We start from the raw sequence: 72,089 nt of genomic DNA, 5'->3' as shown, positions 1-72,089 counted from the left end.
CCCATCATTCATTCCAGAAAGTTCAATTATATTCACAGATGGATCCTTTTCGATCTGCCAAACACATAAAGTTGGGAGAGGGAAACAAAGCCGCTTTTTTCTCCACGTGAGGAAAGAGCAGCAGTAATTACTTGGGCTAGTACTGTAAATAATTATAGATGGCCAAACTAGGTCAGATCAATCTTTTCCCCCCCTGTGTTTTGGAAGCGGAAGGGCCAGGCTGGAAGGGCCTGGCTCACGTCCCCTGTCTCTCGAAGGAACCTAACCAATGTAGGTGGCACAGAATTGTTCCCCATTCCAGCATAATAGCACCACACCCTTCAGCGAGAAGGATTTGTAAGAGGATCAGAGACACTGCAGGTGCAGCACTGCAAGGAAGACTTTTATAGTCAAACAAAAAAGCAGGAAGACAATAGAGGCAATTTACACTGAGGAAAAACCAATGATGTTATTACCAGGGGAGCATGCGTGCTCACCCACACTGCTTTGCATCAAACTAGTTGGACATCTCAATTGGAGAGCCCAGAAGCCAAGGAGGACAGGGTTCCTGTGCCTTTAAGAGCCGTGCCACAGAAAGAACTCTGGCAGGTGCAGTTGCCATGCAGGTGTGAGAACAGCAGCACTTGCTGAAACTCCCCAGGGCACAGATTCAAAGTGCAGGAGGCCTGTCCTTTGCACCTGATCCACATGATTCAAAGCCCTTTGCCAGGATGCCTGGTGACTGAGACTGGGAGGCTATTCCGGGACCACTGTAGTGACACGGCAGGGGGGTAGGGTACTGCGATTCCCATCGGCAGGGACCCCAATGCCAGGCTGCCCAGCAGGAAGCCCAGACAGAGGTCTCATTCTCCTGCTGAAAGGAGGCCAGCCCAGGCATTTCCTCTTGCAGCAAGCGCAATGTTCCCGCAGCAATCCAGTCCCTGCCCCACGTTCAAGGCGACCTCTTTTCTTTGGAAGTGCATATCCTGGAGGAGGGGCAGGCAAGGGAAGCACGTGCTCCCTGAACTAGTTCCCAGCAGATTGCACTGTGTTATGACAGGGAGCAGCTTCCCTCTAAACCCCTCGCACGTGTCTAATTGCCACTATTGTTTGACTGGGGAGGGGCACGCCCACCCCGTGTACACAGGCTTAAGTGGGGCAGCTGTGGGCGGGGAAGACTGAGTGGAGGGAAGTGGAGTGGGGATTTCTTGGGCAGTGGACAAGGAACTTGCAAGGGTCCAAGTAGACAAGAAGTAGGTCAAGCCCTTTCAATCTAGAGAGGATTAATAGTCCTGAGGAATGTGAGCAGAGACAATGGGTGGGGGTGGGGGGGGCAAATACACCTGGGAGTTCCAAGTCACTGCCTCTGCACCTCACCTCCATGCCCCATATGCAAACTGGGAATGAGAAAGGCCTCCTTCTCAGGCGCCTTTGCGCGGATGGGCTCGAGAACCAATCACACGCATTGAAAGGGGTCGCATAAAATATTGAAAGGGGTCGCATAAAATGGCAGCGTGTCTGCCCGTGGGGACTGGCAAAAGGCACACAGCTGGAGCCTCAGAGATGTTTGTTTGTTGAATTCAATTCTCTTTGAAACCCGCTCATCTGCAAATACAACCAACAGCAGAACAATAAAACGGATGCATCACAATAACACACAACGAAAAAGAATATCGATCGAAAAACACAACCGTCCAACAAATGGTTGGCAACCTTCAGTCTGGAAAGACTATGGTATAAGCCAGGGGTGTCCAAAGTTTTTGGCAGGAGGGCCACATCATCTCTCTGACACTGTGTCGGGGGCCGGAGAAAGAAAGAATTAATTTACATTTAAAATTTGAATAAATTTACATAAGTTTACATAAATGAATATATTAAAGATGAACTTATATGCATGAAAGAAGGTCTTGCAATAGCTCAAGGCCTATAAAAGGCCTTGCACAAAGCAAGCCTGGCCTTTCCTTTGCTGCCACTACTGCATCGCAGACGTGAAACAGCAAGCAGTGGAGGAAGCCCTCATCCCACAGCTCACACAAAGAGGTCAAACAGTTGCCTTCACGCTAAGAGCAGTTGTGTCGGGCCAGTGTGGGCTGCAACAAATCTCTGGAGGGCCAGAGGCTCATTGGAGACTGGAGGCTCCCTGAGGGCCGCATTGAGAGGCCTCGAGGGCCGCATGTGGCCCCAGGGTCAGAGTTTGGGCACCCCTGGTATAAGCCTACAGCACCTGGTATTCCCAGGCGGTCTCCCATCCAAGTACTAACCAGGCCTGACCCTGCTTAGCTTCCGAGATCAGACGAGATCAGGCATGGAAAGACTATGGTATAAGCCTACGGCACCTGGTATTCCCAGGCGGTCTCCCATCCAAATACTAACCAGGCCTGACCCTGCTTAGCTTCCAAGATCAGACAAGATCAGGCACGTGCAGGGTAACAAAGCACAGCATAAAACAAATGTAGCTTCTGGGCACAGGAGACACTTGGTAAGAGATAAGAGACTGCCTGGGAGTTCCATGCAGGGCTGTAGGTAGAGGGGGGCCAGGGTGGGTATCGCCCACCCTGAGACAGCAGTTTGCCCACCTTACTGGTCTTTGATGTTTCTCCATACTTATCCTTTAATTTTGCACACCAGTATATAGTATAGTATTGGCAACCTTCAGTCTCGAAAGACTATGGTATCGCGCTCTGAAAGGTGGTTCTGGCACAGCGTCTAGTGTGGCTGAAAAGGCCAATCCGGGAGTGACAATCCCTTCCACACCGGGAGCAAGTGCAGTCTGTCCCTGGTCTGTCTCCCTGGCTATGGGCCTTCCTTCTTTGCCTCTTAGCCTCAGACTGTTGGCAAAGTGTCTCTTCAAACTGGGAAAGGCCATGCTGCACAGCCTGCCTCCAAGCGGGCCGCTCAGAGGCCAGGGTTTCCCACTTGTTGAGGTCCATCCCTAAGGCCTTCAGATCCCTCTTGCAGATGTCCTTGTATCGCAGCTGTGGTCTACCTGTAGGGCGCTTTCCTTGCACGAGTTCTCCATAGAGGAGATCCTTTGGGATCCGGCCATCATCCATTCTCACGACATGACCAAGCCAACGCAGGCGTCTCTGTTTCAGCAGTGAATACATGCTAGGGATTCCAGCACGTTCCAGGACTGTACCTGACGTAATTGCCCACCCTAAACATATAGTTGCCCACCCACCTCTGGAATCCTGACTAGGGGCCTGGCTCCACGAAAATGGTTTTCAGCTTCCTGAAGGAAGAGCAGGCTGTAAAGTGAAAGCAACAGGATGGATTTTACATTTAATTGCTACTCCTAGGAAGAGTCGCAAGGCACATGCCATTGGAGCTGTGCCATTCCAGGCAGCAGCAGGGAGATGGCAATGCGTGCATGAAACAGCAACACCTCCCCGTGCCTGCAAACCTAGGGTGGCGGGAAGCAGAGTTTGAGCCTTGGCTGCTCCCTGCCTGCAGAAATGGCGCGGCCCAAGCTACATCACGAGACTGCTCAGAACAGGCACTTTCCATTCTGCTCACCTGATGACTAACTTCTGCTGCATCATGCCCAGGACAGCTGAAGGGTGGCAAGTTTCCCTTGCTGCTCATGGAAAAGTATTTTCAACCTGCGTTGCATCCAGTAGGAAATGGGAAAACCAGAAGGCACACGCCACTTACCAAATTTCTCTTCTCCGACATCTCCCTCAAGGAAACAGTCAACAACACAGGGATTTTTAGAAAAGCAAAGGGCCAGACGGAGGCTATCCACTCAATTAGACCTGCCTAAGGGCTCAGGCCTATCCAACTTTCCAGTGCCGGTGCAGCTGCAATGAAACCCCAAGGCAAAGGAACAAATGCTCCCTTACCTTGTGGAGGCCTCTGTAACTACCCCCCCATCCCATTGGCACTACTACGCAAGGGCTGGAAAGCTGGACAGCAAAGTGTTACGGTCTGTTTGCCAAAGCGCTGTACTTCCAAAGCCATTGCAGCGCTGATTACATAGGCCAACAGACATTTTGCTTCCTTAAACGTTACACCAATTCCTGGGTATATTTGGGGTGCTGATTCCAAAAATGGCATCAGTTTTGCCCTCTCACGTCTAGTTTTGGAGACACGGCATAGCCTCTTTAGTGAATGGATCAAGCAGCTTCCTCATGAGGAAGCCTACACCATGGCTTCCTCATGAGGAAGATGCTTGAATCATTCACTAATGAGGCTATACTATATCTCCAAAACTGAATGTGATAGGGCAAAACGGATGCCATTTTTTGAATCGGCACCCCTTGTTGGTATCCTTCAGACTGGGAAGACTATGCTATTGCGCTCTGAATAGTGTTTCTGGAACAGAGTGTCCTCTCCAGTGCGCAAAGCCTGGGTAAAGTAGGTATGGAGGATAGGCTGTTACCCATGCAGTAAATCCCCCCTCTCCACGTCGCTGAAATGGTCCAATGGAAAGGCAGAGGCCAATACGGTTGGTTCCAGCGGTGTCGCAGGAGTTGCCAGAACGTGACTGTGTTCAGCCATGAACCGCCTCAGGGACTCCGGCTCCGGATTTTGCCTCGAGGTTGACTCCTGAAGCCTTTTCCATAACGGGATGTAGCCACAAGGCAGTGGAGGTTTGGGATCAGAGTTTTCCTTCTCTCAGATGAGCTGCCTTCCCAGGCTGACGAGTCCCATCTACCCGGTGGCTGTTTAGTCGCCTCTTACGGACAAGTACAGCCAAACCGAGGGCCTATTCTTATCCCCAGCCTTCAAATTCCTATCAAACCACCATAAAGTTTGGGAAAAACTTTTCTGACCCTCAATTTTGTAGGCCTGTGTTATTGAGGGGTAAATGAATACAGCGAAAAGTGGAGGAAAAGCTTTAGCAACGCGTGATGAAAGGGGAGGTGGTGATGCAAGCAAAAGGAAGCTGCAACAGGGACAAAACACCTCAATTTTCATCTCTGAAATGCCGGAAGTGATGCCCTGCAGTGGTGCCCTACTTGGGGACTGATTGCCACCTGCCACTGCTCTGTGCATGCTCAGATAATCTAGATCCACTTTTTCAACTGTGCATGTACAGAGTTGTGCAGACTTGCAAGCACCATTTACAAACAGCACCAGAGGAATCTTAAATACAGTCACTGATCATTTTGCTGAGATGAGATAAAGCAACACACATCCCCCTCCCACTTCCTCAACTGCTTGGGGGCACTAAGAGCTCAATCCTATCCAACTTTCCAGGGCCAGTGCAGCTAGGTCAATGGGGCGTGCACTGCATCCTGCAGAGGGGGGGCAGTCACATAGGCCTCCTCAAGGTACAGGAGCATTTGCTCCCTTACCTCGAGGCTGCGTTGCCGCTGCACTGGAGTTGGAAAGTTGGATAGGATTGGGCCCTAAGACAATAATGGTGATGAAAAAGCTCTGTAACAACCTTCCTCTTGAACAGTCTACACAGGGATGGTTACACCACCAACATTGTTCATGGATCTGTGTAGCTCCCAGCTGCTTCCTGACTGACCTACATAAGAAACCCAAACAAATTAAGAACTGACTAATAGACTCTCCGAACGCAGGAGGTAACGTGGATATTTTGAGCTTAAGAAATCATTGGTGTCTGCTTCCTCATTGTCACTTGGGGGGGGGCAAGAGAAGAGTGTTATATGTTGCCTTGCTTGTTCTGACTTTGCCAGTTTATGCCTAAGGGCTGACAGCACTCACTGCGTTTGAGCTGGGGCTTTCCCATCCAACAAATGGCAAAAAACTGTAGTGAAGCAGACAAACCGGTTTGCTGAAGCTGAACCCATGTGTGCCTGTATGCTGGGTCTCTGAGTGATGATCTTGGAAGAGCATGAAGATGAGAAAACCTCTGCAATCTCACCCAAGAGGAAAAAAACAGGTGGTTATACCTTCGGCCATCACTCAACATTCACACTGGAAAAAAAGTCTTCTGGCTGAAGATTAATTAAACTAATTTAAAGGGGAGGGTAAAAAAATGATCAAGCCACACCTCTGTGAAGGATCCAGAGCTATCTGAACACTGCATATGTAAAATACTATGTTTTAATGTAGTATCTGGAAAATGAATTCACTGTTGATGTGCAGCATATTGAGATGCATGAATAAGGAAGTTGTGTAGAGCAGCCTAGGAGGAGATCCAATTTACCTGTAACACAGTGATGGAACATGTTGTCACGCAAAGTAGAACTATTGTTGCATTTTTATATTTTAATGTCTAAAAAGGCTATGGGGGGGATTCTCTATTCACATGGTACAAAATAGCACACTTCCCAGGTGGGATATCCCTGATTCACAAACCAGATAGTGCGCAACAGAAAAAACACCATATATGTGGGTGTACAAAACAATATATACAGAACCAACAACACATATACAATCACATAAAAGGACTGTACAGATATAAACCAATAAAACATACAACAACAGAGCAGGTGGAGAATCTTTGCAAAACTAAGCCCTATGCTGTAACAATTAGGTAAAACACACAACGAGATTACAGCCCTGTAACCATCACAGGCTGCAATCCTAACCACACTTTCCTGAAAGTAAGCCCCATTGAACAAACTAGAACTTACTTCTGAGTAGACCTGGCTAGGATTGTGCCCACAGTGATCCACAATTCATGCTGGTGTGCAAAACCCAGCCACAAATAAAAATGCCTTGCAGCAACTTTGGAGAGAGTTCAGTGAAAAGAATGACCATAATGGGCAGAGAGGCAGAGAACACCATCCATAAAGTCCTCTCGACCTCAGGGCCCCAAATTTTCACATTATCTCTGAATTCCACACAATCCAAAGATGATAGACTCTGGTCTTTGTCACGTGGATGTAGCTTTGGTTACCCAACTGCTGCTGCCCTTAAAGGCTTCTGAGTGGAGATGGCAAATGAAAGATAGACTTGTTCTTATATTGTCACTGTCCTTGGGGAATTCGCCTGTGTGAAAGCCCTGAATCGCCTCTCTGTGCTTGAACGCCTTTCTGCAGTTTGCAGGAACTACTCAGCTCCTTGCTAGATTTGTCCTTTTTCTGGCTCTGAGTCATCACTCCATGCAAGTGAGCTCAAGAGTCTTAATTCTGGAACTACTAATTTTGCATCTGAATTAGAAATGCTGCAACGGTGTAATCATAATTAACAACCTCATCATATATAGGTCTCCACGTCAGGGAGAAACCAAATACCAACGTCTGATTAGTTTGATCCTGTCTCTGCTGTGCTAAATAGAGTAAATTGCTCTATTTAAATGTGCTAAATGTCAGGCCAAGTCAGGTGTCTCTTGATTTCCAAGGCAGTCCCATATTTTTGGCCATGTGTGCTTCACCACTCTCTTATGAATGGTCTACATTCAACAGTTCTATAAATTGATCACAAAACTCAGGATGCAAAATGTGCATTGGCTGTTACAGCCGCTGGGAGCATCTCATGCTCAGACAAGCCAGATGAAGCAAGCAGAACGACTTCCAGGGAAGCCAGCCACGTGACCTGGCAGACACGCTGCAACTATCTAAGCAAGTACAAAATTCCAGGCACTTGACTCACCTAGCACAGCTTTCAGTTGACTTACTCCTGGTTTACACTCAGTCAGCATAGGCCATCAGCTCTGTGACTCTGCAACTAGTGACTTGCTAAGTTCAGCAGGATAAACCATTTGGAGAGATTGAGAATAGTGAGTGGGGGAGATGTTGAGGCTGCTCATGACCGGATTACCATGTGGTGGCATTAATGTTAACCCTTGGCAAACAGCTGCGTCTACACACAGTGTTTACCCACAATCATCCACAAGAACTACTGATCGGTCAATTCTCCCCAGCCATGCTCAGAACGGTGCTTGTAAAAAACTAGCAATTTTATTCAAATTACCGTGTTTGTACCCTGCCATTGCCACCCTGCAGGGAGTTGTTCAAGGTGGCTTACAGCAATTTTAAAACAAGAAAACCAATGAATGACGTGACACAGAAGACACGGCGCAACAAACACATTGAGGCATGGCAGCAGAGAACCCATCCAGGCCAACACAGCAGAACTAAGAGATGTCTCCAAATGCTGGAGAACACAGGCAGAGCGGGAGCCAATCTGATCTCCACCGGCAGGGATTTCTACATTCGGGGAGCTACCACAGAGAAGGCCCTCCCTGTGTTGCTGCCACCTGGGCTTCCAATGACAGTGGCCCCTGCAGGAAGTCCTCCCTGTTAACCTTGCTTCTAAGTTGTTTAGGGCAGTGTTTCTCAAACAGTGGGTCGTAAACCAATTTCAGGTGGGTCCCCATACACTTCAACCAACAAAGAACTGCATATACAATGGTCCGCATATACAACAGTCCATTGTTGGTTTACCGTACAGTAGCTGAAACTCCTTACCTTTCTTTTGGTGGTGTTCAAAATGGTCCGCAGAAACCTCCAGGGCAGCAATTTTCAACCTTTTTCATCTCACAGCACACTGGCAAGGTGCCAAAATTACTGAGGCATGGAGTGGTTGGCAACCTTCAGTCTCAAAAGACTATGGTATAAGCCTACAGCACCCAGTACGCCCAGGTGGTCTCCCATCCAAGTACTAACCAGGCCTGACCCTGCTTAGCTTCTGAGATCAGATGAGATCAGATGAGAACAGACCACCAGTGTTTTGATCATTGGCAAGGCACACCCATTGACCACAGGGGCTCGCATCCCCCAGTGGCCCTACTGACAAATGTCCTTCCCCCAAACTCTTGTGCATCTGCAGCAGATCCATGTGCCATGGCACAGTGGTTGAAAATGGCTGCTCCAGAAGGCTACTTCTGGTTTGTTTCTGAAAACCAGAAGTCGCTTCCGGATGCTTCTGCAGGCCATTCCGAGGCCCATGGAGGCCTGGCATGATGCAAAAGAGGCCTCTGGGGTCTCCTAATGGCAACACCATCAACAGAAAGGTAAGTTTTTTGTATAATGATGAAATCACTGAACAGCAGTGTTCATCATTAAGCATTGCATACCTGTCCAGCTTTTCAACAGAAAGTCATTTTCTTTGTGGTTTACACAGCCTGCAATCCTAACCACACTTTCCTGAGAGTAAGCCCCATTGAACAAAATAGGACTTACTTCTGAGTAGACCTGGTTAGGACTGTGCCCACAGCCAGATAAATAAATGGTTACTATTGCATTTACGAACCACTATTGCAAACTCCTACTATTTGCACTGCTGTTTTAGTCACGCACTCCTCATATTCTTGGGACCATCCTTTATCGTCTGCATGCGTTTCTTTTGCAAGAGTGTTCAACGGAGCTTATTTCTCAGTGGATATGCATAGGATTGCGCTGCAAAGCTATTATATAACTCAGTGGCAGCTTATGCAATGCGGCCATTTCACCTCCTTGGAAAACCTGGCATTACCCTGGCACGTATGCGCACCTTTCTGTGGCAAAGGAATGATTTAACCCACACATCTTGAACTGGTGGAACCAACAGTGGAGTGTGGCTATTTGCATTTTGCAGGTTGGGCAACCGAGGCACAGCAAGGTAAAGGACTATATGTTAGTTTCTTCCTGCTGATGAAATGCCAGCTTAACAACCATGTGTTGGTGGAAGAAGGAAAGGGCGGAGAGCAAGAAGGGCATGGTGTTTAGCAGGTAACTATGTCTCTTCCTTACTCTCCACGTCCCACTTCCTCTTACTGATTAGGTTGGGGGTCAGTGGGGAATTGGTAGGATTCAACCAGGACACCATCCAAAACTAGGATGCTCAGATGAAAAAGAGGCCATCTTAGGAAACTCCCAGGATACCCCCAATCTGGGAGGTGGGGGTCAAACTCAAACCCAAACAGTAGCGAAACTAGGGCGGTCGGGTCAACAAGACACTCCACTCTCTCCCTCAACAACAGAGCCCAGGCAGGGAATCAAGAAAACACAGATGGAATTTATTTACAAGGCTAAATGGGAAGAAAGGTCTCTGTGTATACAAAGAATAAAGCAAGAGAAGAGACCCCTAAAGAATAAAAAGTCGATTTACCTTTAAGAATTCAGGAACGCCCCATATCTGCGGGGGAATCTATGAGCTAGTCCTGTTCTTATTTCCATGTTTGACTCTCATTTAACCACCTGGCCTTGCCTAAATTCAAGTGTCTGTTCTTATTCAGCTGACTTTTTGGCTTTGGCTTAATTAAAACTTTTCTGCTATTGTCACAAATTACTTGCCCATTTTGCTTGCCTCCAGAGCTAAGAGCTATTGCCGCTCACTCCCTGATGGATCACCTTTCAGGGTTAAAGATACCAGGGTAGGTGCAGGGGGCGGGTCTACAAGATCAGAAAGTTTCCAGGACAGCTCTTCTAAGCAGCCAGTTTCTGTGCTGAAGGGACCCCAGTAATCAGTCCATTCCCCCCATCAGCCAAGAGGTGGGGTGAGGACAGGCACCATCTTTTTGGTCTTTTCATTTCTGGATGCCCTTTTGTTTTGTTTTGTTGGAAGGTATCCAAAAGGTGAGAGGGAAGTCAGGTGTAGGGGCTGTGTGCTATGCTTCTTTCCCACACTGCTGCACGGTGGACTGCTGGGCCCTCCTCCACATCACCAGCCCTGCACTCTTGACATAAACACAAAATTCATCTTTTATGCCTAATGACACCTTGTTATCGTCACCCAAAAATGAGTAAACCATCCTGCCAAGATACATTTGATCTGAACTTTGCCCTACTTGGGACTAAAAGAACCATTCCAATTGGCTGCCTTTCCAATGAGGACTCTACATATTACCAACCTGCAACCCCAACGTAAAGAATGGCACAGATAACCAATTAGATAACAGTTCATAACCTACTAGGTTACCAAGGTCATCCTCCTCATGTACCTCTCTGTTCCTGGTGACTAGAAAGTGTGGGACAGGTCTCTAGTCCAAAGGTAAGAAGGCAACTCACAGATCAACATATCCAGCTTTAACCCCCATGGAAAGTTTTGCAAGTCTAACCCAGTGTTTCCCAAACTGTGGGTTTGGACTCACCAGTGGGTCACGACCTCATTGTGGTGAGTCCTGAAACTGAAACTGGCAAGCTAAGAGCTGATCAAGAAGAAGTATTGAACCCTATGGAAAGCAAAACTGAGCCACATGTGTGTGTTTACTCAACAGTAGGTGAACGTGCCTTGGCTCTTATGGAAGGCCAGGTGAAGGGGAATGCAAGGCCACTAGAATGGTCCCAATCCAATGAACATGCCCAAGCAATGCTCCAGTGCGTGCCCTAACACCATAGTAAAAAGGATAAAATCAGAGGCTTGAGCAGATGAGAGGGTGAAACTTTTTCTTTTGAAAAGTCTTGTAAGGCTAGGTGGATCCCGATATAGTGTCATTTTAAAAAGTGGGTACTGGTGCTAAAATGTTCAGAACTTCTGGTCTAATTCATTTCTGTGAACTCCCAACCACTTCTTCTTAAAAAAAAAGAGTCACAATTTCCACATTTATATGAAAAGGATTAAAGTTAGTCCAACATCTGACATCAATGCCCATCCAAAGAAGGGACAGCCTCTAAATTAAGGACTACCTGATAGTGTTAGGTGACAGTACAATTCTTCTCCCATCTAGGTAACAAAACCACAAGGTGTCCAGATTACGTTAACTGGACTTCTGCACACACGACAGATAACAAGCACCAAATCCTTCTAGTTATGTCCGGTTATTATCCTCCAGTTCAGGTCGCCACATTCTTATAGTTATGTCAGGTTACTACACTCCAGTTAGGACTGCCACATGCTTTCTGTTAGGTCACTATGCTCCAGTTGCCACATACTTTGTATGCTAAAGGCCCCAGGTTTGTGACATCTCCAGGTAGGACATAAAAAAAAAAAATTCTGTCTGAAACTCTGGAGAGCCTCTGATAGTCTCTGCTGACAATGCTGGCTGAGATGGATCAATGTTCCAGTTCAGCATAAGGCAATGGTGTGCTATCTATTCCTGGGGATATCTTTTTTCTTTCAATCTGACGCAAGGAGGCCCTTTTGAAATCTCCAGGATGGCTTTCAACAGTCACCCAGAGACAGATGCAGATTTCTGGAGACTCCAGGCCCATCTTGGAGGGCTGGCAACCCCCTAGCTCCAGTTCTCTTTACAAGGAAAATGTTCATTGTGCTATCTGTACAGAAATCCAATGAAAATAATAATGGTGCTAGAAGCTTGAGATTACCTCTGCTTTCTCACACAGCTAAAACTACTTTCACTACGTTCAGCATATCAAATGTGGGTCGAAAGACATCAGATTTCCTCTGAGTTGAGAGGCAGGATAATCAAGAGCAAGCTCTTTTCTTTCCCCACCCAGATCTTAGTCCAAATCACTATTGACAAGAACTTCCCCTCCAGCTGCCAAATAACGTCTAATCAAGTACAGCAGTATCTTGACTTTCATCCATTTAACTTTCACTGCTTTGCTCTTTCAACCATTTTCAATTATAACCGCATTTCACGTTTCATCCATTTGCTTTCGTCCAATTTCATCCAAACTTCTACGACATTTGTCAACATTCTTATGTTTATTTTTCTTTTATTTCTGTTGATTTAGGTCTTGCATGCACCCACGTGTGTTAAATGGTTAGTTATTTACATTCCTCCCACCACCACCAAAATAAATTTGCAAGCTAAATAAGGGCCCAATCCTATCCAGTGTTCCAGTGCCAGTGCAGTCATGCCAACGGGGCATGCACCGCATCCTGTGGTGGGGAGGCAATCACAGAGGCCTCCTCAAGGTATGGGAACATTTGTTCCCTTACCTCCAGGCTGCATTGCAGCTGCACCGGTGCTAGAAAGTTGGAGAAGACTGGGCCATAAGACTCTGCTTTGACATTCATTCATTTTTGACTTTCACCCTGCTCTGATCCCTAACCAGATGAAAGTGCAAGGGATTGCTGTAGCTGCTATCCTGAGCTGACAATATCAAAAGCAGAAGTCCAAAATATTCCTGATCCACCTAAAGGCCTCTAAGGGCCAAATCCAGGTTAACAGAAATGTGCATTATAGGGCCCTCTTTTTCAATTTTTTTCCCCTAAATAGTGTGGCAGAGGAGACCCAAAATGGCATGAAACCATAGCCGAGGAGGTAGGGGGGCTTCAGCTCTTTCCTCCATCATGGTCCCCACCCTCAGGGCAGCAGAGCCCTGCACAAGCTATTTTTTTATTGGATAAAAAAGATATTACGTGAAAGCCAACAGAAAGGTTTTTTAATCCAAAAAAATTGCACGTGGCAGGGGGCACAAACGGGGTATAAATCATTGCAGAGCCAAAGATGTGAAGCCCCCCCTCCCCCACAGCAATTTTGTGCTATTTTGGGTCTCCTCTGCCAAATAGTTTATTTAGTAAAAAAATAAAATAGGGCTTCATTACACATTCCCAGTGTGTTTAGGGCCTAAGGCTGCAGTCATCAAGCACTTATCCCATGTTAGCAGTTTCAGGGATCAGGACATTATGGCAACTCCAGTGAGTTAGCCTTGGGGGCCGAGGCGATTCTTGTCCCACAGCTAGAGCGCTTCATTCATCCGTCCGTCCGCCCATCTACCCAATCTATACTTGGGGCTGCCTGGAAACCGGCTTGCCTACTTACTCTAGAGTAATCCCCCTGACTTCAACAAAACTGCAGCTAGATACAGTCTTGTTCCAATGAGGAGAGAGCAACGGACACGTTTGTTTGGCTCGTGGGAAGCTTTTTCGGTTCTCGCGTCCTAGCGGTTCTTTCCCCGGGTTTGAGCTCAGAAACTCCCCAGACTGGTTCAGAGCAGCAATTCACGACAATTAGAATAAATCAGGTTTGGAGAATTTGCCACCAGGAGGGAAGTAGGCAAAAGGTTGTCCACAGCTAACTATTCATCCCATTATTTAACAGGGCCGCCTCACAAGGAGGTAGTAGGAGGCCAGTGAAACAACACCCACGGTGCAATCGGAGCTTGCTGCAAACTGGGCAGCACTGCACGGAAATAACCGAGTTCCGAATTTGCATATTCTCTTTGTAAAGAATTCCAACTACATCCCACCAGCAAGTTCATGCAAGTCATTCATTTCAGCAAACTGTTCAAGGAACCTGTTCCCTACCATAGCCCTGGCTGGTGACTGTGATCTCCCCATTGCTCGCCACACTAGAACTGGCTGTCTTGTTAGCGCATAAAGAGGCTCCTGGGGTTTTGACTGACATGGTTGCAAAAGCATGAGGCAGCATTCTGGAATTCCCAGCTTGCAGGCTCCGGGCACAATCCCTGGGCCACTTCTGTACTGACACCGCCACAGAGGTCAGGTTATGGCAACAACAGCCTGTGACGAAAAATTAATAGTCGCTGTAAAGTATCTTTAAACCTCAACTGGACTCCTCCTTTGCCGCCCACTAATAGAGGCCAAGAGGACAGTCAGTAACTGTACTGAATCAGTGTACAGGCGCGTATAGCACAATAGCACAGCAAGGTTCATAGAATCATAGAGTTGGAAGGGGCCGAATAGGTCATTAGTTTATGTCACTAACCATGTCACAAAAGTGGCTTTTCGGAAGTGGCAGGAGATGGGAGCAATAGGGTAGTATAAGTGGTTGGCAACCTTCAGTCTTGAAAGACTATGGTATAAGCTTACAGCACCCAGTATTCCCAGGTGGTCTCCCATCCAAATACTAACCAGGCCTGACCCTGCTTAGCTTCCGAGATCAGACGAGATCAGGAGATAGTGTTCAGTAAAGGGAGATGGTTGGCAACCTTCAGTCTCAAAAGACTATGGTATAAGCCTACAGCACCCGGTATTCCCAGGCGGTCTCCCATTCAAGTACTAACCAGGCCTGACCCTCCTTAGCTTCCGAGATCAGACGAGATTGGGCATGTGCAGGGTAACAGTTGTAGTTACCAGTCACCGCAGAAAGAAGCAATTGTCCACTTGGTCAGGAGCTGGACCAGAATCTCCCATCTTGAAGAAAGTGGAAACACAGTCAGCATTTCAATGTTACATAAGAACATAAGAACAGCCCCACTGGATCAGGCCATAGGCCCATCTGGTCCAGCTTCCTGTATCTCACAGCGGCCCACCAAATGCCCCAGGGAGCACACCAGATAACAAGAGACCTCATCCTGCTGCCCTCCCTTGCATCTGGCATTCTGACATAGCCCATTTCTAAAATCAGGAGGTTGCGCATACACATCATGGCTTGTACCCCGTAATGGATTTTTCCTCCAGAAACTTGTCCAATCCCCTTTTAAAGGCATCCAGGCCAGACGCCATCACCACATCCTGTGGCAAGGATTTCCACAGACCAACCACACGCTGGTTAGAGGGGCACATCGCTGCAGTGGTGCAGAGTGGATTGCACTGAAGTTCTTGTGATGGTGTCCTGCATGGGTGAGTGTATTTTGCTAAGCCGCCTGCCAACTGCTATCATATTATTATTACTTACTACAGTATATCAAACAGAAGGGAGCTGTAGGAAGCTGCATTCATTTTCAGGAAATAAACTGAAGGGGACCCCATTAGGTCCAGTTTCTGTTTGTTCCTAAACGAACATGACATGCAACAAGGGGGTGTGAATTGCATTATTTTTTCCCAGATTTCCATGTTACCCATTCAGCATTTGGGGATGCAGGATAGTTATTTTGATGGAGGACAGCAGAGGTCCAGCCTTTAGGTGGCCATTTATTTTCCCACAATGCCCCAAGCCAACATCAATCGGAAACATGATGGAAAAATGAAATGGCAGCTGGCCAGAGGTGTCAAGAGGCAGCGGGAAAAGGAAAGAAGAGCTGGTGGGAACATGAAAACAGGTACACAAATGAACGTGAGAAGCAAAACACACACAGAAATGAGTTCTAAATCGATTCAAATTTTCAAAAACGCAAACAAACTGAGCAGTGAAATGAAAATGGCGTCAAAACAAATGTGCGGCGCAAGCAGCTTTGTCCGAGTGCAACAGTCTCTGAGCCCAGGGGCTTTCCATCTGTTGCAAGCTCAAACACTCATGGCACCTGACTGCAAGTGTTTTGTTTTTCTTTTTTTGGCCTTTCCTTTCCCATATTTCCTTTTATAAACTAGGAATTGTGATAATATCAGGCGTTTTGTACGGCTGATTCAAATTCAGCCGTCTTCTCGCGCAATAACAAATTACACAGGCCTACAAAATTGAGGGTCAGAAAAGTTTTTCCCAAACTTTATGGTGGTTTAATAGGAATTTGGGGTGCCGATTCCAAAAATGGCATCCGTTTTGCCCTATCACGTCAAGTTTTGGAGATATAGTATAGCCTCATTAGTGAATGGTTCAAGCAGCTCCCTCATGAGGAAGCCATGGTGTAGGCTTCCTCATGAGGAAGCTGCTTGAACCATTCACCAAAGAGGCTATGCTGTGTCTCCAAAACTTGACGTGATAGGGCAAAACGGATGCCATTTTTGGAATCGGCACCCCAAATATACCCAAATATAATGAGTATAACGATTAAGGAAACAAAATGTGTGTTGGCATGTGTTATCAAAGGCCCACACAAGATTCTGGTGTATTTCTCTTTATGCCAGTGTGTTCCAGCACATGACCCACAAGGCCCTTTCAGGCAACCTCCGAAAGCCCCGCCACAGTCCCCACCTCCTCCCACTTTAGTGGCTTTCTGGTCTTCCTGCCACACTATTCCAGCTTCTCAGGAAAAGCCAGAACAGCGCATAGGGGAGATTGAAAAGCCCTGCTGCACCTACCGCCTCCTCCATCTCCTTTCAACTGAGCCTGCCGAGTGACTTCAGTGGCTCAGAACCCAGAAGCAATTGGCGATGACGTCATCACATCACCGCCAATTACTTTCACGCCTGCACAAGTCGTGCCAGAGTCATACAGCTCCCCCCCCCCAGCTGCCAGAAGTTGAACCACTCTGCTTTGAAACCATAACTAGGTGTGAAAGGCAGACTTTAAGGAACTAACTAAGGACACAACCCTAACCAATTTTCCAGCACCGAGGTAAGGGCAATGCAAATCCGAGGTAAGGGAATAAACCCTTACCTTGAGGAGGCCTCTCTGATTGCCCCCCAACTGCAGGATGCAGCGCATGCCCCACTTGCACAGCTATGCCAGTGCTAGAAATTTGGTTAGGATTGCACCCTAAGCAAATTCTCTAACCCAATTTGCTTAGATCACAGCCTTTGACCAGTTGCCATCTTTGGGGCTGGTAAGGAATTTGCCCTCAAATCAGAATGGCCCAGTTAGAGGAGGGTATCTGTTACTTCCCAAAATGTGCGTGGTATGAGTCGCTCTTTTGATCTGTGTTGGCATATTTTACTGAACTGACTGAGAAAAGAAATTTTCGGGGCGGGGGCGAACTAAGGAAGCAAATAAACAGGCGTGCAAGGAAATACTTGTATATAGACCAATGTCATTGCCAATGTATGATTGATGGCCTGGAGAGTTTATTTTTCTCCTTGGCAGTTACAGGAATAGGCTCTTGGGGCTGTTACCTGTTAATACTTGTATAAATAATCTACAGTTTAATAATAATAATCTAGGGTTTATTCCTACAGGTGCTGCATTGCCCCCACGCCCCATAAACACACAAAGCAACACACCTAATTGAACTGAACCTCAACATGTTATAGCAACAGCAAGGTTTCTACACTACTGAACTGAGTGCTCCTTCAAAGCACGGCAAGCCTGTGTTTATTCAGACTCCAGGATGTTACCATCTCTTTGCCCTGTCCCCAGCCAAACTGCCTTTTGGTGACAGCAGCAAGCCACCAACCTCATGGACCCGCTCCTCTACCTGCAACGCTCATCTTCTCTTCTGCAAGCTGAGCACCCTTTGAGGATGTGAACACAGATGCAGCTCAGAGGGACACGACCACCCTCCCCTGCACCATTTGGCCCCAAGAAATTCTAGTTCAGCCCTCTAGGCTACCAGTACGGAGAACACCATCCTTTCTTACTCCTCCCTGCCCCATCATGACCAGATGAGAAACCTCTCTATGCACCTGCTGGCATCAAAGTATAAAGAAGGCAGCAACTGTTGTTGGCAACCTTCAATCTCGAAAGACTCTGGTATCGCGCTCTGAATGGTGGTTCTGGAACAGCGTCTAGTGTGGCTGAAAAGGCCAATTCGGGAGTGACAATCCCTTCCACACTGGGAGCAAGTGCAGTCTGTCCCTGGTCTGTCTCCCTGGCTGTGGGCCTTCCTTCTTTGCCTCTTTGCCTCAGCCTGTTGGCCAAGTGTCTCTTCAAACTGGGAAAGGCCATGCTGCACAGCCTGCCTCCAAGCGGGCTGCTCAGAGGCCAGGGTTTCCCACCTGTTGAGGTCCACTCCTAAGGCCTTCAGATCCCTCTTGCAAATGTCCTTGTATCAGGCAGCAACATAATCCCAACAAGACCAATCCAGGGGAAGGACAAAAAACTACTTGGCCCCTTGCAGTGACCGGTCAATCCTATACCATGAACACCAAAAGGGTGGATGGGAACTGCATTTTCCCCAGAGAGAACTGCAATGGCAAAACAACCTTCCAGGTAAGCTCTGTGCTTGTGTCCAGTGTGACTGCTCTGAGTCATTCTGCACCCTGCCAGAGCTAGTTGCCATGTTGGCTTTTGGTGAATGCTCAGGCTGTTTCTCCAGACTGTTTCCTCTCCATTCCCAATAAGATTTTGTACCTGCACAGCTCCACTGACAGAACGGTAATGATGATGCGGTACAAAGTTTTAAGTTGCTGGGTCAGAGTAGTGCCAGTTTTCACCCTCTTCACCATTGCAATCCAATGACTCACACTATTAACTATGGGTCTGATTATATCTACCTTTACGGTCTTGCATAGAGGACCAGAAGATGGCACTGAAAGAGTATAATTTCCACCTTTAGGATAAATGGCTTGACCCACATGTGGTGGGCCTGGTGGATGGCAGCCAAAGTTCCTTTAAAAAATACACTGCACATTCCAAACAGTTAAAATCCAAGGATTTGCATTCCATGCTTTGACAAAAATGTGTGACTTGTTCAAAATGGAGGCGGGGGGTGAGTAGCTCCATCACAGGGCAGAAAGCTGAGATAAAAAATATTTTAACTAATTCCACAAAATACCTCCCCCATTTTGAGAAGACATCATTTTTCCTTCAGAAAATTATGACAGTTCCCAGGTATCACCTTGCACCTTCTTTATAAAACATTTTCTAACCATCTTCAAGTAATTATTTATGAATCAGTTGTGAATTATGTCTTGGAGCCTAGTTTGCACTTTTGATGCACAGCTTGTCTTTATTTCATTGCGGCTGGCCCTATCCAGTCATTGGGTTATGGTACCATTTTAAATAAATACGCTATCGGCTTTTCCTCAGTGGGCTGGTTAATATATCAGTTAGTTAGTGGGGATGAATCTCAACCCAATATGAATCTCAGGGTCTAGTTTGCAACCCCCCCACCACCATACACACACACACTCACTTTTGGGAGGAATCGTGTCCTATACAGGCTATTGTGTTTGTCTGATCATAGTGTTTTCGTGGCTCATCCTCAGAAACAATAAGGGGAAAGGAGACGCTTGCACAGTGTGCAAGATTAACTTGCATTCAGAGCCAGTCCCTTCACAAAGCTGGCTGGCATGAGCAGCATATGGGGGGGGGTGCCCACCTCTGCCTACTCACCTCCGCTACTCTTTCTCCCACTCTCTGGGTTGGAAACAGAAGAAACGGACAGAGCGGATGAGGTAGTGTGGCCAAGCTGAGTGGTGGGCTACGGTATTTCTCGGTCTAGCCCACTACTCACCTCTCCTCCACACATCCTCTTCCCCCCCCCTTTCTTCCTTTTCTAACCCGGGGAGTAAGAGGGGCAAAGGTTGGCACAGAACCAGGTCAGGAGGCATGCTCCCTCATCCTTACTCTGCTTTTCTACAGATAAATAAATACAAGCCCAACCACTCACACCGGCTTCTGCTGCAAGACTGAAACTGTTTCGCCTGCTTTCTCGCTAGGCTTTCCTCATCCTGAGGTCTCCTGGGCGTGGCTGTTACAGCAGGCAGATCGTGACAAAAACCACACTTTGAGACCTGCACACGTCCTGGAGCAGATGTGCCTTTTCTTGATGCAGTGTAGGAAGGGCACGTGAGTGCCAGATACTCCAGTGAGGCTGAGATTTGTTCCTGGTACATAATGTTTGAATAAGCCCTGAGAGGCGGTGCATGGCCAGCCTAAATCTCTTGCTGCACGCCAAGAGGGAAAGCTGAAACTGCTACAAATTCAGATAAATGCCATTATTCCTGACCTGCAGAGCAATAATAGAGGATGTCCTAGGTTGAAATCCTGTGCACACTTACCTGGAAGTAAGCCCCACTGAACATAGTGCAGGGGTGGGCAAACTTTTAACTTTAGGGATCTTGGACCTTTAACAATGGTATAGAATAGGGCAGTGGTTCTCAAACTGTGGGTCGGGACCCACTCGGTGGGTCGCGATCCGATTTCTGGTGGGTTGCGAAAAGCTGGCGGCAGCCATCTTGGAAGATGGCAAATGACCTAGGTGGCACCATTTTGGAAGTGGGCAAAGCCTGGGCATTGTCATTTTAAGCTTCCCGGCATTGAGACGTAACTAAGAGCGGCTTGCTCATGTGCGAAGAAAGCAGCGTGCCGCTTTCCCCAGAAAGCGTGCTGCTGCTTTTCAGCTGGACCTCCGTCTGCACTTGGAGGCTTCCCTCAGGGGGGCAAATCGCGGAGTGCAGGCTTGGACTGCAGGCAAAGAAGTACCAGGAGAGACGTGGAAGAGCCATCCAGGCTTCTCCCCACCAACCTTGGTCAGCTTGGCTGCCTTGACGGGATTGGCTGCCTCGGGGTTGCAAGACAGAGCAGCTCCCCCCCTGCAGCTGGACTGGGCTGGAGAGTGTAGGCGGAGACCTGAACACAGGGCTTGGGTGAGTAGAGGCAGACCCGCGTGACCTCCCCTCTTGTGAGCCTGCTTTGAAAGCAGCATCGCCGCCACCCCACTGCTGTTCTTGTCCTCTGCATCACAACCTCTCTCCCTCTCTGAAATCGCCTGGAAGCCACGATCCTTTCCTGCTCTGGCTAGCACATCCTCTCTTTATGTCTTTGCTGGGGTGAGGGGGGATCCCTGGTTGCCTGGCTGCCAAGACAGCAGCCAGGAGGTGGGGGAGGAGGGAGGGCAAGCCTGGCATGTGGGGGGGGGGAACACCCAGGGAGAGTGCTGCTCCCCCAGCCGCTTCTCTGACGTGCAGCCTTCCCCTCTTCTTACTTCTCTCTTAGGCTGCACTTCTGTCTACTCTTCCCTGTTTTATTCTCAACCCCCTTCTAAATGATCCCTAGCATGAAACTGGCCTTCTTCACTGCCACCCACACATTGGGTTGACACTTTCATCAAGCTGTCCACCAGTACCCCAAGACCTCTCTCCTCAGCTTTCACGACAGCTCAGAACCCATTAGCCTATATGTGAATTTTTTTTGCCCCAATATGCATTACATTATCCCCTGCTCCTTTCTCCCACATCGTCTATGATACAGACAAAAGGCTCTACCTACCAACCAACCAGCATGCAATCATTGGAGGTTCCGGCAGAGCCCTTGGTCAGAGCAGACCAAGGGTCTACAGACACTGCAGCTGCTCAAGGCCTAACTGGCTGAGAGGAGAAGAGAGTAACTCTGATGGAGCCCTTGTTGCATTCAGTGTTGTGGGAAAGAGCCCTTTCTCCAGGGCGTGCTCAGCAGTGCCGGATTAACCTAGTAGCAAAAGCAGTTTAGGGCACAATCCTATCTTGCGCTGGAACAGGCAAGCCAAGAGGCTTGCACTGTATCCAGCACAGGATAGATGCCCAAAGTGGGTCAGGCAGAGGTAAGGGGAAATTTACCTCTTACTAAGGGGAAACCCTTACTAAACTTACTAAGGGGAAACCTCCAGGTAAGCCAATGCAGCCCCTACGGGTCTCCTCAGACACTTGCAGGTGGCGCAAGTTTGAGGAGAGTGGCGCAGCCTGAAGTCGCTCCACGCTGCTCAGGAACAGGGATTGGGATCTGGCATAACAGCCAGATCTCAGCCCCAACTCCTGCCCCCGGGACCACCGTCCGCCTACCCTCCCCCTGCCCTGGAATGCCTACCTCCTGCCCCCCCCCCCAGCGCTGGCTGTCACAAATGTGCTGAAAAACACTTTGCAACACTTTTTTTTTCTTTGCTGCATCTGTACTTTGACTGCTTTTCAGTCATATATTTTTCAGGTTTCACAGTAAGCTGCCTTAGGTGGAACGGTGGGATAAAGGAATAAGGAGCTTGCTCTCGGAGAAAGGGCTGCTGGTGTGTAATCAGGGCTGAGCAAGACAGCCTCCAAGTTTGGATTCAGAGCAAAAGGTGTCAAATCAGGAAGGGAAAATTATCTCCAAAGAAGCTGCTGCCTCGTGCCACCAAACCACAATGCTGCATGCACTTACTTTGGCACAAGCCCCACTGAAATAAATGCTATGCACTTCTGAGTCAGCATGCATAAGATTGCGCTTTGTATCATGCTCAACTCTGACCATTCAACCACCCACCCACATCATTTCTGAGCACCTAATGCAGAGATAGAGCTGGCTGATTCATACTGGGGGAATTAGGAAGTATGAATCAGAATTTTAGAAGTAAGACAAAGGACTTGGGTTCACTCTCATATCATCATAATTTGCATTTAATTTGGTTTTGGCCAATTATAATTATATAAGGATCTAAATCTGACTTCAACACTACCAAAATCAATAAGAGTTTCACAAGCATCCAAAACTCTTTTCTTTGTTTTGTTGTTGTTGTTGTTGTTTTTTAAAGGGGCTCATCAGGGCATCTCCAGATGCCTTTCCACAAGATTTTATTTTTCCCACATGGACATTAGTTTTCTTATACAAAAGTTAATGAGGTGCATCTTTTGTACACATCATATGCAAACAGAGCATGTGTTATTTGGCCATCTATACAAGCAGAAAATGTCTAATGATGTGCGTTCCACACAAATGGAATTTGAGCTCAGAATTGCGATTAACTTAAAAGTTTAATGTTCACTTTACACTCTTTACACTCTCATATAATACCAGAACCAGGGGACATCCACTAAAATTGAGTGTTGGGCGGGTTAGGACAGACAAAAGGAAATATTTCTTTACTCAGCGTGTGGTCGGTCTGTGGAACTCCTTGCCACAGGATGTGGCGATGGCGTCTGGCCTGGACACCTTTAAAAGGGGATTGGACAAGTTTCTGGAGGAAAAATCCATTATGGGTTACAAGCCATGATGTGTATGCGCAACCTCCTGATTTTAGAAATGGGTTATGTCAGAATGCCAGATGCAAGGTAGGGCACCAGGATGAGGTCTCTTGTTATCAGGTGTGCTCCCTGGGGCATTTGGTGGGCCGCTGTGAGATACAGGAAGCTGGACTAGATGGGCCTATGGCCTGATCCAGTGGTGCTGTTCTTATGTTCTTAACTACAATTCCCAGGAAGCCTTGCAGGTCTCTTGTTATCTGGTGTGCTCCCTGGGGCATTTGGTGGGCCGCTGTGAGATACAGGAAGCTGGACTAGATGGGCCTTTGGCCTGATCCAGTGGGGCTGTTCTTATGTTCTTATTGTTGCCCCCCCCCTCCACTAAGCAGGCAGTGGTGACTTAGCCCAGTCTCAAGCTGGGTAAGATAGCCAGCTGCATGGGCATCAACTCCCCTTCATTATTCCTTCGTTATTCAGAGGCCTGAAGTAGGGTGACAAAACCTTAAAAAGAACTCAGTACTGAATCTCCCTATTTGCTGGAAGCTGGACTAGATGGGCCTTTGGCCTGATCCAGTGGGGCTGTTCTTATGTTCAGTCTGCAAATGCCCAATTCCTATCTTTATTTTTTCAATTATAAAAAAAAGTATTTGATTATATCTCGCCTTTCTCTTCAAAAGCCACCCAATGCAGCTAATTTGATGCAGCACATGGCATTTTGTATATAAATGTGTAAATTCCTATACATAATGTTAGATCCTGCTTATATCTGAGAATCGTAAAGTTGATCTGAGTGCTTTCTCCTTGTTACATTCATCACAGTGAAGTGGCCGTGGTACATGTCGGCTCTGATGGCACTGGATTCAGGTCCTGGAAGCCAAATTCACAACCCAATCCTAGGCAGATCTACTTAATGCGCCTTACTCTCAGGAAACTGCATATAGGATTGCAGCCTTGGGGCCCAATCCTGTGGTGTCCAGTGCCAACGGTACACTCATCCCACTGGCGCTGGGTGTTGTGAAAAGTTATGTAAAGTACTTTCCTGCCAGCGGTATGCATGTATCGCCCATGCTAAGTCAGTGTCAGTCGGCACTGGGCCTCAGAGCTAGGAGGACCCAGCCCTGGAGAGGCTAGGGGTATCGCTGGCAGTTGGTGGCAAGGCTTTACGAGGTGGGGGGGAGGCAGGGGTCAGAACTAGGAGGAGGGAGGAGAGATTGGGCCAGGAAGGGGGGCAGAGACAGTAGCAGACTCTGCCACTGAATCCTATGCTCCCTTCCTGGCCAGGAAGCCCTACATGGGCTTCCTTGGTTCTGTGCCCGCTCAACAGCGGATAAAGCACCAAGGAGACTTTGGCGGCTGATTCAGCACGCGTAGGATACAGTGGCTGCCACTCTGGCACCTGCTGCGGCACCACAATGCCCGGCTGCTAGATGAAATGTTGAAGGACACCTTCGGTCTCCAAGGTAACATTTTCAGATATGCTCACTGCTCCACATGCAAGTCCCACTAGACAAGAGGAGCTATAGTATCTCCAGCCACTGATGTTATGGTGCTGTGCTGTGGGGAGGAACAGGTTACATTTGTTAGGCATTGGGAAACTTTTTGGGACAAGATAAGTCTGTGCACAAAAAAAAGACAAGCTTCACTGAAAGCAACGTGGAATCAGATTGGTGATCCTTAAAAAAACAAACAAAAAAAAACACATTACTGTTACCACTTAAGCTGACTTGCAGGGGAAATCTGATGAGAACGGAGTAATACCCGATTCTGAATCGCTCATCCTTTTGGGATGGTGACCTGAATATTTTATATTCTTGACCTGATATTGGACAACAAGTCGATAAACACATAGAGACAATGAAGAATCAATTAACACTCAAAGGTGACCACATACAGAAAAAAAGACACTCAAAAAGACAATATATTTAGGTACTTGTATGCTAATGCTAGATGCCCGAATGGGCAGAGGTTCTCTCATTGTTTCACCAGCATTCTGGTAGTCCCAGTGTATATCTATGTTCTGTCCTTAGGAACAGCAGAAACTTAGTGGTATGGCAATAACCAGTACAGTAGGATTATACCTGGAAAGAAAATGAACAGAAAGGACTGAATGGGTTGTGGTTGTGATTGCCTGACACAGGAGGGCATTGACCACAACAGGGCCTAGGAGAGGGGGGTAAAGGAGGTAATTTGTACCCAGGCCCAGGGTCAAAAGGGGGGCCCCAGAAATTTCCTGGGATCTGACATTTTCCTATCTACTCAGACTTGTTGCCTGTATGGGATGCTGGGGACACTACCATGACTGGGGATGCTGGGGACACTACTGATGCCACATGGGTGGGTAGACCTGGGCTCCAAAGACTTTTCCAGCCGTCTCTACCCTCCCCTCATCCTGCTTCGCCCCTCCCTGCTCCTATTCTGCTCACCCATCACCACCCTCTCCCGCTCTATTTCACACACACACACCCCTTTGAAAGGGGCCCAAAAGAAACTTTGTACCCCCTGATAAAATTCTTCTCAGAGGCCCTGGACCACAACAAATTAGATACTGGCATAGAAAGAATACATTCAATCACTGAATTACAATGAGTAGAAGTACCAGTGAGGTGACTGGTTCTTAAGACTACAAAGATGTGAAAATAGTATTTGATGGAGGCCAGAAAGAGTGCAGAAAAGTTAGATGGGGGCGTACACTAGTTTTCATTATGGGTGATGTTGGAAAATGATCGGCGTCAGAAATTATACTGGGCAGCTATGACAAGCAAGGATAAAGTTTTGGAGTTAAACCTCCAAAGGCAGTGAAGTGTACCAGAGAAATAGCAGCTTTGGAAAAAGGGCCTATGGTGGGCTGACCGGGGGGGGGGGGGGAGGAGATCTGCACATAATATATTGATGATAAATATATTTATAAAGAAATACATTTTCTTTCCTTTGCTTGAACTTCCTCTTACTTGGACTTCCACTTTACTTGGTCCGTCTTTCCCTGATCAGAATCATCTGGGTTTTAAATTCAGTAATAAATCTTCCTCCCAGAGCAGGTGCCATTCCAACTCAAACGCCCCAAAAATCTAGCTCTGCCAGGATCTGCGTTCTTAAGATTAAAGGTCAAACAAGGAATCCGATGAATTCTGAACACTATGAATGAAACTACTATCATGGAGAGAGGTCCCCCAATATGCTGTAGTTCAAAATTATCTGCACACCCCTTTGGCAATTTGATGTCCTATGTAAATTGCCTCCATACTTTTCTTTCTGCCAACACTTCAGGGAAGAAAGGTGTTGAGCAATGGCTTTTGGTTGGCAACCTTCAGTCTCGAAAGACTATGGTATAAGCCTACAGCACCCGGTATTCCCAGGTGGTCTCCCATCCAAGTACTAACCAGGCCTGACCCTGCTTAGCTTCCGAGATCAGACAAGATTGGGCATGGAAAGACTATGGTATAAGCCTACAGCACTCGGTATTCCCAGGCGGTCTCCCATCCAAGTACTAACCAGGCCTGACCCTGCTTAGCTTCCAAGATCAGATGAGATTGGGCATGTGCAGGGTAACACTTCTTTGTTTAAAAAAAAAAAAATAGACAAGACAAAGCACACTCTTGAAGGGAGCTCATGCCTTGGAGAGAACTCATGTTCCCCCAGTGGAGAGAGCAAACATTGCAAGGCATAATTGGAAACTATCTGACCTGGAACTCCTCGGTCCATTAGTGTGGTATTTCTCCACCTACTGCTGGAGAAGCAGAAGATGGGTTGGCCTCAGAGAGCCAAGGAGGAGTGGCCGGGCAACATTCATAAGGGCCAGAAAACAGCACACGCTCTTCACAGGCTCTGAAAGGTGAACCTGTCCTGCTTGAAGGATGCTCAGGTGTGCAGAAGACTCTGGCTAACATTGACTCTCCGGTCGGGAGACAGCTACCAGCTCTTAGAGCTCTTGCATTCTGACAGTGCCACTGTTGACAGATCCTTGGGTGTTGCTGTTTGAATACACCAGACTTGGTATTATACGTATATTGCCTGCAAAAAAGCCATTGTTCCATTCGGTCAAGGAAGAAGGAGCTTGCAATGGGGAAGGTGAGTCAACGAGCGATTAAAGATTCAGATTTTTGGAATTGTCAGTTTTGAAAGCAAAATAGAGGTGTGCTTGACTTTGCCAATACAGTGGTGTTAAATAAGATGATTTCAGGGACAAGAGGTTTGGCTATGTCGTGATCAGAATGGTCACTTCCAGGGAGATGCAGTTAAGGAATTATTCTTCACTTCTGCATACAATTCTAATCTTTGTGGCTGAAGAAGAGGGGAACTTTATAAATTAATAGATGTGGCTCACAGTTTGTTGATGTGATCTGCATCTGCTTATTTTTCAAAACACTACAGCACTTGCTCTCAGATCATTCACTGAGTCTAGGGAAAGGAGTGTTTAAAAAAAATAAATTAAAATTTGCAAAAGTTGCATTCCTGTACATACAAACTTAGGAATAAGTCCTACTAAACTCGCTGGGTCTTACTTCTGAGTAAATATGGGCAAGATCCTGGTACACATACCATTAATTTGATTTTCCTAAAAATTATTAAAACTGCAAAAAAATAAAATAAATCTAAACTGATTCTGAGTTTCCAAGTCCAAGAATGGAACCAGACAACTGCCTTTTCTAAAATACAAACTAGGGTCATTGAGTAGGATTCATTAATCTTCAAGAATCCACTGATAGAGGAAATTTTCCCACTACATGCAAATTTGATTTATTTGTTCTATTTATACTCTGGATTTTTAGCCATGATGGGTTTTCCAAAGCTGCTTGCCATTTAAAATCCACATAAAAGTTCAGTATAAGTAGGAGTATGTTTATGTGTTGTGGGGGTGGGGAGAGGAAAGTCTTTTATAGCTCCTGGTAGTTGCTGATGAAATCTGGGTTCCAGTTACACCTTCCCAGGAGAAGACAGAAAGATGGACTGAAAGGATGGCTGATAGTAAAGAGGCAGCTTGCCCATTGATTTGCAGAGCTTAATAATCTAGTCCTATTCAGCATTTAAATGGCATTAACAATATGCTTGTAAATGTACCACATAGGACTGATGCTCTCAATGCTCAAAGCTGCATCTAAAGCAATTCAAGTCAGGATTTAAGCCTGCTGAAATTACTGGAACTTCAGTTAATCATAATTAAGTCATCCTACCATTTTTAATTGTGTTTAGCCATTAATGATTTTATTTGGATACAGCCCAATCTTTGTTTAACAAATAAAACAGAAAGAGTTGGTAATTTACAATGAGTAGTAGAAACAGGTGAGGGTATAAATCAAGTGGTTGTACAGGAGCATTAGGGCTACATTACCTACATTAAATTACTTACATTACCTGGGAATTAATTCAAATTGGAGAAACAGGATGGAAGGTCAGGTCAACAGGAGAACAGATGAATGCATGTTTAGCTGAATTTTGGAATATCTGTTTTACTAACACAATTTACACTGAATTCCTGCATTTCATTGTGTAAAAATTGTTGTGTCTTCCTGTATATAACAAATCAGGAAAACACAGTAACAAGGCACCTTGTTTAGAATGAGCCTGCCCAGGTTTAATTCATAACTTACTATTGTTGTGAAAAGTACCAAAACAAGTGCTTGAGTCATGCTGTGCACGTGTGTTCAGAAGTAAGCTCTGTGGCAGTAAGCAAGCTATGACCTACCCCTCAATCACCAAGAATGATTTGGCCTGCAAACTCAATTCCATAACCCTCAAGGAATTCGGCAAAGAATGGGGTCAGCCAATTGCTTGCCGTGCTACCAAACACCATGCAATTCATACATCAATTATGATCTGGAAAGCTATGCATATAAAAGCTGACAGGCTTGCACAAAAGAGGAACCTTAGGAGACAAAGAACAACAGCTTATCTGTACGTCCAAATTAAGCAGAATGGGTGGAGCACCTTCCAAGTATGAGTGATGGCAGCTGCTGAAGCATCCCATTTACCTTGTGCAGACAAGAGAGAAAGTGTGGATCTCTAACATATGCTCAGCCAGGACTCCTCAAAAAGAGGGAATAGGACCAGTCTGTTAACAAGCATTCAGAGCCTAGGCAGATAGGGCATTTATATAGAGGTTGGCCACAAGAACCACTGTGACTTTTACCTACAAACCTCTGAAGAACATGGGTGGATACTTGGTATTGCCACACTAGATGGATAAAGAGATAATTGCCCACAGCTCTGGTAAGGATATTATTTTCTCCTGTTTCACCTTACACTAGACACCTAACTGTGGCAATTACATACAATGCTGGCCACAGTCATGTTCTCCTCTGCAATGGATGAGAGGGCATCCTAAGGAATTCTGAGTTTATATGGGAATTGGTATCACCATCATTTTAAAATTTTGGTGGGCCGCTGTGAGATACAGAAAGCTGGACTAGATGGGCCTATGGCCTGATCCAGTGGGGTTGTTCTTATGTTCTTAAAATAGCTGCATGCACACTCATGATGCATGGCCAAACATACCCAACGCATCAGGATCAAAATACCAAAACAAAGTATATCAAAGTCTTATATATCATTTTGAAGGAAATGGAAAACGATGCCTTGAATGTACACAAACACGGGCAGTATTTCCATAGGGCAGTGTTTCTCAAACTGTGGGTCGGGACCCACTAGTGGGTCGCGAGACAATTTCAGGTGGGTCCCCATTCATTTCAATATTTTATTTTTAATATATTAGACTTGATGCTACCATGGTATGTGACTGCATTTGGGGAAATGTTACAGACCTGTACTTTTAACAAACTATGTATATTCTTTTAACAATGATAGTAAAGGAAACTTACTCCTGGGTAAATGTGGGTAGGATTACAGCCTAGGATAGTTAAAAATTTTCCGGTCATGACGTCACTTCCAGTGGATCCTGATAGATTCTCATTCTGTCCCGGTGGGTCCCGGTGCTAAATATGTGGGAACCACTGCCATAGGGTATGCACATAATTTCTGAAACTGGCATTTTCAACGGGTTGTGGGATAAGTTTGCGGATTTTAGTAGACTTATTGATGCTTACAACATTCTTCCTTTCTGAATTTCTCAGATGTTGAAGTTCCTAATTCTCTCATTTGCTGAGCAGAGCTGAACAAATGTGTCAGCCCTATGCTTTTCCAGTGCACCAGGATGCAGGTCTCTTGTTGTCTTGTGTGCTCCCTGGGGCATTTGGTGGGCCACCGTGAGATACAGGAAGCTGGACTAGATGGGCCCTTGGCCTGATCCAGCGGGGCTGTTCTTACGTTCAGTGGTTTCCAAACATTTCCCTTCCACTACCCACTTTGTCCATGGTAGGGCATGACCCCAACATTTAATGTTCCACTCAAAGCATGTCTGGGAGTCTCCAGAAGCCACTTCACAAGCCACAAAATGCCTTGCAGAAACAGTCGGAAGTGAATTCTGGTTTGCAGAAGCAAACTGGAAGTTGCATCAACAAGCCAGAAATAGCCTCCGGGTGCTTCTGCAAGGCATTCTTTGGCCTGCAGAGGCCAATGGAGTGGGATGTGGGCCTGGCCTGACCCAGAAGTGTCCTTCAGAGGCCCCCATAACAGCTTTGTGGCGGAACATTGAGTGTCAGTTCACAACCTTGCACACATCAGGTCGTGACCCACAGTTCAAGTAATGCCATGGTATTCCATTTTTGTTTCCGGAATTTTTTGGTTTAAGTCACTACACTAAATCCTGATGTGATCACATCAAGATGCCCCGTTGAGTTTTAAGTCATTTCTGCCCAATGTTGCATATACACAACAGGGACCAAATGTGTACACCTGTGGGCTGGGTGGAAATGGGTTAATCCATGTGCATGTGTGTTGCTCATACATGTTTGCTAACCTGTAAAGATGCAAACTGAGTGCGTGCTACTTCTGCAATTAATATTTGAAATTCCTCAAGTTAAACTCCAAGGCAGGGCCAATTCATGGAAAAATAAGAACACAGAATGAAGAGGGAGTTGAATTAGTTCATCCTTAGTATGGTTTTAAGCTGCCAGTGGCATGAGAGAAGGCAGACCTTTATGAAAATTCAGATTATTTCAGTGTTAGCTTTTGCTCTGCAGGGTTCTGTAAGGAGTGTGTGTGTGTGTGTGTGTGTGTGTGTGTGTGAGAGAGAGAGAGAGAGAGAGAGAGAGAGAATCACTGTACAGCTAACTAGAGATAGACAACAGGAACCTGAATTATTTGAGGAAGAATTGCTTACCTATTTCTTTCCGGATCTGGGGATTTCGTATTTACTTGGACTTGTTTACAGGGCAGGACCAATGCTTTAAGAATTCCCTATGCTTTCATTTTCATTTCTGGACTTTGTAGAGACCTCTTAATGGGTGCAGCTTGCAGTTGCTTTAACGTCCTTCATTCTCACCACTACCCCATCTTACCAAAGTATACACTGACTTCACACACACAACAAAGGGATCGATGTATTCATATACTTGTCTGCTCATCCAATACTCTGACTTGTACATGCTGTACATCAGTGATTGCTTGTATGCATTGGTAAAACAGAGGAAAATAAAATGATGGAGGACAGACAAAAACAAAATGAAAGCTGCAGCAAACCGGGCATGCTTCAGGTCAGAAACTAATTTTAGAAACTCCCCATGCTAAATCAGAAGCAGTGGAGCACCACCAGGTTGAACAAACCCACTGAACAGGAGTGGAACAGTCCTAGCCTTGAGGACTAGGAGAAACTTGCCTGTTAAAGGGACATCTTCTCTTCTCTCTGCACCTTCTCACCCCAAAAACGCTTCTCTAGGTCACAGATAAATGAGTCAAAGGAACAATGAGACAAATTAACTATTAGATTTCTTTACTCACTTATATTTCAGAAAAAATCAGATATTTACTCGGTGGAAGTCCATGGAACAAAAGACATGGAAAAAGTAGATGAAGATGATGAAAAGTACAAAGGTTTGAAAGGGAACAAGAAAAAAGGAAAGAAGACTGAAGATCTGAAGAAAGAGTTGGAAATGGTAGGCATCTTGGGAAACACTTATGCTCACTGCAAAGCTACTGATGGGTCCTTGTTAGTTCATTCCAGAACATGGGTAAATTGATTGGTTTCAGGCGCAGTCCTAACCCACTTTCCAGCACCAATATAAGGGTAATGCAACTTCAAAGTAAGGGAACAAACATTGCCATACCTTGAGGAGACCTCCGTGACTGCCCCCCAACTGCAGGATGCAGCACATGCCCCACTGGCACAGCTATGCCAGTGCTGGAAAGTCGGTTAGTATTGTGCCCTTCAGCGATTAAATATTTAGGCCAGATTACATGCCACATTTTCAGTCCTGAAATGATTGATTTACCTTTCAATGATCCAATAACCAGTAAAGGTATTATTTTGGACAGCAACAGCAGTGATATTCTTGAAGTACTTTTCAGATTACAAAGGGTTTTATAAATACTAATTACAATTCAATTAGGTAGGCTAACATTATCATTAGCCTGATTTCACTGAACAGCCACTAACATCCAGCCCTGGGCACTAGTTTTAGCCTAGAGAAGATCTACTCTGGTACGGCTGGGTTTGAAGTGGCATTGAGACATGCAGCTGCCATTGCTGAAGTTTCCTACCAATCAGCAAATCTGTGCAAATCTGGATAGTAGGAGAGGCTACGAAGGACATGGGGCACCATTGTGTGAAATGCAAGTATACAAAACAATCAACTGGGATGTGGTGGTGGCAGGTCAAGCAACCACCCGGCTTTCTGCTGGAAAGGCTCTTTCACTTTTGACTATGAGGAAAATTATCAGAGAAAATTATACTTTCCCTTGATGCCAAGTCCTGTACGGTGTGCTGCTACACTACCATTCATCACTGCCTTGCATCAGATACACTGCAAGATATGTCAGTGCCCTGCTTCAGCTTGCATCACTTCTGCATATTTAGGAGGAAGTGTGAAGAGAAGAGAGTGATGGGTTACAGTGGCCATCTCCTCTCCTCTCCTCTGCATATCCCCTTATCAGATTTTAGTCCAGGAGTTGGCAACCATGTGACATCACTAGGCCTGTCTTGTGACATCACCAGGCTCCCTGTGAGCCTCAGGGTTTGGGCTGCTGGAGACTTGGCAACTATTACTGGGGTACTCTAGCCGGCAGCAACTCCTGAGGGTCTCTGAGCCACAGCAGAGGTGACCTGGGAGATCTGAGATCAGATCTCCCAACAAATTTCTCTTTACTACAAAGCAGCCGTTGGGGAGCTGGTGCTGTCAGCTCCTAATTTGATCAGGGAAGCAGGGGAGAGGGTACTTAACCCTCTCCCCCTGCACCATTTTCCCTGATAGAAATTGCACACGCACACACCGAAATAGCTTATCCACGCCACTGTGGAAAGAATACATGTACAGATTCTTCAACCCTGAAAGACGACCGATCTTCCACGTCACCTCTGCTTTGGGCCTTAGGCAAGGGTCTCTCTCAGTCCTGGTCCACCAGGCTTTTTATTTGGACATGATAAAAACCGAACATGGGATGGGATGCGCACAAAGCACAGCAACTCTGCTATGATCCTTACTCAACGGTAAGTCACAACTGACATCATTAAGAGCCTTCCTTTGATCCGTGTGACAAATGAGGTTGCGTTAAAAATAAAAAAGGATTGGGACTAAACAAGCTGGGCTTGTGGTATCTTATTTTATGGTACAAAGTACAAGACAATACAAGATTAAGTTATATTATTCTTCAGATAACAAGACAGGAAAACACTGTTAATCTCTCTCTTTTCATTTTAGGATGATCACAAACACAGCATTGAAGAACTGGAAGAAAAATATGGCACCAGTACCAGCAAAGTAAGTTGATATGGAAGAGAGACAGAAAAAAACAAGGGCAGCAAACAGCACATCCTGTCTTCAGGGTTTGCCAGCATAGTGGCTTCTGAGCCAGTGGAAGGTGTTACAAATGTGCCATAAGGCTCATATGGACACCTGTTGTGTAAGCAGCGCTGGTGGCGTGGCCTGTGCGTCCCTGCCAGCGCTGCCTCCACCCTGCTAACCACTGGTGGAGGTGAGTTTTGTGCCAGGTGGTGGAGAGGCATTCCAGAGGTGAAGATGCAGTATTTCGGGATGGGACAGGCCCAGGAAGGGGTGAGATTGGCGAATGCCTCCTCTGCTATATCCTAACCCACTTCCTAGGCCAGACAGCCCTATACAGGGCCACTTGGAATTCTGCCAGCTAAATAGCTGACGCAGATCCAAGTAGCTCCATAGGCCGGCTGGAGTGTTACTTGGGTTAAGGGGAATAATATCCCCTTACTCAGACGAGACCTCCAGCTGACTCCTAACTAGCAGGCTGCGCTAGCACTAGTTAGGACTTGGCTGCCCATCATATTATAAAGCAACTGCAAATAAAAGTGAACAGCCACAGCGGAAGCAATATCCTCATCTTAACGTGGAAAAACAGAGCAGTACCTGGCCAGGAAAGCTAATGCCTGCTTCCTTGCAACCTAGAGGAAGCAAGCAGTGAGTCCGCTTGGATCAGCTTTCCATTATCTCTATGGCCCTGGTCATATTAATCCTATGCAAGTGTCATGTATCGTAGTACATATCTGATAGCAGTAGCCAGCTATAAACATTGCACTGCAAGTGACACTCCTCTGAGACCCTGAGCTCAGTGCTTGAAGACAGAAAGCTAATTAGAATTTTATATTCACTTGTCACAGAATGAGTTGGAATCTACAGAAATGAAAGAAAAGGTTTTGATTAGAGAGGGATAGTCAAGACTGGAAAGAGAAGCAGTGGTGCCATTTGGATAAAATAGCTCCGTTGTTTTGAAGCAGTTATAGCTGTTTCCCCTTCCTTGAACCACAAAGGGTTGCCTCTTGCACAATACTTATGACCCAAAGGATAGGAAAAGTTGGATGCTGCAGTGGAAATTTCTTGGGGGGGATAAACCAATGTGCCTTCTTCGATTATGCTTGGAGGGAGCATTATTCTGGTGTTTGAATATAAGCTGATTTGGTGTTTTATGCCAGGGCCAACTCTTGGAGTCCAAGCACAAATATTTTGAATCAGAACTAAAAGTTTGGCAGAAATGGGGAGGAAGAACATCAGCACCTCAGATATCATGGAACTCAAAAGTCAGTTTTTAAACATGCAGTACGCGCCGTAGGGATTTCTAATTCTAGCGATTTTTTTTGTCTCCTATAGGGTCTTACAAGTGCAAGAGCAGCAGAGATACTGGCCCGAGATGGTCTCAACGCACTCACTCCACCCAAATCTACCCCCGAAATTATCAAATTCCTCAAGCAAATGGTCGGGGGGTTCTCCATCCTCTTGTGGTTTGGAGCCATCCTCTGTTGGATCGCCTTTGGGATTCAGTATATTGAGAAAGACTCTGGCGCATTTGACAACGTAAGCATCACCATGTTTTCAGAGCATGCTCCGTGTTTCCTACAAGTGCTCCTACAGCCCATATATGAAAAAAGCACACAAAAATCAGTACCAGCATATTTTGTTCTTCCTGATCCAATGGCAACTCAGAATACCTGAGATTTTTACATGTGCTCTGGTGTTTATGTAATAGTGGCACTATTTCTAAATCGCATATTTGTGAGCATTAAAAGAAATGACATCAGATTCTGAAGACCAGCTGAGCTTTCCTCAGTTGCAAGTTTTCCTCAAGCACGTGTGTGTGTGTTTAATTTTAAATAGCTTCCTTCATTTGGATAATTATTAGATATTACACTCTTGCCTACAGTTCTCATGCATTTCTTGTTCAGAGAACAACTCTACCTCTCAATCTTTCTTGTGCATCAAACTCATTCTTGTGGTTTATTGACTCGGGGTGCAATCCTAACCCACTTTCCAGCACTGACATAAGGGCAATGCAGCTCCAAGGTGAGGGAACAAACATTCCCTTACTTTGAGGAGGGCTCTGTGAGTGAAACCCAACTGCAGGATGCAGCACATGTCCCATTGGCACCACTATGCCAGTGCTGGAAAATTGGTTAGGGTGGGACTCAGTTACATAATCTTACAACAGATATAACTGTAGCATTCTTGTGTTTCACTAATTCGAGTCACTTTTTTTGTTTGTTTGCCACTCAGCTCTATCTCGGTGTGGTTCTTGCACTGGTTGTAATCTTGACTGGGATGTTTGCTTACTACCAAGAAGCTAAGAGCACCAATATAATGGCCAGTTTCAGCAAAATGATTCCACAGGTGAGTATTCAGCCATGCTCTGATATGGTTAAAAATCAGGGGGCATTTTAAGATACCCTGCACATGCCCGATCTTGTCTGATCTCGGAAGCTAAGCAGGGTCAGGCCTGGTTAGTACTTGGATGGGAGACCGCCTGGGAATACCGGGTGCTGTAGGCTTATACCATGATCTCGGAAGCTAAGCAGGGTCAGGCCTGGTTAGTACTTGGATGGGAGACCGCCTGGGAATACCGGGTGCTGTAGGCTTATACCATGATCTCGGAAGCTAAGCAGGGTCAGGCCTGGTTAGTACTTGGATGGGAGACCACCTGGGAATACCAGGTGCTGTAGGCTTCTACCATAGTCTTTCGAGACTGAAGGTTGCCAACCAGCTACCTATACTGAACACTATCTCCTGATCTTGTCTGATCTTGGAAGCTAAGCAGGGTCAGGCCTGGTTAGTACGTGGATGGGAGACCGCCTGGGAATACTGGGTGCTGTAGGCTTATACCATGATCTCGGAAGCTAAGCAGGGTCAGGCCTGGTTAGTACTTGGATGGGAGACCGCCTGGGAATACCGGGTGCTGTAGGCTTATACCATGATCTCGGAAGCTAAGCAGGGTCAGGCCTGGTTAGTACTTGGATGGGAGACCGCCTGGGAATACCAGGTGCTGTAGGCTTATACCATAGTCTTTCGAGACTGAAGGTTGCCAACCACCAGAGGCGGTCACTTTGGGCAAATTGGGGAAATGAGTTTAACTCAATATTACTGCAATAGCATGACTCCATCTTGCCAAGCTCCCAAAACAACGTAGCTAGTGGGTAGCAATACGAGGCACCACTGTGCTAATAAACATGCCAGTTTGCAGAAACTGTTATATAACTCTGGATGGATAATGCACAGAAGAGCATTTTGTCTCCTGTATAATAATCATACCAATGGTTTTTATTTTGACTTTTTATACCAGACTTTTTATTTTGCATTTTTTTCCCCTCATTAGCAAGCTCTTGTCATCAGAGATGCAGAGAAAAGAGAAATGCCAGCAGACCAGCTAGTTGTGGGCGACATTGTGGAAATCAAAGGTGGAGACAGAATACCAGCGGACATACGAATACTCACCAGTCAGGGTTGCAAGGTAAAAAGCCAAGAGGGGAACAGTGAAGATTCAGCAGAATTAGGTGTTATTTTGCAGAGCAAGGATATGGAATGGTGACCATAAGTTCAAAGAAGGGACAACTCAAGACACAAGTCCTTTTGCACTTTTATAGAAATAATCTTCCCAAGAGAAAATGTGATAATTTAAAGCACTTTGGGTTGTTTGGACAATCCCTTTCTTGAGATTACATCACTTGCATTTACCTCAACTTTGCACTTGTTTATGTGATTAGTTAGCCAAAACAAGAGTTTAAAAAGTGTCTAGAACAGGGGTCTCCAAACCCCGGCCCTGGGGCCAGATGCGACCCACAACGAGCCTCTATCCGGCCCGCGGCCAACCTCTTGTCCTTTGAAAGCCTCTGGTCTACTTGACTGAACATGACCAGAGCTGCGCTCTGATTGCATCTGGAGGGTGTTCTGAGGGTCAGAGAGGATGAGTGAATGAGCCCACTCATTCATTTATTCATTCATCTAAGTTCCATCTCTATTTAAATTTTGTATTTAAATCTTTTTCCGGCCCTCAGCACTGCACCAGATATTTCATGCGGTCCTCTGGACAAAAGGTTTGGAGACCCCTGGTCTAGATAATCAAAAGTATGTTTTATGCTTCAGTAATTTATTATTTTGCAGAAAATGCATACCTTAGAAATTTGACTTAGTAATAGTGTATGGCTAGCATCTTATGTCAACCAATTCAAGACTATGTTGTCCACTGAAGCTCGAATAAATGAATATTTGTCATCATGGAAAAAAAAATGTTTTGGAAAAGATACAGCGTGTTTTCTGGGAACGTCCTTGCCATGAACAAAGATAGCAAAACTTAACCAGTTTGCTGCCCACAAAGATATCTGTGGCAACTACTCCAAGCAAGCTGTTCAATAATCTCCAGTCTTGAAGGGTCAAAAGATATTTGTCCCAGTTGTGTTCCGCCAAGTGGTATGACGACAATTGTATATGATATAGATGCCCTTGTTCTTCATGACTCAGTTGATTCTCCTCCTACCTGTCCCACAGTTATTTCAGGGTCATCAATGGTGAGTAAACATGATGAAGTCTCACCAGATCACATGTGTCCATTTGTCTTTGATCAACAGGTGGACAATTCATCACTCACAGGGGAGTCAGAGCCACAGTCCCGTTCCTGTGAATTCACCCATGACAACCCACTGGAAACCAAAAACATTGCCTTCTACTCAACAACCTGCCTGGAAGGTAAACATTTGTATAGTGAGAGGGGTGCAGAGGGCTTTAGGAAAGCTTTACATGCAAAAATAATCATCAGTGGTGTTGTCTCATCAAATATGCATCCATTTCAAATATTCGTGGATCATTTTGTTCCTATACAACATCACTGCAACACCAACTAGAGCTCCAACTAGAAAGTAGGACTGCATTGGGGAAAAAACAATTTGTTTTTTTTTACATCAAGTGCTGATATAGTCGGTGTTTTGAGCAAACCATTATGCTAATATGTGCAGAGCTGAAAGATTACAACAGTGGTTCCAAAAACAACACCACCCCCAGCCTCCTATTCCTGGCTCAGCCAGGCACCACCATCTATCACACAAAATCTCAAGAGATCCATGATGGTTGCACCCAAATCTCAAGAGATTATGTGAGGTTGAAGATGACGGTGCCCAAAAGTCATGACATTTGGGAGCAGCCATCTCGGACCTTGCAAGATTTTGTGAGCTCCAAGATGGTGGCACCTGGGGAAACAGGTAGGAGGAGTGACCATAGCACCCTAAGGTGTCAGGATGCATGATTTAGGAAAGTGAGCAACTAAGTTGCAACTATGTTGCAAAAGAGAGCAACTAAGATTATTACGGGGCTGGGGCACCTTCCTTATAAGGAAAGGCTATGGCGTTTGGGCCTCTTCAGCCTAGAAAAGAGACGCCTGAGGGGGGACATGATTGAGATGTACAAAATTATGCAGGGGATAGACAGAGTGGATAGGGAGATGCTCTTTACACTCTCATATAACACCAGAACCAGGGGACATCCACTAAAATTGAGTGTTGGGCGGGTTAGGACAGACAAAAGAAAATATTTCTTTACTCAGCGTATGGTCGGTCTGTGGAACTCCTTGCCACAGGATGTGGTGCTGGCGTCTGGCCTAGATGCCTTTAAAAGGGGATTGGACAAGTTTCTGGAGGAAAAATCCATTACGGGGTACAAGCCATGATGTGTATGCGCAACCTCCTGATTTTAGAAATGGGCTATGACAGAATGCCAATGCAAGGGAGGGCACCAGGATGAGGTCTCTTGTTATCTGGTGTGCTCCCTGGGGCATTTGGTGGGCCGCTGTGAGATACATGAAGCTGGACTAGATGGGCCTATGGCCTGATCCAGTGGGGCTGTTCTTATGTTCTTAGGAACACCCGGATTAAAATAGCTAAAAATTGTGGTGTTGTCCACACAGCCAAAGGAGGAAACTCTTTGTTGATTAGCAATCTTTTCTCCACAGGAACTGCTACCGGCATGGTAATCAATACAGGTGACCGCACCATAATTGGACGCATTGCTTCCCTGGCTTCTGGGGTTGGGAATGAAAAGACACCCATTGCCATTGAAATAGAGCACTTTGTCCACATTGTGGCAGCAGTCGCAATCACCATAGGAGTGATTTTCTTCATCATCGCTGTTGCTATGCACTACCATGTTCTGAGGTCCATCATCTTCCTCATTGGCATCATTGTGGCCAACGTGCCCGAGGGACTGTTAGCCACAGTTACAGTAAGTATGCACTGGCCCCCAACAACTTCCAGGGACAGTGCAGAACTGCGTGTGAAACGTATTTATTTATATGAGCATTTATATGCCACCTTTCCACCTCCTAATAGGCACTCAGAGCAGCTCACATTTTCTTCAAAACACAAAATATTATAAAAAAGCAATAAGAGAACTGAGAGCTATTAAGGCAAAAAAAGAGAAATAATTCCTAGTAAAGAGGAAGATCTTTGTCAACAGAAAAGGGGGTGATATAACCAAATGCTTGGGTTAAAGAAAAAAAAGAATCCACCAAGTGGAATAAGGACACTACTGAGGGGCCCACCTGAGTCTCCAAGCAAGGGGAATTTTAAAGCATGGGAGGCATGACTGAAAAGGCTCTTTCACAGCTCCCTCCCCTACCTCTGAAGGAGACATGCAGCAGGTTCTCATGAGAAATGCCTGCCTGCATTTGTTCACCACCGTCTGATTAATCCGGGCTGCAACTATCTCTATGCTTGTAGGTAGCACTGTCCCTGACTGCCAAGAGAATGGCCAAGAAGAACTGCCTGGTAAAGAACTTGGAAGCGGTGGAGACCCTTGGCTCCACCTCCATCATCTGTTCCGACAAGACCGGAACCCTGACACAGAACAGAATGACTGTGGCCCATCTTTGGTTTGACCAGGAAATCTATGCCGCTGACACCAGTGAAGATCAAACAAGTAAGTTTTGTTTTTGTTTTTTAAAAGGCTGACAATTGGGAAGATAAATGATATTCACAGTTTGAGGATTTAAGCTAGCCGTTTTCTAAAACGCTAAGACATTTCCCATTTTCATCTTTTCAGCTCAGACTTTTGATCAAACATCAGGCAGCTGGATCGCTTTGTCCAAGATCGTTGCCCTTTGCAATCGGGCAGAATTTCGACCAGGACAGGAAAACATACCCATCATGAAGGTAACCGACGTTAGCTTCTTTCTTAAGAAGTTGTAAGATTATCTGATGGATGACTTAAATAGTGATTTTTGTTCAGTACTTTCATTTAAAGCCATTTAGCACTTCCTTGGACTTTCCCAGGATGACAGTAAACTGGGTGCTGCAGCCGCTTAATAGCTATTAAGGAACTTAATAGCATCTAAATGTACAAGCAAAAAATAAGCTTGAAAGCTTTCTTTCCAAGTAAACAGAACTGTTGGTCAGGCAGCTAGCCCTATATCTTCCCAAAAACAATTTGGTTTCAGCAAATGCATGGACTTTTCTCCTTACTGCATTCTCTACATGCAATTTCAAGAACATACATAGTACAAGCATCTCCCTCTTTAAAACACCGAACAGTTACTAATCTGGCTATCAAACGGATCAAGTAAGAGTGTTCATACAAAGTGCATGTTAAGAACTGGAAGATGGCAATCTACAGTTTCAAGGTTTCAGACGGAAGTTTTTCTTTGCCTCATGATGCCAGGGATTGAATCTGGGACCTTTTGCAGAAACTCTTCCACTGAGCCAGATCAGATCAGCAACGTGAATGTCGAACTCATTATAGTTTCAAATCTTTCAACCACCAACTTAGTCCTAAGGCATTTTCTTAAGGGACTTATTAAATGGATAGTCATTTCACTAGAACAGTTGGCGCAATGCTGCAGAATACAATGGAAGTAGATTTAAATAATTCAGAGAGATTTAAATAGCGTTCATTAGCTTCTTAGATGACACTATGTAATGTTACTGAACTCTAATTTTCAAAAAAACGTCCTCAGAAAATTGTGGCAGGAGACGCCTCAGAAACAGCTCTGCTGAAGTTCTCTGAAGTGGTCTTAGGAGATGTAATGGAGATCCGAAAACGAAACAGGAAAGTGGCAGAGATTCCCTTTAACTCCACTAACAAGTTTCAGGTAAGTTTTATTTTTTTAGAAGAGATGCATAGAGGAATTGAAGGAAAACGCAGTATCTGATGAACTACAACATTTAAAAAAATGCAAGATTATGGGTACTTCTAGTGTTGGCAACCTTCAGTCTCGAAAGACTCTGGTATCGCGCTCTGAAAGGTGGTTCTGGAACAGCGTCTAGTGTGGCTGAAAAGGCCAATTCGGGAGTGGCAATCCCTTCCACACCGGGAGCAAGTGCAGTCTGTCCCTGGTCTGTCTCCCTGGCTATGGGCCTTCCTCCTTTGCCTCTTTGCCTCAGACTGTTGGCCAAGTGTCTCTTCAAACTGGGAAAGGCCATGCTGCACAGCCTGCCTCCAAGCGGGCCGCGCAGAGACCGAAGATACCCACCTCTTGAGGTGCACTCCTAAGGCCTTCAGATTCCACTTGCAGATGGGTACTGGCTGAAAAATAACTGGCAAAAATAGTTTGTAGAATCCAGGAAACAAAATCTGTGTTTGGAGGGTTTAAAAAACAACAACAATAAAAAACACCGTCACGACACTCAGTTACATAGAAATGCATGATTAATTTCACACAATTCAGAATGTTCTAGAAAAGAAGATGCAAAAGCACGAACAACAGTGACAGAAGCAAAAAAAAAAAAAAAAAACCCTGTTCATCCCTCCAATTCTTCTGGGAAAGTTGCCTTTTTTTGTAATCTTTAGTCTTTACAATCTCTAAGATTTCCACCTATAGTCTGCAGAAAGAACAGTAGACTCAAACCCAATGAACTAAGGGGCATATACACACATATATCTCATAGGAAGGCTGCCATAGACTAGCCTTGCAATCTGATGGCCACCCAGGCTCAACATCGCCCATGTTCTTTTCCTCTTCTTTTGTAAGAGCCAAGTTTAAAATGATTCTGAAACTCCATAGGGCAATGCGTGTTAACTACTGCATCTTCATGCTTGTGCCTTCAGCTTTCGATCCACGAGACCGATGACCCCTCCGACAAACGGTTCCTGCTGGTGATGAAAGGGGCTCCTGAACGAATTCTGGAGAGGTGCAGCACTATGATGATTAATGGAAAAGAAGAACCGCTAGACCAGGAGAAAGCGGAGGCGTTCCAAACAGCATATATGCACCTGGGGGGCATGGGAGAGAGAGTCCTCGGTGAGCTTGAGTGTTTAAAAGGAACATGCATGAAGGAACTGCAGTGATGTGCTCATATTTTGCTCGATTTACTGTAAGCTGCCTCGTGAAGTTTTTAACTGGAAAGGCGGGGTATAATTCATACAATATTCACGTTTATTTTTTTGCATTCTTCTATTGCCCTTCCTCCAAGGAGCTCAGGGTGGTGCAAATAGTTACTTCCCTCTTCTTGTCCTCACTGCAACCCTGGGAAGGCAGGTTAGGCAGAGAGATAGTGACGGAGACAGGAAGCTTTGTGGCTGAGCAAATGTAACAATCCCAGTTCTTGCCTGGCTGGACGATGCACCCCCTGAGTTTAACCTTTTTCTAAGGTTTTATCAACTAAACTCTGGTCATGGTTGGGTTTTGATTATTTGACAGTGAGCATTCTGTTCAGAGAAAGAGTGAAAATGAAAATAATTCAGTGCAATGTTTGAGCAAGAAAAAGAGATATTGGTCTTCTTAGCCTTTCCTCCACACTCCCTTTTTTCAATTACTCTGTGCTTTACAACCCTAGGCTTCTGTCACTTGTACCTGCCGGAAGAAGAATTTCCAGACACCTATCCATTTGACACCGATTCCATGAACTTCCCTACTTCCAATCTTTGCTTTGTGGGGTTGATGTCAATGATTGATCCTCCCCGATCCACTGTGCCAGACGCCGTCATGAAGTGTCGGAGCGCAGGGATTAAGGTAGGCTTTCTAAAAAGTGACTTGTAACCATGGGGTTCTTGTGGGTTTTTTTTTTTTTTTTGACACATTCATTCCTCCTGTCGATCTGTTAATTTTAGTTTCCATCTGAATACCTGGCCTTTCTTTAGGTAATCATGGTCACTGGTGATCATCCCATTACAGCCAAGGCCATTGCTAGAAGCGTAGGCATCATTTCAGCCACCAGTGAGACAGTAGAAGACATTGCAAAGCGCCTCAACATTCCCGTTGAGCAAGTGAACAAACGGTAAGAAATAAAACTCCTCCATCTTCACTGCTGATCTATCACTGTTCACGCCGAAACCCTTTCATGTGGCTTGTTTCCACTTTCACTCAGCTCTGACTTGCCCGCCTGTGGCAATGTGCTCATTACACCTAGTCTGTGAGCACAATGGCCATTAAAGCAATTTATTTAAAATGTCATAATCAGAAAAACTTGGACGTCAAAAATGGATTGGTTCTCCCATTTTGTTGCACTAGAAAAAACATCTCAGACTGAATTATTCCCCATCCTTTGGAATACAAGCACTGAGGTTTCCCTGCTATGCTATGCCAAGGCCTTCATCTCGCGCTTCAACAGTATCTTGCATGAGCTATGGCTTGAATAAACAAACTTTCCATGCTCCCCAGTGAACGGCTGCAATCCTATACATGCTTCCTGGGGAATAAGCTTCACTGTAGGATCTGCTTCATGAGTAAACATGTATAGGGTTGCACCGTTGGTATGATAGAAACACATATTTGCGCCCAATGTTCAAACTCGACGCTATAGGCTTTAATTGCGACAACCTGTGCCTCTTGCAGAGATGCCAACGCTGCTGTCGTTAATGGAATGGAGCTGAAGGATATGACTTCAGAACAGCTGGATGATATTCTGATCAACCACTCAGAAATAGTCTTTGCTCGCACGTCACCCCAGCAAAAACTGATCATAGTGGAAGGCTGCCAGAGACAGGTGAGTGATGGGTGAGAACAGAAAACTGTGCATCTGATGCCAGTAGGCTGCACCTTGATGGTCTTTCCCAAGAACCATCTCCAGTGGAAAACATTTATTACAAGAAAACTGATACAGGCAAAAAGGAAGAATAATTTTATCCATCTCCATTTGCTCAATGGGTCTTATCAAATCTCCAACTATAATTCTGTATGGAAACAAGAATCTTTCCGTGGGGCTTTGCCTTCTTTGGAAAAGGCTCAAAAATGTTTTGTTCTATTTTAACCACTCTGATTCCCAGATCCTGAGCAATAATTAGCTCTCTAAAGCATAAAGAGTAGGGAAAAAAAAAACCTGTACTGTGCATACATGCTATATTTAGCAATTAGATCTTATAAGCTGTTTGGCACAATATTATTTATAACTTGTCTCAATACACTAAGTCACCCAGGGACAAGATATCGAGCATTTGCCTTAATCAGATTTTCCCTCTTCCTGCTTAATTCAGCTCATGGTACCCTAAATCCCTTTTCCGCAAGGCACTGTGATCTTCCCTAACAAAGACGCTCAGGTACATGAAACTCACTCAACAGATACGGATTGGGCCAAACGGCATTTTTTCACTGCCTGCCTAAACCCAATCCATGTTCCAAGAAACAGATTTCACTGGAAGAATTTCAGGCTATCATTAAAAAGTTCAAGGGAAAAATCTTCCCTTGAAACTGGAACATTTATCAGGATAACGACATACAGATGCTGAAGGCCGCAATCCTAACCAACTTTCCAGCACTGACATAAGGGGAATGCAACTCTGAGTTAAGGGATTGAACATTGCCCTACTTTGAGGAGACCTCTATGACTGCCCTCCAACTGCAGGGTGAAGCCCTAGGGGCACAGCTATGCCAGTGCTGGAAAGTTGGTTAGGACTGCACACAAACTGTTTTTAGGAAGCTCAACACAACACAACTCAAGCAAAAGGAGTGTTCTGGGCATAGCGTTTTGGGGTTTTTGTTTTACTAATACCCCTGCACTCTTCTTCCTCCAGGATGCTGTAGTTGCTGTGACAGGGGATGGTGTAAATGACTCCCCAGCTCTGAAGAAAGCCGACATAGGAATCGCTATGGGCATTGCAGGTTCAGATGCTGCTAAGAATGCAGCTGACATGATCTTGCTGGACGACAATTTTGCTTCCATTGTCACTGGAGTAGAGGAAGGTAAGAAGAGGCCATTTCTCTCAGGCTTAAGTGTAAGCAACTTACGTGCAGGGCTCTGTGTGTCCCGTACAACACAGTTTTCCACGTTTGAAGAAAATGGCACAAAGGCAATGCAGTGTCACACCAAACTTTGCACATGCAACTTCTTATAGCATTTGATCCCTACACACCTCCTTTGAATTCTGCATGCTCTGCACCTGCCCTAATTTTTTGACATATTTTATGTTCTGCTGCTTAATAAGTAACATTGCCCTGCAGGCACAGACTTTTTCAGAACTCTGAGCAGCTGCTGCAGGGTTTTACTTTTCATCGTATTTCTGTAGTCTTGCCAGTCACTCCCCCAAAGTTAAGGCAAGATCTGGAAGGGACCAGCCATGCAGATGGCACCTCATGCTGTCCACATTTGAGGCCTATCTTAACTTCAATTATCATAATTCCTTTGAAAGGGAAAGATACCCTGCTGCAAATGCTTATTTATTAACAGTATTTATATTATGCTTTTCAACAAAATTCACAAAGTGGTTTACAGAAAAAAAAAATCAAATTTAAACAAGTCCTCATTTTCTGGAACTGATATCATGATAAAAGAAATGAAAATCTCATCTTACTTGAGACTTCTGCTGCAAAGGCTCTGCTCAGTAAACAGGCTCCATGCATGAGGTTTTCACTGTTGGAAGGGTTTTACTGCCTACCTACCCACGCACCCACCCTGAGCCTCTCACTGACATCTTCAGGGTTGCTCTGTGGTCTCCAACCTGGAAGTAACTGGTGATGACACCGTTGTCTCAAGTGTCATTACCACTTACGTCTGGGTTTCGAATGTTGCATCTGCAGTGCGGAGGGTGCTATGATGGAGGTGAGTTCGGGAAGTGAGGCCCCAGACAAAAATATTCACAATTCTACAACATTGGGAAATTGAGATAATTTGCATATCTGAGAAAGAAAACATTTCAGACTACTGGGAACACCATTCATCCCTTCCAGGCCATTTAACAATTACCCGTCTCTGTTCTACAGGTCGCTTGATCTTCGACAACTTGAAGAAGACAATTGCCTACACTTTGACCAAAAACATTGCTGAGCTATGTCCTTTCCTGATCTACATCATCACCAGCATTCCTTTGCCCATTGGCACCATCACAATCCTTTTTATTGACCTGGGCACAGACATTGTGAGTTCTTACCTCCTAGAGAATGGAGCCTTCCCATTATAAATTTCAAGCCAACACATTCTAGCTTTGTGTGTATTTTTATAAGTCAAGTGGATCAATCATCAGTTACTTGCTAGCCTTCTTGCTGCTTGTGATGGTGCACAAAACCTTTCTGAACAAGTATTCAGGAGTAGCATAAATGTAATTAAAGAATTCCTTTAAAAAAAATTACCTCTTGAATTGTTAGGCTAGACATTGATTTCTTTTTCTGGCAATTGGATGCAGTAAATGAAGAAATCAACAACAGATGAAGGCTAGAATCATGCAGCATGTTTGTTCATCGGACATTTTGTTCACTTCTGCTACAGATCCCTTCAGTTGCACTTGCCTATGAAAAAGCCGAAAGTGACATCATGAAAAGGAAGCCACGACACAAGAAGAGGGACAGGCTGGTCAACGAAGAGCTTGCAGTGTACTCCTACTTGCAAATCGGTATGTTGGTTGAATGGGTAATGTTTTAAGATCCATTTATGGCCGAGATCTGAATCACCCCAGGTCTTCAGCGGACAAGCCCAATGCTTGATCAGTGGGGATGCAGGGACCCCAGGAAAACTCATGAAACATGCATTCAGCCTTTTGCTTTCTCAGCTTCCTCTCTCCTCTGTAAAAAAAAACATCTCAGGATTTTCTTTATTCTCTTTTTCAGGCATTATTCAGACCATTGGGGCCTTTCTGACCTACTTCACAGTTTATGCCCAGCAGGGCTGGCTACCTTACACTCTGCTCAACATCAGAGTTCGCTGGGAAGATGAATTCAATGACGACTTGGTGGACAGTTACGGACAAGAATGGGTACGGTACCTTAGACTTTTCTTCAGTAACATCACTAATTGCTACTAGAATAGAAGAAATAACACCTCCCCATAGGAGAGATGTGATTTAACCAATTCATTGCTAGTTTATGCCATTGTTTTAGTTCATGTATTGCCATGTACGAATCTATTCATGCATAGGCGCGGCTATGGAGCACCCCTTTTTCAGACCCAAGGATTGCTGAATTGAGCCAAATTCAGGTTGCTGGTTCTCAGTGGCCTCTACCAATATAGCTACAGCTATACATGGGGCAAGTCCATGAGGCCACTAAGAACATAAGAACAGCCCTACTGGATCAGGCCATAAGCCCATCTAGTCCAGCTTCCTGTATCTCACAGCGGCCAACCAAATGCCCCAGGGAGCACACCAGATAACAAGAGACCTGCATCCTGGTGCCCTCCCTTGGACCTAACATAGCCTCCCCTACCAGGCAGGTAGACCTGAACTCTGGAGACTTTTCTAGCTGCTCTGCTCTGCTCCCTGCCTTGTTTGGCATCTCCCCTCCCTCCCTCTTTGTACCCCCTGATAAAATTCCTCTCAGAGACTATGAGATTCATCACTTCTGCTATTATGGATTTGGCCCAGAAAGGGGGTTAGGATATCAGTGGTGCTGGCGCCAGCAATTCACCCCCTCCTAGGACACAGTCCACCCCCCACCCCTCTGCACCCTCTGCCTGCCCATTCTGCCCCCTCCCTGCCCCTATTCTACCCTCCCGCCACCCCTCATAAGAACATACTCGCTGGATCAGGCCATAGGCCCATCTAGTCCAGCTTCCTGTACCTCACAGCGGCCCACCAAATGCCCCAGGGAGCACACCAGTTAACAAGAGACCTGCAAGGCTTCCTGGGAATTGTAGTTAAGAACATAAGAACAGCCCACTGGATCAGGCCATAGGCCCATCTAGTCCAGCTTCCTGTATCTCACAGCGGCCCACCAAATGCCCCGGGGAGCACCCCAGATAACAAGAGACCTGCAAGGCTTCCTGGGAATTGTAGTTAAGAACATAAGAAGAGCCCCACTGGGTCAGGCCATAGGCCCATCTAGTCCAGCTTCCTGTATCTCACAGCGGCCCACCCAATGCCCCAGGGAGCACACCAGGTAACAAGAGACTTGCAAGGCTTCCTGGGAATTGTAGTTAAGAACATAAGAACAGCTCCGCTGGATCAGGCCATGGGCCCATCTAGTCCAGCTTCCTGTATCTCACAGCGGCCCACCAAATGCCCCAGGGAGCACACCTGATAACGAGACTATATTATGCCAATGGGATACGGCTGGTTACTTCAGTACCACATATCATACATTCGTAGTTCTGCTTCCACAATTCCATGGCTGACAGGATATCCTAAAGCGGTTCACCTCCATGCTCCTACGAGGGCTTTGCATACCACCGCTATGCCACTGTACACTTCTGACCGAGAGCATCAGCACATATTGCTCTGCTAGCACGAGAGCCTTGCTCAGCAGGTGGCATCCAGTGCTCTTTGCTGGGATACTGGGCTAGCTCATAATCAACCCTGTGCCCATTCCTACATGCTTGTTCCCTCTTTTGCCAGCACACAGGATCAGGCCACCAATTTGTGCATATTAGTAATACAAAATTCATCATAATCTGCAGAAAGATCACACTCGATAACATCTCTACCCTCAATTCTACATACAATTCTATGCTGCAGAGGATCTTAGCCAAAAAAAAGATTTCCCAAGTCTAGAATGTATTATGATAAAAATCCCAGACTGGTAGGATGTTTAACAGAAATCCTCCTCTTCCAACAACCAAGATAAACAGTCACTCTGTGTACAGTGCTCTACTGCTTTGGGGAACATTCTGTGCATACTGCCAGACAACATGTCCTTCTGGTCATGCCTTATGGGCATGGTTGGGACAGGCTAATAGTGTGACAGATTCAACTCTGCACACAGAGTAATCACAGAGTTTGTTTTGGCAACCTTCAGTCTCGAAAGACTCTGGTATCGCGCTCTGAATGGTGGTTCTGGAACAGCATCTAGTGTGGCTGAAAAGGCCGATTTGGGAGTGACAATCCCTTCCACACTGGGAGCAAGTGCAGTCTGTCCCTGGTCTGTCTCCCTGGCTATGGGCCTTCCTTCTTTGCCTCTTAGCCTCAGACTGTTGGCCAAGTGTCCCTTCAAACTGGAAGAGGCCATGCTGCACAGCTTGCCTCCAAGCGGGCCGCTCAGAGGCCAGGGTTTCCTACTTGTTAAGGTCCACTCCTAAGGCCTTCAGATCCCTCTTGCAGATGTCCTTGTATCGCAGCTGTGGTCTACCTGTAGGGCGCTTTCCTTGCACGAGTTCTCCATAGAGAAGACACAGAGTAACCACATACTTATAATTCAAGACCTTTGCTAGATCTGCTACCAACCTGGGGCTCCATGAAACAGGCAAATGCAGAGGCCTAATGCGCTGTTTCAGCCCACAGCCACCATGCAGAACAAACAACAGCTCAGCTTTCTGATCTTTCTGCTATTACTAGAGGAAATGCAGCCAACTCCTCATTTAAACACATGAGTAACCTCAGAACCCTTCCAGGAACAGTCCTTTCCCTTTGCAATGATGCCTATGCCACAACTTCATCTCCTTCAAAGCAATGTGACCCACTCAGCCAAACTCTGCCCATTCGCATGTTAAGACACCTTCTGGTTTTGCTGCCTGCCTGCCTCCCGCTGCAAAAACCGGGATGTTGCCCAGCCCTCGGGTCATTCCATGAATACATCCTCCACAGCTCTCTGATGCCTGCTGATGCACACCTGTCCTGATGCACTAAAAAAGACAGTTTACCCCAGAGTTCTCCCCGGCTGAGGTGACAGGAGAAAATGCACTGGCACTGAAGACCTCTCAGCAGTAACCTCACTGTCTACAGCACTTGCCCCCGTTCTGTGGAGGTGACAGATAGGAGTGGCTACTGTTTCCTCTCCCCCCCCCCCTTGGGAAGTGCCCAAGAGGCAACCTGGGACACTGTGAAGCCTCACTCAGTAAAACCAGTGCATTTCTGGTGGAGGATAGAAGGGCAGTAACCAGCATTGCTACGTGCCTCAAGTGGGAACTGGCAGGGGACTTTCCATGCTGTGAAAGTTGTGTTCAGCTGGGTGTGTCACAAGATACGCAAGCCTGTTTTAGTTAGCCATGTAACACAGAACCTTTACTTTCTGTTGCAGACTTTTGCACAGCGGAGATTGTTGCAGTATCACGGCTCCACTGCCTTTTTTGTCAGCATCACAATTGAGCAGGTAGCAGACTTGATCATCAGGAAGACACGGCGTAACTCCATTTTCCAACAAGGGCTTTTCAGGTAGGAGTCTATGGCTTCTTTATTTTCTGGTCCAACTGGGGTGCCAACAAAACATATCCTCAGTCACTGATGAAATGCAAGACAGGCACTGATGCACAGTGGATCCAGGAGCACAAGGTGATCAAGGGTGATTACAGAAGCCAACCTCTTAACACACACACACACACACACACACACACACACACACGAAACCATTCTTAGCATAAAATTCTTACTTTCTGCAGCCATACCAGAATACAAAATTCATGCATGCACATTTCCTGTTATGCTTTGCACATGTGTATGGTACGTTCTGTATTCATATACAAGGACAAAAGGTGAAAATCTTCTGTTCATATTAATGAACTTCTCCTACATCAGTGTTTCTCCACATTTGTCCTCTGCCATTTGTTGGCATCCTTCAGTCTTGGAAGACTATGGTGTCACGCTCTGATTGGTGGTTCTGGAACAGAGTGTCCTCTCCAGTGCGCGAAGCCTGGGTAACGTAGATATGGAGGGTAGACTGTTACCCATGCAGCAAATCCCCCCTCTCCCCGTTGCTAGAATGGTCCAATGGAAAGGCAGAAGCCAGTATGGTTGGTTCCAGTGGCGTCGCAGGAGTTGCCAGAACGTGACTGTGTTCAGCCATGAACCGCCTCAGGGACTCCGGCTCCGGATTTTGCCTCGAGGTTGACTCCTGAAGCCTTTTCCATAACTGGATGTAGTCACAAGGCAGTGGAGGTTTGGGATCAGAGTTTTCCTTCTCTCAGATGAGCTGCCTTCCCAGGCTGACGAGTCCCATCTACCTGTGGCTGTTTAGTCACCTCTTACGACAAGTAGAGCCAAACTGAGGGCCTATTCTTAGCCCCACCTATTCCAAGTACCACTGGAAGCAACTGGTGATGTCATCATTGCCAGTTACTTCTGGGTTGGGAGGCCAGATGTAACACACCAGTTAGAAGCTCATGGTGGACAGGAGGCATTCTTGAGCGCAGAAAAGCATGCTTTGGAGCTCTACCTGCCAAGCTGAGACTCCTACCACGGTTTGTTGCATCATGCTCCTGGTCTCACTGTTGGGCAACAGTGGCCAGGAGACCCATGGTTCCCCCAGACACCACCTCAAGTACCACTGGTGGGTACCCTTACCACTGGGAAACACTGTCCTACATGCATTCTATAGATCACATCACCACTTATTCTACTGTTTCTCCTCACAGGAACAAAGCCATCTTTGTGGGCATGTTCTCCCAGTTCTCCATTGCTTTGATCCTCTGCTACGGCTTCGGACATGACTATATCTTGCACTTCACACCGCTCCGGTGAGTTCAGCTTCTTTCCTGCAAGATGTCGATCATAAAAATCACATGCATAGTTGTTACAAATGCCAGCCATTGGAATCCTAAGGAGGGAGTTCAAGAGACTTAGGAGATACCCAGTGAGCAATGAAAAAAGACCCTTCAGTATACTGAAATTCTATCCCAAACCCAACTCTTATGGAGAAAATGCCAAAAGCAAGCAAGTTTAAAAGTTTTCACATGAATGTTTCAAAAACAAAACCATAATCTTTTGTATAAATATCTTCACTTTTAGTGTCTTATTAAGTCACACAAAGAGAGTCCCCAGTCCATGCTACTTCGCTCTACAGTCCCTGCACTGCATGGTTTAGGCAACATTAAAATTTTTTTTTTGCTTATCATGCCACACCATCTGTAAGCAAAAGCATTTAAATTTCTCAACGGCTGTGCAGAGGAAATCCATTCTGGTGTAAGGATTGAATGTGAACTAGATCCAGAATGGTTGAGCCACACCAGAACACAGGTTGCTGTGCCAAGTGTCTCAAGAATGCAGCCAAATACACAGTTACACCTTCAGAACTAGAGCTCATGCCTATTACTCCCTTTCCCAGGGTTCAATACTGGTTTACTGCGGTACCTTTCGCCATCTTCATATGGGTCTATGATGAAATCCGCAAGCTGCTCATCAGGAGATATCCAGGAAGTAAGTAACACTGTGCCTTATACACAATTAGAATTTCCATACTATCCAGTTCAATCTCCCATTATGTTTGCAACACAGACAGTTTTAAATGAGTACTCATTATTTTAAGTAGCTATTTAAAGCTAGATAGTCTGACCTTCCAAGTGCTATGCTGTTGCAAACTCTGTTAAGATAATGATGTTTGCAAGCTGAGGCTCAAACTCCCTTGGATTTCCATCAACCCCCTTTTTTAAAAAGTTCCAGGAGCAATTAATGCATATAAAGGAATGGGGAGTCACATGCCCACATGGAGACACCTGTCTGAGAGGGCGTTTTGGTCAGGTTCTCAAACTCTAAGGGATGAACTTGTGTCAAATGCAACACAGGCTCTATTCAGCAGGGGTGGTTTTGTTTTCTTCATGGTGCTAGGAGAAGCAGCACTTGCAAAGATCTAGGAAAGGCAGAAGAGGTCCCCTCAGGTCAGAAATTCTACCTGCCATGACACAAATCATTTGGTTAAGCCCTCAGCTACGCTACTACATACAGTTTTTAATCAAGCGATGCAAAGGCTTGGAAAGAATCTAGGCAAAAGGCGGTTGGTTAGTTGAAGTTTAGGAAAACCAGCCTTTTCCACGTCTCCTTCAGACCCTATGCTCTAGCTGCCCTGAGACTATGTCACATATAGGTGAAGGGGGCCAGGCTTCAGAGTAACCACTCCCAATATCGCATGCTTGGGCACCCTCAATTCATTACTGCTGGTCCTCCCTGAATCAAAACAACTGGGTAGAAAAGAGGCTGGGCCCTGTGCCATTTTGGAAGCCTTGGAAGCCAAACACATGCAGAAGAGGCAGAAGAGGCAGCCTCAGCACGTGTGCACAGCTGAGAGAGGAAAAAGTGAAATGCTCCTTTATCTCTTCTCAGTCACATCCCCATGGGACACCTGACCTGGGAGGGGGCAGGTTAGCCCTTAGGCCAGCTCAGCACTTTGATGCTTGACATATGTTTAACTCTACTTCCCCCCCTTCTTTTTTCTCCTCCTACACACAGGCTGGTGGGACAGGAATATGTATTATTGAGAGTGCACTCCTGACACCTCATTTCTCCATTCTGGAGAGTGCCTGAGCTGCCTCTTCTTGGCAGCTGTTGCTTGAAGGTCCTTTTCTGTGCAATATCACCCAACTGTGGAGATGCCCACCAGAAGGAAGAGACAAGGACTGAAAGATGAGACAGAGAAATCTCAACTGTACTGTAATAGTTTACCTTTGGGTTACTAACTTGAATGTTGTTTTTTTATACCAAACCCCTGACTGTTTAAAGCATGGACAGTGCAAAGTGAAGAAAGCCCTCTTGTGTATATATAATTAAAAGAAACCACACATTTGTAATAATAACAGTTTAAGACTTGCACTAGGCTTCCTGAAGTTGTATTTTTGTTGTTCTTTGCGATTCATGGTATCTTCTGTGGCAATCCAGTCGTGACCTAGTTGTCCATGTGTTACTAAGGGCTGCACTGTATAAAACACAATTTGATAATAAAATAACTGTTTTTACAGAAAGCACTTGCTGTTTATGTTCATCTCCGATCAAATGGGAGAGGGGAGAGCAAGGTGAAGGGGATGCAAAGCAGAGGTTAAAGAGATTATGGTTTCTCACACAGAAAAAGATGTCTCTTGTTGCTCAGTCCAGATACTTCCATTCCATTGCCGAGTTAAGCCTAGCCAAGCCATTGAGACGTCCCCTATACAATGAGGCTGGCATGGTTCAGATTGGACACTGAAATTTCCATGGTCTGTAAGACACACAAACTCTACGAGCAGACATCAATGACTAGCTTTGATTCCAACTGTAGGAAAGAGATGACATCTGAAATAAGATGGACAACAGGAAGAAATCCTGTTGACACTCAAAGGAGGGGGGAGTAGAGAGGGCCTTCATGCAAATTTTGAGGGGCTCACAAAAAGTGTGCAGAAGGTTAAGGGGTATGTATTTAAAGTGCACCACGTGAGGCCTGCCTGGACAATTAGCAATGTATCCAGAGCAGGCAATTCAAACAAACAACTCTGAACAGACACTAAACGCAAGTCTAGGTGAAAGTGCTTTTGGGTTGCCTGCTAACTTGGTGCACTTGATACCCAAAATCCATGTGGGGACTATGAAAAGCCACTCACTGATTCCTGTTAGTTCAAGTTGAGATCAAGCAAATAGGATATGGGTCCACAGCCCGAGAAATGGACTACGAATAGGCCCTCAGTTTGGCTGTACTTGTCGTAAGAGGCGACTAAACAGCCACCGGGTAGATGGGACTCGTCAGCCTGGGAAGGCAGCTCATCTGAGAGAAGGAAAACTCTGACCCCAAACCTCCACTGCCTTGTGGCTACATCCAGTTATGGAAAAGGCTTCAGGAGTCAACCTCGAGGCAAAATCCGGAGCTGGAGTCCCTGAGGCAGTTCATGGCTGAACATAGTCACGTTCTGGCAACTCCTGCGACGCTGCTGGAACCAACCGTATTGGCCTCTGCCTTTCCATTGGACCATTTCAGCGATGTGGAGAGGGGGGATTTGCTGCATGGTTAACAGTCTATCCTCCATATCTACTTTACCTAGGCTTTGCGCTCTGGAGAGGACACTCTGTTCCAGAACCACCATTCAGAGCGCAATACCATAGTCTTCCGAGACTGAAGGATGCCAACTCCCATGCCACTCAGAACTTCATTTTCAAATACTGTATGCTTTCCCGAACACCGCATCAAATCAGCCCAGGAAGAAGCTGCCATTTGGTAAATGCCCTCAAACTCTTAAAGCCATCAGCCCTTGCAATCTGCAGAAAATTACTCAAGCGTATCTGTTCTTTTCTTTTTTTAATTGTTTTGGTTTTAAACATGATTTTTATTCATTTTGCAAACTATATATATTTATATCATTTCACGAAACAGAACAAAAATCACAACAGATAATGAGAAGCAGCCCAGCACCTGAACCAGGACAGATAAGGAGAGGCATATAGCCAAGAGAGTAGAGCTTCAGAACTTCTACTGCAGAAGCAGTGTCATCATCAACTGAAGGAGTCAGGCACTACCTTGGAAGGTTTCCCCCCCCCCCCCAAAGGACCCGAGATGAGAAGCAGCATCAGACTCAGCAAGAGGCAAACTGAGAAATTTGCCTAAGGGCAACTGTTAATATCCAGGCCATCATCTTTCTGAAGAGTCACCTGAGAGACAGCATGTAGGTCATGTCCTACTAAGACTACAATCCTATGCAAATTTATTTGAGGGTAAATCCAACCAAACACAATGGGACTTACCTGTAAACATGCATATGAGCATTCTGTCCTACCTTTATATTTATTTGGGATATTTTTGTCTCTGAAAACCAACTGAAGCTTTTTTTCTAAAGCTTTAATTAGTGGGGGATGGGGAGCAATCAGGATACGAACCGGAGGAGAGGCTAAGTGTTGAAGCCCCTCCACCCCTACAAGTCTGATTAAACTGTAAACTTTTCATGAACTGCTTCCCACCAGGTTGCATATTTTCTCTTCTTCACGCTCAACAACACTGCAGAAAAGTGAGCTACCAGCCCGAAGCTGCCATCCTATGCACACTTTCCTGGGAGTAAGCCCCATTGAACACCATGAGGCTTACTGCCGAGAAGACAAGCATAGGATTGTTCTGTGAAGCTGCAATCTTGTGCACACTTACCTGGCAGTAAGTACCATTTAATACAATAGGATTTACTCCTGAGTAGACACGCATGGGATTGTGCTGTAAGCTGCATAAGTATGGCATATGGAAGAGGCAAAGGAAAGCAATCAAATGTGATTAACTAGAGATGCTGTCTCCTTGGATTACTCAGCACTTGTCCTCATATACATAATTTGTACATGGGAGAAATAACCTGAAATAACCTGTAAAATGAATTCTTCCTTTTCCTTTACTCATTATGATTTCAAGCAAGCATTACGGGAAACAAGGAGATGCGCAGAGTTTTGTACCATAGATGGGACATCACTGCTGATTAATGGTGGTTGACTGATATCACATAACACAAAGCACATTCACATATAGGACCCTTAATTAATGCAGAATCCAGAAAGGAAAAACAATTTCATGGAGAGCATGTTCAATCACCAAGGCAGGTTGACATCCCCCACTAGTATTCCTCTGCAATTGCTCATCTTTTAATTCTTGACAGATAAATTTTGTGTGTGTGTGTGTGTGTGTGTGTGTGTGTGTGTGTGTGTGTGTGTTTTCTGCCAATCTAAGCTTATGCACTGGGTTGCTCCAAACATCTGTGAGCAATTCATTGCCGAGTTGTTAGAAGAGTTAAGAAAAGTCTTTGTGCATCCCACTGGGAGTGTATTCTGAAATAGGATGCCAACACAGAGAGGGCCTAGACCCTGGGCGACATCTTCCTGACTCCAGAAGTCTGAGGTGCAACAGCTGGAGCAACAGCTTCAAAATTGATCTCAAGAGTTGCACTGCAGATCGAGAACAAATGCAGCTACTTTTCAGAAACACATTCCAGGAATCTAATCCCAATTAGATTTCCAGATATTTGCATCTATTAATTAAATCAATGTGTCTTGTCTCCTCCTTTCCCACTTGCCATGCCAGGGTTATACCGTGCAGGCAAAGAGAAATGGATCAATGCAAGGGAGTGACCAGGAGGCAACTACACAGGCTGGCGTGGTTAAGATACACCCGTTTCTGTAACTTATGCAAGAAGAATAAAAGAGATGGGCAGTTATTTCCCTAACTTCAAAATAGGGGTGCCCAAACCCCGGCCCAGGGGCCACTTGCGGCCCTCAAGGCCTCTCTATGTGGCCCTCAGGGAGCCCCTAGCCTCCAATGAGCCTCTGGCCCTCCAGAGATTTGTTGGAGCCCACACTGGCCTGATGCAACTGCTCTCAGCATGAGGGCAACTGTTTGGCCTCTCGAGTGAGCTGTGGGATGAGGGCTCCCTCCATTGCTTGTTTCACGTCTGTGATGCAGTAGCAGCAGGAAAGGAAAGGCCAGCCTTGCTTTGTGCAAGGCCTTTTATAGGCCTTGAACTACTGCAAGACCTTCATTCATTCATATAAGTTCATCTTTAATATATTCATTTATGTAAATTTATTCAAATTTGAAATGTAAATTAATTCGGCCCCCAACACGGTGTCAGAGAGATGATGTGGCCCTCCTGCCAAAAACTTTGGACACCCCTGCTCCAAAATATCAAGCAAAGGAGTTTTTCCACCTCTTTTCCTAAAAGATTAAACCATGAAATAGTGAGATATTTGAGGGCTGCTGGTTGAACTGTTTGTTTTGATTCTATTTAAGATTACAGAATGCTAGATTAAGCACCATCAGTGCAAATAGTGCAGAGGAATGCACAGAGAGAGTATCCGACTTTGAAAACCGCATATGACATGGAAAACTGAGTTGCACTCTTCACTAAGAAAATAAATTTAGGGAGAAACTAATATCCAGCCTTTACAGTCAGGGTCACAATTAATCATATCTAATTTTTATTTATTTATTACAGTATTTATATATCACCTTTCTCATAGACTCAAGGCAGTTTACATAGGCAGGCTGATCATAAACCCTATTTTTTTTTTTCCAAATGAGGTTTTTACAAGTGTTATGCTATGACACAGCATATGTCATAGTGGGAAGGCCCATAGCCAGGGAGACAGACCAGGGACAGACTGCACTTGCTCCCGGTGTGGAAGGGATTGTCACTCCCGAATTGGCCTTTTCAGCCACACTAGACGCTGTTCCAGAACCACCATTCAGAGTGCGATACCATAGTCTTTCGAGACTGAAGGTTGCCAACAACAACTATGCTATGAGAGAAACTCATAGAACTCTCCATTTCTCCAGATGGAATTCTCCCAATTCAGAATAAAGCAATCCCAAATGCAAGGAATTTGCGATTGCCCTGCAAGGGCAACTCCAACAGTGATCTTTAAGCACTGACAGGTGATTTCAAAGATTCCTAGATCACAGAGAAATGCAGTTCTCAGAAATACACTAATTAGTCCACCTATTTGCACTCATCTATTTAACCCATCTCCTCCCTCTCCACCTCCCACACCAGGGTTGTACTGCGCAGCCCAGTGGAAACAGATCAATGCCAGGGTGTGACCAGGAAGCAATTGCACAGGTTGGCATGGCTAGGACACACCAGTTTCTGTGGCTTATGGTGCAAGAGGAACTAAAGAGACTAGCAGTGCAATCAATGACATTGCAATTTCCCAAAGTCCAAATTATCAAGCAGGATTTTTGCCCCCATTTTAAGAGGTGTCACCTTCGAATAATGAGGTATCTAGGGAGATGCCATGACCTACCGCTGAAATGTGGCAGAAGACAGAGGGCGCAATCCTAACCCCTTATGTCAGTACTTTCCAGCACTGGCATAGTGGTGCAAATGGGGCATGTGCTGCATCCTGCAGTTGGGTGTCACTCAGGGAGGCCTCCTCAAAGTCAGGGAATGTTTGTTCCCTTACCTCGGAGCTGCATTGCACTTATGTCAGTGCTGGAAAGCACTGACGTAAGGGGTTAGGATTGCGCCCCGAAGGGGCAAGGTTCAGCATCTTGCTGGTATCACCTTGCACCCTGACTCACTGGTGTTTAAACAAGAACAATTGTGGCTGCCACCATCCAAGACCAGGGAAATCTAGATGGAAGGAGACTGCCTTGGAAAAAGCCTCACTCCCAGTATGGCAGAGAGACCCCCAACGTGGGGTGTGCATCCCCTGAAAACTAGAGGGCAGTGGAAAATGGGCAGTCTGAATTACAGGCAACCAGCTCACTCCTAAGTGAACTGAGTCTGAGCTTCTGAGTAAGAGCCATGCATGTGCTGCTGCTGTTTGTTGATTGTATTGTAATTGGAGGGGCGGGGCAAGAATTGGCATATGAGGGCACAGAAGTTAAAAGGGAAGCTGAAATAAAACAAAACACCACCATGACATGCTTAATGATTTCCCTACCTTAAATACTCATATTAGTCCAGAATTTTAGTCCTTACATTCACACCTAATTTGGCAGGCTGGTGACTATGACAGGCACATCCAATGTGCTAGCTGACAGACTAGGGCTCGTGTACTAAGTGGGCTGCACAACCCTGCTTGCCATAACCTCCAAGGGTTACCTAAGATTGACCAAGGGCTGCTTGGAGTCACCTGAGCTCCTTGACTCTCCTGCTCTTGGGACCAGAGGGATGTCACAATCCAACAGTCGGCTCAAAGCCAAGTCCTCTGCTGACAGGTCAGGTGAGGAGGAGGAAGGAGAAACAATAAACAGAAGCAGCACATGCATGACTCTTTGGGATGCAAATCCACCATAGGAGAGGCTGTGGAGTAAAGGAAAGTCCACTGGTCGGAAATGGGGAAATCCAGGGATTTGCACATGAAGTCAGGCTAGGAATTGCCACAAGATACTGCAGCAGGCGTGCCATGTCAATGCAATGCCCCGTGCCCCAAGGAAAACTACATGCACATTTCAATTGCAGCAGCACTACAACTGAGTGTTGGGAGAGTTAGAACAGACAAGAGAAAATATTTCTTTACTCAGCGTGTGGTTGGTCTGTGGAACTCCTTGCCACAGGATGTGGTGACGGCATCTGGCCTGGACACCTTCAAAAGGGGATTGGACAAGTTTCTGGAGGAAAAATCCATTACGGGTTACAAGCCATGATGTGTATGCGCAACCTCCTGATTTTAGAAATGGGCTATGTCAGAAGGCCAGATGCAAGGGAGGGCACCAGGATGAGGTCTCTTGTTATCTGGTGTGCTCCCTGGGGCATTTGGTGGGCCGCTGTGAGATACAGGAAGCTGGACTAGATGGGCCTATGGCCTGATCCAGTGGGGCTGTTCTTATGTTCTTAAGCACTCATGTGACTAGGTGGGGGAGAAAAGGACCTCATTAAGGCCTTCTAGGATCTCATTTGCAGCAGAGTGGAGCAGAGGCTGCAATCCAAGATCAACTCTGTGATGCAGTTTTCCAAAAAGGATTCAAGAACAATGACCAATAGGATACAGTGAGTGTCAGACAACTAGGAGTTAATGTTTCAAACTCATAAAACGAAACCTTTAATACCTATATGCACTATGTCATTCTGGCCACAGCCAAACCAGTCCAACCTGCTCCACTTATTTTATTGCTCACTGTTTGTAGCCCTGGACTTTCCATTCCCTCCTCTACCATTCCAAACAATTGTGAACAGGTTGTTGTTTTCCAATTCAGTCTAGCATAAGCTGAAGATGAATATGTGTCAGGCCTTATAATCACACACGAATGAACCAATGCTCAAAAGGAGCCTTTCAGCAAGCTACCACCTACCACACAGGATCTCCTTTGTGTGTGCCTTAAAGACAGTCTGTTTACTGTTTCTACTGTAAACCTCTGCACTGCTGGAAAAAGGGCCAGAGAAAAGATGCTGAGGGCCTGGGCAAATTACCAATGCACATATTAAGACTGGACATCCATATTAAGAATGGATGATGGCCGGATCCGGTTCTCCTCTATGGAGAACTCGTGCAAGGAAAGCGCCCTACAGGTAGACCACAGCTGCGATACAAGGACATCTGCAAGAGGGATCTGAAGGCCTTAGGGATGGACCTCAACAAGTGGGAAACCCTGGCCTCTGAGCGGCCCGCTTGGAGGCAGGCTGTGCAGCATGGCCTTTCCCAGTTTGAAGAGACACTTTGCCAACAGTCTGAGGCTAAGAGGCAAAGAAGGAAGGCACATAGCCAGGGAGACAGACCGGGGACAGACTGCACTTGCTCCCGGTGTGGAAGGGATTGTCACTCCCGGATTGGCCTTTTCAGTCACACTAGACGCTGTGCCAGAACCACCTTTCAGAGCGCGATACCATAGTCTTTCGAGACTGAAGGTTGCCAATACAATACAATATTAAGACATATCTGGTGGGGAAATTATAGCCAAAGGACTTCCTGATGCACGCAATTATGAAAGCTCTGTACACTTTAGATCTTGGTAAGCACAGAAGATGGTACATAGCTAATCATAGTTTTTTTGGGGTGGGGGGTTTGCAGCAGTAGGTAGCTAATCCCATGTGGTGACTTCATAAAACTGGTTCACCAGGGGTAAGAAGCCCAATACCTAACAAATGGCAAGGGGTTGGATTTGATAATCTTGTACGTCCCTTCCAACAATAAGGTTCCATGAACTTGACACAAGGAACATCTAACTCAGTTCTACTGGATGCTTTGACCATGATGGTAAAAAAAACAACAAAATTTACTCTATATACGAGCCTTAAGAACAGCACTCTAGCATATCTGCTGACCATGCAGAGCCCAGGGGATGAATAATTCTATTCATGGCAAAAGTTCAACTGAGGAGGTCATACCCTAGTTTCAGAGTCTACACAGCAACAGATTTGTCAGCTGGCTCGCCTCCCAAAATGTGTGCAGCCAAACACATCTTTACTATTTTCCAGTGGCATGCATTGTTGCCCAGCAGAGGGCCCCTCAAATTGAAACAGCCCATTACTTTCCCCAGAAACATTAATGAACAAGGATGTCACATTTTTTGCAAAGGAACACAAGGGGAACATGGCACACAAACATACCTACTAGACCATCCACAAAAGAAACATGCCTTATCTTCTCCACTATGCCTGTATGCGCCTGTTCAATCGGCTCAGATCAGGACAACACACAGACTTTGTCCACTGAAGCAAAATCAAAGCCACTCTGGAAATCCAGATACCAGCCTACAAGTATTTTACACCCCTCCTTCCCTAGCAGGGGAGGGGGAGTTCTGGCATCATAATTTACTTCACTCTTTCTCCTGCCTCTACACTTATTCCAGTAAATGCTGACCTATTGTAATGCCAGAAAAGTTTTCAATGTGTGCTATAACTCAGTTCCTTATTCATCCTGATACAAAAATGCTGGCAAGAGAATTTATTTTTTTTAGTTATACACGGTGAAGGAAAATACTAATGAGATTCCTTTAACTGGACTAGTGAATACTGTTTACAGTTATGCAAGGCACAGGGTTTCCTACCCAGAGCATCAAAAATTAGACCTGAAGATTCAGGGCCCAAGCCTATCCAACTTTCCAGCACCGGTGCAACTGCAATGCAGCCCTGAGGTAAGGGAACAAATGTTCCCATACCTTGAGGAGGCCTGTGAGACTGTGTCCCCAGCACAGGATACAGTGCGTGCCCCCATTGGTACGGCTGCACCAACAATGTAAAACTGAATATGATTGGGCCCTCAGAGCGTAAGGATTTGTCCTCTTTTGCACACAGCAGTCATGTTAAGGTTGACCCCAAAGGAAGGAATGCAAACCACAAGAACAGTTTGTTTTCCTAAATCAAGGGTCCCCAAACTATGGCCTGTGTGTCACAATTGACTGACCACATTTGACAGACCTGCTGAACCCAGAAGCATGATTATGTATACCCTCCACACCCTCTATCACTAAATACAGTCTTCCTTCTATGAAGCAACTGATGGTCAGGGCTGTTCTCCCAGCTGACAGCAAATAGCCCCACAGCTACACATACTGTGCCTTTCTCCTATTGCTAACATTCTTAGGGTTATATACAGAATGCAAATACTGTAATGTTTTCTACGCTTGACTCACTCCAGCCCACCATAAGAGCAAGATTGACTGATGTGACCCTGGCAACTAAACATTTGGAGACCCCAGCTCTAAATAGAGTAGTTAAAGCACAAAACCCTTCAAAGGCTCTTTGCAAAGAGCACACAGTAGCAACCTGGTCAGAATTACTGTGGATGTCTCTGCCTGAAGAATTTAAGAACTGCCCTTCTAAATCAGATAGCTTGCTTTCAGAGAGCATCTCAGAAACTCATCTTCTAAGGGTGCAAGCCTAACCAGGTCTACTCAGAAGTAAGTCCTATTTTGTTCAATGGGTCTTACTCTCAGGAAAGTATGGTCAGGATTGCAGCCTAAGCCACACATTTTATTTCAAAACTTTTTGGAGCTGGCTGGCAAGTTCATTTCCATCACTGCTGTTTAATCCTTCGGAATGCTGTTGACTTTTACACAGCTGTTTGCATTATGCTTTATTCAGTAAAAAAAAAAAAATTAAAAGTTTCATTAAAGAAATGCTATCCTGCCTTTCTCCAAATGGCACTGAAGGCAGCAAACAACATTGTTAAAATATATCAATATACAACATGTATTTATATTGATGAATATAAAATATATACAATACAGCATACCAATATACAATGTAAAGCATATAGCCTTACAAAGCCTCAAACTCTGATGCAATTCATCATGAGTCCCTCAAAATAGAAAAGGGAGGAAACAAACTCAATACATTTTACATAAGAACATAAGAACATAAGAACAGCCCCACTGGATCAGGCCATAGGCCCATCTAGTCCAGCTTCCTGTATCTCACAGCGGCCCACCAAATGCCCAGGGAGCACACCTGATAACAAGAGACCTCATCCTGGTGCGCTCCCTTGCATCTGGCATTCTGACTTAACCCGTTCCTAAAATCAGGAGGTTGCGCATACACATCATGGCTTGTACCCCATAATGGATTTTTCCTCCAGAAACTTGTCCAATCCCCTTTTAAAGGCGTCTAGGCTAGACGCCAGCACCACATCCTGTGGCAAGGAGTTCCACAGACCGACCACGCGCTGAGTAAAGAAATATTTTCTTTTGTCTGTCCTAACCCGCCCAACACTCAATTTTAGTGGATGTCCCCTGGTTCTGGTATTATGTGAGAGTGTAAAGAGCATCTCCCTATCCACTCTGTCCATCCCCTGCATAATTTTGTATGTCTCAATCATGTCCCCCCTCAAGCGTCTCTTTTCTAGGCTGAAGAGGCCCAAACGCCGTAGCCTTTCCTCATAAGGAAGGTGCCCCAGCCCCGTAATCAGCTTAGTCGCTCTCTTTTGCACCTTTTCCATTTCCACTATGTCTTTTTTGAGATGCGGCGACCAGAACTGGACACAATACTCCAGGTGTGGCCTTACCATCGATTTGTACAACGGCATTATAATATTAGCCGTTTTGTTCTCAATACCCTTCCTAATGATCCCAAGCATAGAATTGGCCTTCTTCACTGCCGCCGCACATTGGGTCGACACTTTCATCGACCTGTCCACCACCACCCCAAGATCTCTCTCCTGATCTGTCACAGACAGCTCAGAACCCATCAGCCTATATGTGAAGTTTTGATTTTTTGCCCCAATGTGCATGACTTTACACTTACTGACATTGAAGCGCATCTGCCATTTTGCTGCCCATTCTGCCAGTCTGGAGAGATCCTTCTGGAGCTCCTCGCAATCACTTCTGGTCTTTACCACTCGGAAAAGTTTGGTGTCGTCTGCAAACTTAGCCACTTCACTGCTCAACCCTGTCTCCAGGTCATTTATGAAGAGGTTGAAAAGCACCGGTCCCAGGACAGATCCTTGGGGCACACCGCTTTTCACCTCTCTCCATTGTGAAAATTGCCCATTGACACCCACTCTCTGCTTCCTGGCCTCCAACCAGTTCTCAATCCACGAGAGGACCTGTCCTCTAATTCCCTGACTGTGGAGTTTTTTCAGTAGCCTTTGGTGAGGGACCGTGTCAAACGCCTTCTGAAAGTCCAGATATATAATGTCCACGGGTTCTCCCGCATCCACATGCCTGTTGACCTTTTCAAAGAATTCTATAAGGTTTGTGAGGCAAGACTTACCCTTACAGAAGCCATGCTGACTCTCCCTCAGCAAGGCCTGTTCGTCTATGTGTTTTGAGATCCTATCTTTGATGAGGCATTCCACCATCTTACCCGGTATGGATGTTAGGCTGACCGGCCTATAGTTTCCCGGGTCCCCCCTCTTTCCCTTTTTAAAAATAGGCGTGACATTTGCTATCCTCCAATCTTCTGGTACCGTGGCTGTTTTGAGGGACAAGTTGCATACCTTAGTCAAGAGATCTGCAACTTCATTCTTCAATTCCTTAATAACCCTTGGGTGTATGCCATCAGGGCCCGGTGACTTATTGATCTTTAATTTATCAATGAGGTCTGAAACATCTTCTCTTTTAACCTCTATCTGACTTAACTCCTCGGTTAGGAGGGGCCGTTCGGGCAGCGGTATCTGCCCGAGGTCTTCTGCCGTGAAGACAGATGCAAAGAACTCATTTAATTTCTCTGCCATCTCTAAGTCTCCTTTTATCTCCCCTTTCCCTCCCTCACCATCCAGAGGGCCAACCGCTTCTCTGGCGGGTTTCCTGCTTCTAACATATTTGAAGAAGCTTTTATTATTCCCCTTAATGTTGCTGGCCATGCGTTCCTCATAGTCTCGCTTGGCCTCCCCTATCACCTTCTTACATTTCTTTTGCCACAGTTTATGTTCCTTTTTATTCTCTTCATTAGGGCAAGACTTCCATTTACGGAAGGAAGCTTCCTTGCCCTTCACAGCCTCTCTAACTTGGCTGGTTAGCCATGCGGGCACTCTCCTGGATTTAGTGGAACCCTTCTTTCTTTGCGGTATACACCTCTGCTGGGCCTCTATTACTGTTGTTTTAAGCAGCCTCCATGCACTCTGGAGAGATTGGACTCTTTTTACCCTCCCTTTCAACCTCCTTCTAACCAGCCTCCTCATTTGAGGGAAGTCCGCCCGTCGGAAGTCAAGGGTTTTTGTTAGAGATTTGCCTGGTATTCTTCCCCCAACGTGCACGTCAAAACGGATCGCAGCATGATCACTGTTCCCCAATGGCTCAGTAACGTTTACATCTCTAACCAGGTCCTGCGTACCGCACAAAATTAAATCCAGAGTCACCTGTCCTCTGGTGGGCTCCTTGACTAGCTGATCTAAGCCACAGTCATTTAGCACGTCAAGAAATCCGGTTTCCTTATCGTGACCAGAACACAAATTGACCCAGTCAATATGAGGATAATTGAAGTCCCCCATGATTACAACCCTGTCCTTCCTTGTCACCTCCCTGATCTGTTTCCTCATTTCAAGGTCCCCATCCGATTTCTGGTCTGGAGGACGATAGCACGCCCCCAGTATTACATTGCTGCACAAGCCTGGTAATTTAACCCACAGAGATTCTACGGTGGAGTCGGACCCACCTTCAATCTCTACTTTGCTGGATTCTATCCCTTCCTTAACATAAAGGGCCACCCCACCTCCAACACGCCCCTGCCTGTCCCTCCTGTAGAGTTTATAGCCCGGGATTGCGGTATCCCACTGATTCTCCGCATTCCACCAGGTTTCCGTTATGCCCACTATGTCAATATTTTCCCTTGTCACCAGACATTCCAGTTCTCCCACCTTTGCTCGTAGACTTCGGGCATTCGCATAAAAGCATTTATACACGGAATGCCCCAGGATGGGCTGCTTATTCGCTCCTTTGTCCCCGCATCCTCTCATTGTGCCAAACCGTCTATCACATCCCATCACCCTACCTTTCCCAATTTCTTCTCCTACCCTGCCTTTGTACCTACCCTGCTGATTTTCCTATCAGTCACCAGCCTGAGCCCAGCTGCAGCTCCTTTGGCTTTCTCTCTCTGCATGGAAGGGCTTGGAGGCCAGAATAAGCCATCAACCGCCATGAGCCAGAAGATTCTGCAAATCAGTGGAAGGTCCGCACCTGTGGGCCAAGGAAGCCCTAGAGCACACCTGCAGCTGCTTACCTTGCTTCCCTCTGGAAAACAAAGCAGGAACCCAGGCCAGTTATCACCAAGCACTGGGGGCCAAGTGAAGTTACTACACACCACCACCCCCCTTCTCTCTATTTATGACGTGTCTCTCAGTGGATTTTAGGTCATTTTTGGTAGCCAAAAAACAGGACATAAATATGATTAAAGCTTGCAAGTTGGAACTTCCTGCTATGGAAAAGCAGGAAACTTCTTGCTATGGGGTAAAGCAGAATTTGTTCTGGATTTATAACTGAAGGCCAGGTCAAAATAGAGACTAGTCTATGACTTGAGCAGGCTGTGCAAAATGGACACAAGGGCCCAATCCTAGCCAATTTTCAGTGCTAGTGCAGTTGTGCCAGTAGGGTGTGCACTGCATCCTGCAGTAGAGGTGAATCATGGTGACCTTTGACCCTAGAGCCACTGGATAGCCCAGAGCTACTATAGCAAAACACGCAATGGTAAAGAGCTGCTTGATTTTAAAAGCATACCATTTGTACAAAAAGCTTAAAAGCCACATTGCTAAAGCATGGAGAAACAGAGAATAGTGAAAAGCTGCTTGAAAGAATCATTTTGGAAGCTGTTTGTTAGTTTCACTGAAGTTTCACAGAAGCTGGGACTTTGGGGCCTGGAAGGCTGTGTTAATACACTCTGGAATGTAGAAAAGATAGTGCAACAAAGATACTTCACCTTGGCAGAAGTACACGTCTTGCCAAGGACATCACTATACTTGTTTGCCAATGCTCACTTATGTTATTCTTCCATGCTTTCAAAGGAAAAGACACATATAGGTAAAATAGTCTTTGCCCTAAAGTGTAACCAACATAAATGGAGACATATATGGGGACATAGTAGTCATTAGAAGTAAGTCTTAAGCAACCTTTGCTGCTTGATTTTAGGAAAGTCTTAAGAACAGACAAAAACCTTAACATAGCAGGAAGGCTTCACAGGTGTTTCTATGTTGACATTAGCATAGGAGAAAGCCATGTGGAGAGAGATTACGGTCAACTCTTAACGAGGATAGTACAGAGACCTGTCAAAGAAGTCCCTAAATGGACTGATGAATGCGAATAAGGGTCAACACTGGATAAAATGGTATTATAGCGTACCCTACTGGTTTTTGAAAACTTTTGGAAATTGTGTAGTTTTGGCTAAGTTTTAAGGTGAAACCCCACCTGTATGTAAATCAGAGCCAATCAATGGTTTTGCCCACTTATTGCCCACCTATTTTCTATCTTCTATGTAAATAGTATCTTATCTATATCCTATTAGGAATTAGTCCCATTTATGATGTCAAATTTTCAGCGAATGGGAAGTCTAGATTTTCAGACAAAGGGCCAAGAGTCCTATAAGAATTCTGGACACAGTCAAACCTGGATCTATGCTTTGGACATGAGTCCCATGGACCAATTGTATACAATTCAAATAAAAGCCTGTGAACCTTCATCCCTGTGTACCGAGTCGTTCTGAGTCATCCCTGTGTACCGAGTTGTATCAGCCGTGCAATAGAGGGGCAGTTACTTAGGCCTCTTCAAGGTATGGGAACATGTGTTCCCTTGCCAAGGGGCTGCATTGTGGCTATACCGGGGCTGGAAAGTTGGATAGGATTGGGCCCTAAGGCTGCAACTCTACACAGACCTTCCTGGAAGGAAACCCAACTGAACCCCGTGGTGCTTATTTTCAAGTAAGTATGTCCAGAATTGCCCTGTTGCATATATGCAACGTTGGGCAGAAATGGCTTGAGTGGGCTTTGAGTCAACAGGAGGCATCCAACACCAGGTCCCCCTGCCTTGTTTGGTTTGGGAGTTTGCATCATATCTCACCTGGTCTCCTACCTTCAACTTTAAATTTCATAAATTATCATATATGAAAAACAAGCTTCTTTCCCCCCTTCTGGCAGGGCCAACTGGCTAAAATCCTTGGCCAGCCTACTAGTGGTTGCCTTTTGCTTCATATTTTCTATTTAAAACTTCTGCTTTACCTCAATAGTCTTCAACCTTCTGCTCACCACCTGAAGACAGTCGGGCTCAGTTGTCCGGCCCCCTAAGGCCAGCCAGCCAATCACCTGGCAGCAAAGCCCTGCTGCCGGCTGATAGGGGGTCAAGCCTGGCGATCATTGCTAGCGTGCCATAGAGGCACGCTAGCTGCCTTTCTGCTCACCCCCTGAAGACAGTTACCAAGGAATGTCCTGGTCCTGATCTTAATCACAAAAATATGCAAAATGATCAAGCTATTTGTTTTTCCACTCTGTGAACTTACAGGTCATACAGACAGCATTTGTCCCCACGCTCCAAACCCAAGGAGTCACATACCTCCTAATTCTGAGCCTTGTAAATCTGCCACACCAGAAAACTCAGGTGCATTCCCATCCCCTCTCTGTCTCTTTCTCTCTCTCCTGTCTCCAGTCTTCGAATGTCTTATTATGGAATATGCTCCTTGAAGTCATTCACACTATTCTGAAATGGGTAGTTTGTGGATTGTAGCCTTGAACTCTTTTTGAACTACAAGAAAAACTGCATTATTCTGTTCAGTCCCAACATGCCATACAAATAAATCTGTGATCTTGCATGTTGTCCATTGCCCTCTACTACTAGTTAGAAGTATGTATCTCAGCTTTAGTTTATTTTTTAACACCAAGCTTCCAGTCCTCACTAATGGAATGTAAGACAACATGTCTGCAGATACTTCATAAAATAGGTACAAAACTGGGGATATCTCCAAGTAATTATGTACGGTAAATGAACCTTTAATACATACCAGTGTGTTTCTGTGCCCAATTCATGGTGATGTTAAAGGCCAGCGTGGCTTTGAACATATGCACCTGAAGGACTGCCTCCCCCACATGTATCTACCTACCTACTTTGGTCAGTTTCGAATGCCTTGCTCCATGTCCCTCCTCTTAGTGATGTGCAATTGGTAGGGATAAGGAACAGGACCCTTGCAATAACCCAGGGGCACCAAATTCATTTCATACAGAGGGCCGAACAGCATTCATGATGCCTGCTGAGGGCCGGAAGTGATGTCATTAGGCAGGAAGTGATGTCATTAAATAGTTCATGACCAAAAATAAGCACTTTTTCTCACTTGAGAACTCATTAGCAGCAAATGACAGAAGAGAAAATATACATATCTTGATCATATTCAAGATCTGGGAGGGCTCAATTTTCAAGTGGGCTGCCCTTTCAGCAGGAACCCCTAGCATGGCTCAGCAGCTGAGAGCCTGAAGGCCAGATAAAGCTTCCACGGGTCGCATCCAGCCCCCCAGCCTTATGTTTGACACCACTGCAATAACCACACCTAGATTAGTGAATTCCCTTTCCCGGAGCCCGGAATGGCCCAGACATTGGGATCTTTCAAACATGTAACAAAGACCTACTTATTTTGGCTGACTTAATTTATAACCAGCTGTTGTCCTGTTCTTTTTTGCTCGTTCCTTTTAACAGTATTTTTTGCTGCTATCCTCTTTTAAAATCTTTTAAGGTGTCATTGTGTTAAATGGTACAATCATTTTAACTGTTGTGAGTCACCCTGGTGGTCTCTGCAGGGGTGGGGATAAATCTCTTAAATGGGGATGGGGGGATGGGGGGATAAATCTCTTAAATACATTAATACACACCTTCTTCCTTTCAAAAGTCCAGTATTAAAGCCCTCTTGTCTAACAAATAGAGCAGCCATTTTCAACCACTGTGCTGTGGTACATTGGTGTGCCGTGAGTGGTCCACAAGTGTGCCAAAGGAATTTGGAGGAAGGTCATTTATTAGTAGGGCCAATGGGGATAGGAACCCCCCATTGGCAGCATGGTGTGCTGGCAATAATTTTAGGGCCTTGTCAGTGTGCCATGAGATGAAAAAGGTTGAAAATCACTGAACTAGAGCAAAGAAGCACCTTTTAAGTGATGGTTCTCCTAGAAGGAGGAAAGCAATTCTCTTCCTCCCAGCCCTGTGTCAGTTCCAGTGGTTACTTGCTAGTGTCTCCCTTGTACCTTTTTAAGATTATAAGCCTTTTTGGGACAGGGAACCATTCCCCCGCCGTCCCATCCTGTCCCAAATTTCTTTTGTCATATACTGTGTTGAGAACTTTTGTTGTTGCTAAGTGGTACATATGTTCTGAATAATAAAGAATCTATTTGCGCAACCTCCCCTGAACTTGCACAATGCGTATT

General features: G+C 45.6%; 1 protein-coding gene and 3 pseudogenes across 1 annotated transcript; 2 read left to right on the top strand and 2 right to left on the bottom strand.

The window, feature by feature from the left end:
• Nucleotides 1–2,191: 2,191 nt before the first annotated feature.
• LOC136662963 (5S ribosomal RNA) lies at nt 2,192–2,306 on the bottom strand (annotated as a pseudogene).
• A 12,344-nt stretch (nt 2,307–14,650) lies between these two features.
• LOC136662920 (5S ribosomal RNA) lies at nt 14,651–14,767 on the bottom strand (annotated as a pseudogene).
• A 12,368-nt stretch (nt 14,768–27,135) lies between these two features.
• On the top strand, nt 27,136–54,376 carry ATP12A (ATPase H+/K+ transporting non-gastric alpha2 subunit). The gene is made up of 23 exons (XM_066639262.1): nt 27,136–27,144; nt 31,920–32,063; nt 33,825–33,884; nt 35,241–35,444; nt 36,141–36,254; nt 37,234–37,368; nt 38,483–38,600; nt 39,856–40,124; nt 40,622–40,820; nt 40,944–41,053; nt 41,854–41,988; nt 42,945–43,137; nt 43,673–43,848; nt 43,977–44,113; nt 44,671–44,821; nt 45,846–46,014; nt 47,032–47,186; nt 47,534–47,657; nt 47,872–48,017; nt 51,211–51,344; nt 52,541–52,642; nt 53,230–53,321; nt 54,348–54,376. The coding sequence occupies exons 1-23, from the start codon at nt 27,136–27,138 to the stop codon at nt 54,374–54,376; spliced, it is 3,105 nt and encodes a 1,034-aa protein (XP_066495359.1).
• Nucleotides 36,289–36,412, top strand: LOC136662900 (5S ribosomal RNA; annotated as a pseudogene).
• Nucleotides 54,377–72,089: the final 17,713 nt, after the last annotated feature.

Source organism: Tiliqua scincoides, chromosome 11 (genome assembly GCF_035046505.1).
Source record: "Tiliqua scincoides isolate rTilSci1 chromosome 11, rTilSci1.hap2, whole genome shotgun sequence".
NCBI classification, from domain to species: domain Eukaryota; kingdom Metazoa; phylum Chordata; class Lepidosauria; order Squamata; family Scincidae; genus Tiliqua; species Tiliqua scincoides.
Note: the sequence above shows the minus strand (reverse complement) of the source record. Positions and strands in the feature narration are given on the sequence as shown.

What these genes read in the sequence shown, in the direction of transcription:
- ATP12A (XM_066639262.1), top strand. An exon ending in TGAAGAAAGAGTTGGAAATG is followed by an intron (nt 32,064 to 33,824) that starts GTAGGCATCTTG and finishes TTTTCATTTTAG; the next exon opens with GATGATCACAAACACAGCAT. An exon ending in GTCGGAGCGCAGGGATTAAG is followed by an intron (nt 43,849 to 43,976) that starts GTAGGCTTTCTA and finishes GCCTTTCTTTAG; the next exon opens with GTAATCATGGTCACTGGTGA.